The sequence below is a fragment of the Nomascus leucogenys genome, chromosome 10, assembly GCF_006542625.1.
Source record: "Nomascus leucogenys isolate Asia chromosome 10, Asia_NLE_v1, whole genome shotgun sequence".
In the NCBI taxonomy this organism is placed as follows: domain Eukaryota; kingdom Metazoa; phylum Chordata; class Mammalia; order Primates; family Hylobatidae; genus Nomascus; species Nomascus leucogenys.
In genome coordinates, this window is record NC_044390.1 from 6927508 (window position 1) to 6999596 (window position 72089).

The following is a 72089-nucleotide window of genomic DNA, read 5'->3' on the forward strand; positions in this document are numbered from 1 at the left end:
GTTCAAGCGATCCCTCGACCTCAGCCTCCCAAGTAGCTGGGACTGTAGATGTGTGCCGCCATGTCCAGCTAATTAAGTATACAATTTCGTGACCATGAAACAACACCTATTTCACCACAACCCTGATCAAGAAACACAGCACTCCCCAGTTACTTCCCTTCCTCATGCATCCTTCCCTGATTACAATTCTCTCCTTTCCACAGGTTATCAGCATTCTGATTTTTTTGGTAATTATTTTCTTACTTCTCTTTATATTTTTAACACAAGTATGCATCCTCAAACAATATAATTTTACCTATTTTTCAACTTGAATTTAAATCATATCATGTATTATTTTTAACTTGCATATATTACTGAACATCATGAAATTCATCCATGCTGTGTAGCAGTAATTCACACATTACATATATTATATTTCTGGCTTTTGGTAACTATGAACAGTATTGCTATAAATTTTCTTTACATGTGTTCTGGTCTGCAGGTGTAAGAGTTTACCTAGAGGCCGTGCACGGTGGCTCACACCTGTAATCCCAGCACTTTGGGAGGCCGAGGGGGGCTGATCACTTGAGTCCAGGAATTTGAGACTAGCCTGGCCAACATGGTGAAACCCTGTCTCTACTAAAAATACAAAAAATTAGCCAGGTGTGGTGGTGGTGTGCCTGTAGTCTCAGCTATTTGAGAGGGTGAGGCAGGAGAACTGCTTGAACCTGGGAGGTGGAGGTTGCAATGAGCCGAAATAGCACCACTGCACTCCAGTCTGGGCAAAAGAGCAAGACTGTTAAAAAAAAACAACAACAAAATTTACCTAGGGTGTATATCTAATCGTGGTATTACTCAATTGTTGGATACACTACATTCAATAGATATGTCAAACTGCTTTTCAGAGTTGTTCCAATTTATACTTCCACCAGTGCACCTGGGTATCCCCCAAGGATCACTTGAGCCCAGAAGTTTGAGACCAGCCTGGGCAACATACTGAGACCCCCACCTGTATTTAAAAAAAAAACAAAAAAAAAACAAAAAAAAATTCCAACAAATAAATGAAGAGACAATATTTTGCCAAAAAAGGACAAAAGTCTTTAACAAGCAGTTCACACATAGCTAATAAACATTAAAAAGTGTATGGCATGACTGGTAAGTAAACCACAGAGAGATATCATTACACACGCATCAGCCTGCTAAAAATTAAATCATGCAATAGCAAAAGAGTATGTGGGGCCAGGAACGGTGGCTCACGCCTGTAATCGCTTATAATTATTATTCCATTATTCCACGTGCTCTTTTGTTTTTTTGTTTGTTTGTTTATTGTTTTTTGAGATGGAGTCTCACTCTGTGGCCCATGCTGGAGTGCAGTGGCATGATCTCAGCTTACTGCAACCTCTACCTCCCAGGTTCAAGCGATTCTCCTGCCTCAGTAGCTGGGATTACAGGTGCGTGCCACGACACCCAGCTAATTTTTTTTTTTTTTTTTTTTTTGAGATGGAGTCTCGCCCTGTTGCCCAGGCTGGAGTGCAGTGGCACGATCTTGGCTCACTGCAATCTCCACCTCCCAGGTTCAAGTGATTTTCTTGCCTCAGCCTCCCGAGTAGCTGGAACTACAGGCATCTGCCACAGCGTCCGGCTAATTTTTGGGATATTTTTAGTACAGGCAGTGTTTCGGCATGTTGGCCATGCTGGTCTTGAACTCCTGACCTCAAATGATCCACCCGCCTCAGCCACCCAAAGTACTGGGATTACAGGTGTGAGCCACTGTTCCTGGCCCCACATACTCTTTTGCTATTGCATGATTTAATTTTTAGCAGGCTGATGGGTGTGTAATGATATCTCTCTGTGGTTTATTTACCAGTCATGCCATACACTTTTTAATGTTTATTAGCTTTGCGTGAACTGCTTGTTAAAGACTTTTGCCCATTGTTGGCAAAAGATTGTCTCTTTGTTTATTTGTTGGAATTTTTTTGTTTTTTGTTTGTTTGCTTGTTTGTTTTTAAATACAGGTGGGGGTCTCAGTATGTTGCCCAGGCTGGTCTCAAACTTCTGGGCTCAAGTGATCCTCCTGCCTCTGCCTTCTCAAAGAACTGGGATTACAGGCATGAGCCATTATGCCCAGCCTATTGGTAGAAGTTCTTTATATGTTTTGAATATTTATTGCAATTTAGGCATCCAGTTTTGTGAAATCCCTCAGTTTTGGATCACTTTTATATTAGTTTTTTTTTAGATCAGTTTGTAGAAGTTCTTTATATATTTTCGATATGACTGCTTTATCAGACCCATGTACAGCAAATATTTTCTCCCACTCTTTGGTTTGCCTTTCCACTCTTTCAGTGATGGCTTTTGGTGAACAGAAGTTTTTAATTTTACTATAGTCCCATGTATGAATTATTTTAATTATGATCACTGCTTTTCAAAAACATTTAAGAAAGTTTTACCTACTCAAAGTTTATGAAAATATTCTTCTCCTATCCTCTCTTCTAAAATATGTATTGCTTTACCTTTCCAATTTTAAGGATAATACATCTGAAACTAACTTGTCTTAAAAGTAACTTTTAGGCTGGGCATGGTGGCTCATGCCTGTAATCCCAGTACTTTAGGAGGCCGACGTTGGGGATCACCTGAGGTCAGGAGTTTGAGACCAGCCTGGCCAACATGGTGAAACTCCATATCTACTAAAAACACAAAACTTAGCCGGGCGTGGTGGCAGACGCCTGTAATCCCAGCTACTTGGGAGGCTGAGGCAGGAGAATCACTTGAACCCAGGAGGCGGAGGTTGCAGTGAGCCAAGATTATGCCATTGCACTCCAGCTCAGAGTGAGACTCCATCTCAAAAATAAAGAAATAAATAAATAATAAAAGTAACTTTTAAATGATTGTGAGGTAGGGATCAAGTTTAATGTTTTTCCACAGGGATATTCAATTGATCCATCCCAAAAAGACCAGCCTTTCTCCACTACACAGCAGTGTTGACTTTGTCATCTATCAGGTGACCCTTCAGCCTGTCTGTGGACTCTTTGTTGTGTTCCATTGGCCTGTTTGTCTATTGTTGGAACAAAACCACACTGTCTAAATTGCCACAGCTTTATAATAGGGCATGATATCAAGCAGTCAGTGTCATTTTACAGGTTTGTTCTTCTTGAGGTTTGCCTTAGCTATTCTTTGGTCTTTGCATTGCCATTTAAATTTTAGAATCAACTAAGTCAAAATGTTGTATCAATTTCCACACCAAAAATCTGCTGGAATTTTGATTGGGATTATATTGAACTTGTAGATCAATTTGGGAAGAAATAAGATCTTTACAACATTAACTCTTCCAGTCTATAAATGTGGTATTTATTTTGATTTTCTTTATTTTTTTCTCAATGGTTTGTAGTTTCTAGTGCAAAGGTCTTTGACATCGTTAGATTTAATGTTTTTTGATATATTTTGGTGTTGTTATAAGTGATACTTTTCAAAATTTCATTTTCTATTTGTTTCTTGTTGACACAGCAACACAACTGGTTTTAGTGTAATAATCTTATATTTAGAGACCTTGCTAATTAAACCTATTAATTATAATAGTTCTTCTATAGATTCTTTCAGCTTTTTTGCATATACGATCATGTCATCTGTGAGTAATGGCATGAACCCAGGAGGCGTTCTTTCCAGGCTTTCTTTTTATAGTCAGGTACTGCTTAACGACGTTTTGATCGATGATGAACCATATATACAACAGTGGTCCCATAAGATTATAAAGAGGCTGAAAAATTCTTATTGCCTAGCGACACTGTAGCCATCATAATGTAGCACAATTCAGTAATCACATATTTCTGGCCATGCTGGTCTAAATAAACTTACTGTGTGGCCAGTCATATAAAAGTATAGCAAAATCATGTACAGTACTTAATATTTGATAATAAACGAGTGTTACTGGTTTATGTGTTTATTGTACTTTTTATCATTATTTTAGAGTGTATTTCTCCTACTTATTAAAAGAAAGTTAAGGCCAGGCGCGGTGGCTCATGCCTGTAATCCCAGCACTTTGGGAGGCAGAGGTGGGTAGATCACAAGGTCAAGAGATTGAGACCATCCTGGCCAACATGGTGAAACCCCGTCTCTGCTAAAAATGCAAAAATTAGCTGGGCGTGGTGGTGCACGCCTGTAGTCCCACTCCTCAGGAGGCTGAGGCAGCAGAATCACTTGAACTCGGGAGGCGGAGGCTGCAGTAAGCCGAGATCGCACCACTACACTCCAGCCTGGCAACAGAGCAAGACTCCATCTCAAAAAAAAAAAAAAAAAAAAAAGGAGGTTAATTGTAAGACATTCTCAGACAGGTCCTTCAAGAGGTATCCACAAGAAGGCATTGTTATCACAGGCAGGCAGATCACCTGAGGTCAGGAGTTCAAGACCAGCCTGGCCAAAATGGCAAAACCCTGTCTCCTAAAAAATACAAAAATTAGCTCGGCGTGGTGGCATGCACCTGTAATCCCAGCTACTCGGGAGGCTGAGGCAAGAGAATCACTTGAACCTGGGAAGCGGAGGTTGCAGTGAGCTGAGATTGCGCCACTGCACTCCAGCCTGGGCAACAGAGTGAGACTCTGTCTCAAAAGAAAAAATCTATCTATCTGTCTATCTATCTATCTATCTATCTATCATCTATCTATCTATCTATCATCTATCTATCTATCTATCATCTATCTATCTATCTGTATAACATTATATATTTAAAAGGTATATGTATTTTAAATAGAAATGAGGTTTCAATATGTTGACCAGGCTGGTCTTGAACTCCTGGGTTCTGGCAATCCTCCTGCCTCAGCCTTCTAAAGTGCTGGGGTTACAGGCATGAACTACTGTGTCCAGCCCCTTTTTATTCTTTTTTTTCTGAGACAGAGTCTCGCTTTCTCTTCCAGGCTGGAGTGCAGTGGTGTGATCTTGGCTGTCTGCAATCTTAGTCTCCCAAGTTCAAGTGATTCTCCTGCCTCAGCCCCCCAAGTAGATGGAATTAGAGGCACGTACCACCATGCCCAGCTAATTTTTGTATTTTTAGTAGAGACAGAGTTTATCATGTTGGCCAGGCTGGTCTCAAACTCCTGACTTCAGGTGATCAGCCCACCTCGGACTCCCAAAGTGCTGGGATTACAGGCATGAGCCACCGTGCCCGGCACACCTTGCTTCTTTTTCTCAGCGTTTTTGAGATTCACATATGTTGTGTGTATCAATACTTCTTTGTTAAATCTGACTGAATGCATATACTAGAATTTAACCATTGTCCTTTGTTAGATATTTGGGTTGTTTCTAGTTTTTTGCTATTATGAATAAAAGATTTGTAGACACATTTCCACTTCAGAAAACACTTAGGAGTGGAATTATTGCATCTTATGGTAAGTGTATGCTTAACAATATACAAAAATTGCCAAATTGTTTTTCAAATGTTTTACACTCCCACCAGCAATGTATGAGTTCCAGCTTCTCCACATCCTCATCAATATTTTGTTGTCAAGCTTTTTAATTTTAGCCATTCCACCGGGTATGTAGTTCATTGTAATTTTAATTTGCATTCCTCTGAATACTAATAATGTTGCACCAGTGGTTATTAGCCATTCCTATATTTTGTTAAATATCTGCTGAAACCCTCAATTCTTTTGGCTTTCTTTTTTTTTTTCTGAGATGGAGTCTTGCTCTGTTACCCAGGCTGGAGTGCAGTGGTGCAATCTCGGCCCACTGCAACCTCTGCCTCCCGGGTTCAAGTGATTCTTCTGCCTCAGCCTCCCAAGTAGCTGGGACTATAGGCGTGCGCCACCATGCCCGGCTAATTTTTGTATTTTTAGTAGAGACAGGGTTTCACCATATTGGCCAGGCTGGTCTGAAACTCCTGACCTCGTGATCTGCCCGCCTCGGCCTCCCGAAGTGGTGGGATTACAGGTGTGAGCCACCATGCCTGACCAATTCTTTAGGTTTTCTTTATATATTCTGAATACAAGTTCTTTGTCAGATCTATATAATGGAAATATTTTCTCTGCGTATGCAGATACATGTGATTATATTAAATTTGCATTATTATTTGCGTTATCACTTGGTTCAAAATACTTTCCCTTTTGATTTCTTTGGCCCATGGATTTAATTATGGTATTTAACTTCCAAACATTTGAGGGTTTTCCAGATATACTTGTTATTGACTTTTAATTCTATCCTGATGAGAAAGTATAGTTTCAATTTTTTTGAGACTTTACTGAGACTTATTACCCAACAAAAATTATATCTTTATGAATGCTCCATGTGCCCTTGAGAAGAATGTGTATTCTGCTGTCATTGGATGTAGCATTCTATAAATGTCAATTAGGTCAAATTAGTTGAAGGTACTGTTAATGTCTTTTATAAACTTGCTGAATTTTTGTTATACCAGCTACTGAAAGAAGAGTGTTGAAATCTCCAACTAGACTTTGGTATTTGTCTAATTCTCCTTTTGATTGTCACGTTTTGCTTCATGTATTTGGAAGTTTTGTTACTGGGTGCATACACATTTAGGACTTTGTCTTTTTAATACTGACCCTTTATGAAAGTCTTTTTATTTTTATTTTATTTTTTGAGACAGAGTTTCGCTCTGTCGCCCAGGCTGGAGTGCAGTGGCGTGATCTCGGCTCACTGCAAGCTTTGCCTCCTGGGTTCACGCCATTCTCCTGCCTCAGCCTCTCGAGTAGCTGGGACTACAGGCGCCCGCCACCACGCCTGGCTAATTTTTTTGTATTTTTAGTAGAGACGGGGTTTCACCGTGTTAGCCAGCATGGTCTCTATCTCCCGACATTGTAATCTGCCGCCTCGGCCTCCCAAAGTGCTGGGATTACAGGCCTGAGCCACCGTGCCCAGCCTGAATGTCTTTTTAAAAATCTACAGTAATAGTCATTTTCCTAAAGTCTACTTTGGTATTAATGTAACCATTCTGGATTTATTTTAGTTTTTTCACGGTGTACTCTTTCATTCATTTTAAACCTGTAACTCTATATTTTAAATGTTTCTTGTAGACAGCATATAGTTGGATATTACTTTTAAAAATCCAAGCTGACAATCTCCACATTTTAATTTAGACCAAAGTTGTCCAACCCGCAGCCCATGGCTGCATGTGGCCCAACACAAATTCATAAACTTTCTTAAATCACTTCTAATACAATGATATACAGACAGTCCCTAATTTAAGATAGTTCGAGGAAGGGCGCGGTGGCCCACGCCTGTAATCCCACCACTTTGGGAGTCTGAGGCAGACAGATCACGAGGTCAGGATATCCAGACCATCCTGGCCAACATGGTGAAACCTGTCTCTACTAAAATACAAAAAACTAGCTGGGCGTAGTGGCGCATGCCTGTAGTCCCAGCTATTTGGGAGGCTGAGGCAGAATCGCTTGAACCCGGGAGGCGGGGCTTGCAGTGAGCCGAGATTGCGCCACCGCACTCCAGCCTGGCGACAGAGCAAGATCCGTCTCAAAAAAAAAAAAAAAAAAAGTTCGATTTACCATTTTTCGATTTTGTGATGCTGCTAAAGCAACACAAGTTCAGTATACTCCTTGACTTGTGATGGTGTAACATCTGGATAAACCCAATGTAAATCAAGGGGCATCTGTAGTTGGATTTAAGACTACCATCTTATTACTTGTTTTCTACTTTTCCCATCCCTCCAGTGTTTTTTCCTCTTCTCCCACTTTCTTTTGGATTGAGTCTTTTTCTTAGTGTTACACTTTATGTACTCCATTGGTTTACCAGCTATACCTCTGTTTTGTTATTAATGGCTACCTTAGCGTTTACAATATGCATCTTTAACCTATTAAAGTCTATTTTCAAATATTAATCTACATATAAGAACGTGATAACAATATTCATTTTTTATCTTTATTGACATACATTTTACATTTCACATCCCACAATACATGATTACAATTTTGTATTGAACAGTAAACTACCTTTTAAAGAAAAACAATAAAGTCTTTAGCCATAAATTTACCATTTCTGGCACTCTTCATTCCTTTGTGTAATTCCAGTTTTAAATCTAGTATTCTTTTCCATTTGTAGTTTAATCTGAAGATATCTTTATTTTGAAGGATATTTTTGCTGGGTATCTACACTGATATTTCTTTCATCACTTTAAAGATGTTTCATTACTGTCTGACTTGCACTATTACTAATGAGTAGTAGTAACTAATTGCTGATTACCCATGTCATGTGTACAGCTTTCTCCAGTTGCTAAGTTGTCTTTCATTGTTTTTCTTCCCCCACCCTTTATCATAAACTGGTACGCAATAGCTTCAGTAAAGTGCCTTGTTTTTTTGGTTTTTTTGTTTGTTTTTTTTGAGACGGAGTCTCACTCTGTCGCCCAGGCTGGAGTGCAGTGGCGCAATCCAGGTTCACTGCAAGCTCCGCCTCCCAGGGTTCACGCCATTCTCCTGCCTCAGCCTCCAGAGTGGCTGGGACTACAGGGGCCCGCCACCACACCCGGCTAATTTCTTTTTGTATTTTTAGTAGAGATGGGGTTTCACCGTGTTAGCCTGGATGGTCTCAAATCTCTTGACCACGTGAACCGCCCGCCTCGGCCTCCCAAAGTGCTGAGATTACAGGCATGAGCCACCGCGCCTGGCCACAGTTGCCTTGGTTTGACTTTGTTTTGGGGGTCACTTGAACTTCCCATACTTGGGCTTATATAGTTTCTGGGAACTTAGTAAATTTTCAGCCATTTCTTAAGAAATTTTATTTCCCCCTGCACTCCCTCCTCCCCTGGTATTACCATTATTACATCTATGAAAGACTGCTAGATATTGGCCTGGCACGATGTCTCACGCTTGTAATCCTAGCACTGGGAGGCCGAGGCAGGCGGATCACCTGAGGTCAGGAGTTCGAGACCAGCCTGACCAACATGGAGAAACCCCGTCTCTACTAAAAATACAAAATTAGCCAGGCGTGGAGGCGCATGCCTGTAATCTCAGTTACTCGGGAGGCTGAGGCAGGAGAATTGCTTGAACCCAAGAGGCGGAGGTTGTGGTGAGCCGAGATCGCGCCATTGCACTGCAGCCTGGGCGACAAGAGCGAAAACTCCGTCTCAAAAAAAAAAAAAAAAAAAAAAAAAAAAAGACTGCTAGATATTGTCTCACACACAGGTTACTGAGGCTTTGTTGAGGTGCTTTTTAGCCTTTTCCTCTCTCTGCTTCAGTTTGGATAATTTTTTTTTTTTTTTTTTAAGATAGGGTCGTCTCCTGAGTAGCTGGGGCTATAGGCATGAGCCACCACACCTATATATTTCCTGAAGAAAAAAAAAAAAGAAATAGGGTCTCATTATGTTGACCAGGCTGGTTTTGTATTCCTGGGCTTAAGTGATCCTCCTGCCTTGGCCTCCCAGGAGCTGGGAATACAGGCAAAAGCCACAATGCCTGGCCAAGACACAAACATTTCTATCACCTTGCAAGAATCTCTCACAGTTAATAGCCACTCCTCCCTAAAGGTATGTAGTATTCTGACTTCTATCGCCATGGACTATTTTTGCTTTTCTACATTAGGAATTTTGAATGGAACAATGCCCTACTTTTTCCCAGGCTTGCTCCATTCAACATTGTCTGTTGGGTCCATCATGATGTGACATGTAGAGATGCTCAACTTATGATGGGGCATATGTGCCAATAAACTCATCATAAACATAAGTTGGGAATGCATTTATAGCTCCTAAAGGCTTACATCCCCTTCCTCCAAAAGGAAGGAAAATGTATTCACTGTCACAAGATCAATGTGTCAATTTCTGGACAATAGTCATTAGTGGTCTATTGTCAGGACTTAATTTTCATACTCAGCTTTTATTCCAAATAAGCAAGTTTTTAGTTCTTCGACTATAAGGTCATTAGTTTCTCTCAATATAATGAACAACAGCAATATTTAAATTGCTAATAAACCTATATGGTTATTAGTTAATAGACAATATGCTTCAATTTTATTATTATTATTTTTTGAGATGGAATTTCGCCTTTGTTGCCCAGGCTGGATTGTGCCCAGGCTAGAGTGCAATGGCAAGATCTCAGCTCACTAAAACCTCCGCCTCCTAGGTCCAAGCGATTCTCATCTCAGCCTCCGGGGTAGCTGGGATTACAGACACATGCCACCATGCCCGGCTAATTACCACACCCGGCTAATTTTTGTATTTTCAGTAGAGATGGGGTTTCATCATATTGGTCAGGCTGGTCTCAAACTCCTGACCTCAGGTGATCCCTGTCTCGGCCTCCCCAAGTGCTGGAATTACAGGCGTGAGCCAATGCACCTGGCCTATTATTATTTTTGAGACAAGAGTTTTGCTCGTCACCCAGACCACAGTGCAATGGCACCATCTCGGCTCACTGCAACCTCCGCCTCCCAGGTTCAAGGGATTCTCCTGCCTCAGTCTCCTGAGTAGCTGGGGCTGCAGGGGTGCACCACTACCCCCAGCTAATTTTGTTTTTTTTGTAGACAAGGTTTCGCCATGTTGGCCAGGCTGGTCTTGAAACTCCTGGCCTTGGCTGACCCACCCACCTCGGCTTCCCAAAGTGCTGGGATTACAGGCATGAGGTACCACACCCAGCATCAGATGCTTTAAAAAAAACTTCCCCAAAGAATGCCTCAATATAAGTTCAAAGAAAATTCTAAAACTGCACCCATGCACCATCAACTACACATTTTTATCACAGAGAAAGTATCAAATGTCTGTTGCATTAAGTGGCAAAATTTGGTAACCAATAAATTTCAATCCATTTAAAAACACTGTAAATATAGTATAAATGTTGTCAGTTCAACTAATGATTCCATAATTAGGATAACTTAACAAAACACATGGAGTCCCCTTGCACTCAAACCCTGTTTGCTCCTCTACTTTCTCCCCAAATCTTTGGTGGAAAGGAAGATATGTGAATTCTGAAAAGCTCTCAGTGACCATCAATTCAAGGTGACAGGCTGACCACATGCTTACAGCCTCTTTCTACTGAGATTTGAATACTGTAAGGGAATAAAGAAGTGTTTAACACAATGACAAAGAGGTAGCGTGAGATAGCAAAAGATACTTCAAAAAGCTGCTTGGAAGATTAAAAAAAAAAAATTAGGCCAGGGGCGGTGGCTCACGCCTGTAATCCCAGCACTTTGGGAGGATCACCTGAGGTCAGGAGTTCAAGACCAGCCTGCCCAACATGGTAAAACCCCGTCTCTACTAAAAATACAAAAATTAGCTGGGCATGGTGGCGCACCTGTAGTACCAGCTACTTGGGAAGCTGAGACAGGAGAATCACTTGAACCCTGGAGGCAGAGGTTGCAGTCAGCCAAGATGGCGCCACTGCACTCCAGCATGGGCGACAGAGCAAGACCCTATCAAAAAAAAAAACAGATTAAGAAACAGAAAAAGAATTAGCAAAATTAAAGAAGGCTTAAATTTATTATTATTATTGTTGTTCTGAGATGGAGTCTCACTGTCACCCAGGCTGGAGTGTTACCTCTGCCTCCCAGGTTCGGGTCATTCTTCTGCCTCAGCCTACCGAGTAGCTGGGATTGCAGGCACCCACCACCACACCTGGCTAATTTTTGTATTTTTAGTAGAGACTAAAAATTGTCTTGCCATGTTGTTCAGGCTGGTCTCGAACTCCTGACCTCAGGTGATCTGCCTGCCTCAGCCTCCCAAAGTTCTAGGATTGCAGGCCAGAAGATTTAAATTTAAATAGCCACAGAGAAAGATTAAGTGAGACCTTGTCTCAAAGAAAACAAAAAGATAAGAAAAACTAGGAGTGAGCTAGTTTACCCAAAAGAACGCTTCAGAGGTTTGAAACTTAAAAGGCACCACCAAAGTTGTGAAAGGAGCAGGGCTGAACACAGAAGAACTGGTTTAAAGCATGTAAACAGAGAATTGTTTGTTTTTTTTAGGTTCCCTCTGCCATATTATATGCAACCAGATCCATCACGTCTCAGCTGTGTGCAAACATGACGAAGGTTAACACCTCTAACCATCAATTTCCTCATCTGTAATGAGATTACAAAAATGCCTACTCCAAAGGATTATCGTGAGGATTGAGTCAATCAATACATATTAAACACACAGAAAAGTACCTAGCACATGGTAAGCATGCAATAAAACTTGTTTTAAGCCTTTGATGCGATTTGCCTTCTAATTAATTATGGTGTCTATACTATCTTGAGAAACACTAATTTAAGTCAAATCACCTCTGGGGACACATGAATGATGAAGACATAATGGCACTTTCATCTTGTGAGCACAGCTCCATGACGTATCACAGTGACACTGGCTTAGTCTCACAGCAAGACTAACAATCATAAGGGTCATAGGTAAATACTAAAGACAGTAAAACTGGTGGGAAAAAGGAACTAGGTGTGGGAGAGGTGCCTTGGAGCGCTTCTTAATGTCATTCTGTGAGTGCAATAGCTACACGTTGCTTACCTTTGAATAAATGAGAACCTGATTACAATGATAAGAAGTAAAACATATGAACAGACTGAAATAAAACACAATAATCCATAAATACCACATAAGAAATGTTATCCAGAAATCACAGTTTGTGCTATCTGAAAACCATTTATGCAACGACAAAACTAGAGGTTAATTACTTTTTATTATTGAATTATACTGCAAAGTCTACATCTACAATTTAATCAGGAAGAAATGCTTTGCATTTACATCAAGGACACATTTATTCTAATGGAATAAAACAGACACACACAAAAGACCGAGTACATGTTTTTAAAAAATGACTACATGTTTCACTTGGTCCATTTTTGCTATTTGGACCACACTTTTAAGTGAATTGATCTTACATACATGTTAAGTCTGATTTATCTCCCCACATTTTTAAACACTAAATGAAGCTTCTCACAATTTCTAATTATAAACAAAAGGCTGAAAACAATATGGGAAACAAAGTTTCAAAACAAAGAAAATTTGAGTAAAAGGTGCCCCCTCTATGGCTCATCTCAAAGAAACATTTTACTCAGAGAGGCAAACATTTCTGATCTAGGAGTAAGTTTCCCACTTACTTTGCAAGGACCCACTCATTCTGCAGGAAGACCTACAAGTCTTTCTGGTCTCAACTGCAAAGTATGTGAAAATGTGTATGAAAGATCTAAAAGCTAAATATTAGAATAAGGCTAATTGAAATCAAAATTGTGTGCTGGTCTAAATATACATCTTCAGCTTCTTCCTTTTTAATAAGTATTTTTATTTCAGATGCATTTAAAAATAACTTACATTTTTAGTGTGCTTTATGGTCAATGACTGTGAAGTTGAAACTCAAATGAGTCGGTTTAAAATTTTTGTTTCATTTGATTCTATTGAAATTTTAATCACCTACTACTTTAACCAAGTTATTCATGAGGTAAGTTTCAGCTTAAAAAAAAAAAAATCAACCACAAAGATAACCATTTCAAGAGTACACAAAATCATAATGCCGGCCGGGCGCGGTGGCTCACACCTGTAATCCCAGCACTTTGGGAAGCTGAGGCGGGCAGATCACTTGAGGTCAGGGGTTCGAGACCAGCCTGGCCAACATGGTGAAACCCCGTCTCTGCCGAGGCAGGAAAATTGCTTGAACCTGGGAGGCAGAGGTTGCACCAAGCCCAGATCGTGCCACTGCACTACAGTCTGGGTGACAAGAGCGAGACTCCATCTCAAAAAAAAAAAATAAAAAAATAAAATAAATAAAAAATAATCATAATGCCCACCTCTTATTCAGAGTATACAACTTTATTAACTACCACTTATGATGTAATATAAAAGCAAGTACTTTTTGTACTTTCTTTTTTGTTTTTGAGATGGAGTCTCGCTCTGTCGCCAGGCTAGAGTGCAGTGACGTAATCTCGGCTCACTGCAACCTCTGTCTCCTAGGTTCAAACAATTCTCCTGCCTCAGTCTCCCTAGTAGATGGGACTATAGGTGCGCATCACCACGCCCAGCTAATTTTTTGTATTTTTAGTAGAGACGGGGTTTCACCATGTTGGCAGGATGGTCTTGATCTCTTGACCTCGTGATCCACCCGCCCTGGCCTCCCAAAGTGCTGGGATTACAGGCGTAAGCCACTGCGCCCAGTCCTTTTTGTACTTTCTAATCAAATTATGCTGGGAAATATAGGGCCAAAAAAGCTTAGCAAAATTTGTTTCTGGTAACAAGACAATGCAATAATGAATCCAAATGAAACATAAGACCAGTGTTTACAATTTCTAACTTCTAAACAAACATACACACACTTATCTAAAACATATTTTGGTAGCAAAGTGGATGACTGAATAAATGTTTTGCTGTAAATAAAAAATACAGATTTCCAATTATAGCCTTATAGCTAGCTAAACAGCTTTTCAAAACATGTATAGCTAGCCAACAATTCTCTAAAATATGTATGTTACACTAAAAGATCTCTGCTAAAAATCTACTGTATGTAAATGGGTCTTACTGAAGTAGGACTTTCATGATACTGTGTCTTAAAAAGTGAGTATGATAGGGCTACAACAATATTACTATTAATAAAGGTTACAGAAGAGATTATTGCTGTACTTTTCCTCATAAACACCATCAAACTGTTGCAGTTACAAAAAGTACAACCAAGTTACTTTTCCTCTTACTGAATTTCATTATGTTTCACATATTTGTAGTTTTTATTCAGCAGAGAATAATTCTTAAAATCTTTTCTGTAAGAATTCTAAGTATTTAAATGTGTAGCTTCACATTATACTATCATGTTTCGCCCTTCTTGTTTCCCAAATACACAAAAAACATATACATTTTTTCAAAAATGAAATAAGATGCCCACATTAAAAAAATAAAGCCTACAAAAAGTTCCAGAGCTAAAAAAGATTATTCATATGGCACAAAGTGATCTCCTACTAGTCCAAAGTTCAAAAACATTTTAATGAAGTCCATTTATATATATTTTGTTTGCTTTTCAATGAAATACTACATTTATTGAGGCAAAATCACATTTTTTTAGTTCTTGGAGTCAAGTGTACACAAATGTTTTTCAACACAGTTATTAAAAATAGGAGACCAAGTTGAATGTGCCAAAGAGATACCATTCAGTTGGATTTTCTAGGGTCAACATGAAGAAAATTAGAGAAGGGATTTACTTGGTTGGTTTCCATAGCTTGATAGACCAAAAACAAAAAAACTGCCACAACAACAAACAGCAAAATTTTTATCCATACGGGAATGGAGCGTCCCTTTTTTGTCTTTTCTGACTTGACATCTGCCAAGGGAACATACTTAGGAACATATTTAGATGAAAAAGACTCCTCCATCCTGAAATCACTGAGTTCTAATGGCCGGCCTGCAGCCCCTTTGATTGGTCTGCGGCAACTAGCACTGTTGGGAGTGAAAGGAGGAAGAGAAAAATAATTTTAGATAAAGCCATGATTTAGAGAAATAACATAAAATGTCATTGCCACTCCTAATTCCAAGCACAGTCCCTGAGGTAACAGTAGAAAATTGATACATATAAAGCAGTGAGGTCAGTCAGCCTATTTAAAACTTCTACACATTTTCTATTTTAAAAGTTAGATGGGCCGGGCATGGTGGCTCACGCCTGCAATCCCAGCACTTTGGGAGGCCAAGGCGGGCAGATCACCTGAGGTCAGGAGTTCAAGACTAGCCTGGCCAACATGGTGAAACCCTGTCTCTACAAAAATACAAAAATTAGCCAGGCATGATGGTGGGTGCCTGTAATCCCAGCTACTCAGGAGGCTGAGGCAGGAGAATCGCTTGAACCCAGGAGGTGGAGGTTGTAGTGAGCTGAGATCATGCCACTGTACTCCAGCCTGGGCGACAGAGCAAAACTCCGTCTCAAAAAAAAAAAAAAAAAGGTTCGATGCATATTAGAAAAGAATATTCAGAACACTGATAGTCACTAAACCTGCCTTCTTAAAGGCTCTTCAAAGCTCATGTTTAGGAGTAAAGAGGAAAAACAAAACAGTTTTGGTTGTGTTTCTTTCAGTTAAAAATTAAGGTATATAAACACAGCCTTTTCAATTAGAAAAGAGAAACTCGGGGGGAAAAAAGTATTTCTCACTAGATTTTCGTTTAGATTTTAACATATGAATTAAGTAGTAAGTAAGTGATTTATTTTAAATCCTCCATTTACCAATTGCAATTTCGAAACTCATTCAACTTTCAAGAATATTTACTGGTGGGCTTAGGGGAATTAAACTGCTCCCAAAAGAACAGTTCGTTCACTTATTTATTTAAGAGTCAGTGGGTAGACAGAGTCTCATTATGTTGCCCAGACTGGTCTCGAACTTCTGGGCTCAAGCAATCCACCTGCCTTAGTCTCTTGAGTAGCTGGGACTATAGGCATGTACCATCGTACCTGGCTCCAAAAGAACAGCTTAATTCTGAGCAGAAGTACAGTAACTTTGTGATGAAGAATTAAAAATAAAGATTCCCTACTAGAATACACTAGTACTTGTTTAAATGTATCTGAATACCTAATTCCTGTTGGTGTAGATGCTTCATAGGGGAACATTTCCTTAAGAATATCCCTTTCTACTCTTCTTTCCTCTGTTTTTTCTCCCACCTAGTAAGAAACAAACAAACAACCACAAGTTAAAATTTAGTGTAAACATGCAACAACTAAAACATAAATAAGTTTTAGAGAACAAAATGCCTTTAAATCTATCATAGATTTTACAGCTGCCATTTCTAAATTATTATCTAGGTATCCACATGCTTCCAAGGCTCTCTTCAAATTTCTTGAAGATACCTTATATATGTGGTTATTGGAGTGAAAAACTGCCACACATTTAAATAACTGGGGGGAAAAAATTCAGTAATCTAACATGGCAATGCTAATTCCCTCATTGATTTTCTGTTTTCTACTATTAAGAGTATACTGTTGGGCTGGGCACGGTGGCTCACACCTGTAATCCCAGCTCTTTGGGAGGCCGAGGTGGGTGGATCACCTGAGGTCAGGAGTTCGAGACTAGCCTGACCAACATGGTGAAATCCCGTCTCTACTAAAAATACAAAAATCAGCCAGGCGTAGTGGCGGGCACCTGTTATCCCAGCTACTCAAGAAGCTGAGGCAGGAGAATCGCTTGAACCCAGGAGGCGGAGGTTGCAGTGAGCTGAGATCGTGCCACTGTACTCCAGCCTGGGCAACAGAGCAAGACTCCGTTTCAAAAAAAAAGTATACTGTTTCTTCATTTATTAAGAATTCTGTAGTAAAAGATAAAATACAGAAGATACTCAACATGAACCTTTAGCAAATTTTATTATATGTTTTAAAATTATAGTCAATGCAATATGCCCAAATTGAAAAAAATAATAATGTTTAGCTTGTTTCACTGTTTACCTTTATGTCCAGAACAAAGTAATAAATGTTTCAGCTCCTTTTGTAAAGATTCATTCAAATTAAAATGCACCATGCAGTTAGTACTTTCAAGCTTAATTACACAGGAGTTAACCCATTCCAGCACCACATAGAGTTATGTTAAAGTCTCTTATTTGACCCGTCAACAAAAGAAGTGTAGCCTCCCTCACAGCCCAGCAGCACTTTAAAACTTGCATCCATGACAAACAGAACATATTACAAGCAGAACACAAATGACCACTCCCTTGAAAACTGGAACTTAAGAGGGATACAGTGGCAAGAGGATAGTATTAGCATGTCAAACTATATTAGTTAATTTCTGTTTTCACTAATAAAAGTGTCCTTAAAATAATTTATGCATATTTACACACACCACCCAATAAAGCTCTGCTCCCTCCCACTCCAAAAAAATATATATATATATAAATATTTCCTCTTTGAAAGATCAATGATAGCATCGATCTAAATTGTATTCATTTACTTCAGCTCTTGTCAATGGTTTCTTTGGTGCTCTTCTGGGTATGTCTGAGAATTCAGTGATTGGCAGAATAGGAGATGCATGCTTGAAATTTCCAGTCACCCTATTGACAACCTGCCAAGATTCAAATTATTCAGACTCAGAATTATCCAAACATAACACAGACACTTAAAAAGAAAAGAAAGATATTTTATCTCTGTAATATTAGAAATTTTCCCTTAGTAGAGATTTAAGCAACAGAGCCTACAAACGCAACTTAGTGCCTCACATATGAAGCCTCATTCTTCAAATATTTTAACAAAAAATATCCTTTTACTTTCTTGAACAATGAATTAGATTTCTTTACATAAATTGGATATTATAGGAAAATTCTAAAATTCAGAACTATATGGGGAAAATCAGTTTAAAATTATTTAAAAAAAACATATAAATTTGAGATTTGCCAAAATTCACCACCTCCCCATTTCCAATTAAAGGGTAATTTACAAAGAATACCACTTGTATAGTTTATGAAACATATTTACTAAGGATTCGTTGCTTGAAGCCATTATAGTTTCAGCTATGGGAGTACTCTCTGAAATTACTGGACCATCTATACGAAAATGTTCTGAAGTTTCCACCTGTTAGTTTGAAAACAAAACAAAAACAATAAATATAAAATAATACTAAAACCCTACCAATCTGAAAACCCAATTCTAAGGAATAAGCCTTGCATCACCCTTTTCCTTGGAGTTCTTCTTGACCCTCTTGTAGATTCCCTAGTTAATGCCTGCAGAGGTCCGCCTTTTGAAGATCCACTTGTCCATTCAGTCTCAGTTATTCCAGCTTGAGAATAGCTCTATTCAAGCATCAACACATTAACAAGTCATATTCTAACATCAAATACTTTAATAACGGCCATACTGGCATACTGAGAAGCCAAGAAATAAAAGTCTCCAAATGCCAGCATTTACAAACAATGCTATGCCCTCAAAATATTCCTAATTATGTATTAATTGAACTGATATTTAGGCATCAGAAAACACGTAAAAAGTGCTAACATACACTAAAGAATCCACCTATAGTAGCTCACAAATTATCATAAAAATGATGGGAAAAAAAGCACATCAACTATCACCAGTTCCCGTTTTGACTCACTGTTTGCTATTTGGCTCTAGTATTGGAGCTACATCTCTGTCTAAACAAAAAGCAGACTGATCATGACTTAGAAGAAAGTCATCTATTGTAAGTCAGTTTCCTTTTAAAACAAAAACACAAACTTTTGTAATTGTTAGCATAGATTAAACATTATTATTTTCATATGGTCAGAATCACTTTAGTAGAATCAGTTTAAATTATAATCCCACATATAGCTTATTTGAACTAAAAAATTCTCAGGTGTCAAACTTTTCTTGGAAACAGATACAAAATTAGGTAGCCACAAAAACCCTGTGGTCACTCTTTAATCAATATGCAAGCCTAATGTCACTTTCAAATCTCAACGCTATCCATGTCACTATAGAAAGACAGAAAACAGCTGCCTCAGATTAATTCTCAGTCTCAGATTAATTTCTATGTTCCACTGATCATTCCTCATTTTAAAGAATCCAGCATTTCTTACATACTGGTTTAAAACCCATTAGATCAGTTCTTCTTAAATTGTAATGTGCCTATCAATCACTTGAAGCTTTTGTTAAATGCAGATTCTGATTCTGTAGCTGTAGGGCCCAAAATTCCGCATTCCAAGTAGCAAGGTTTTCAGTTTTGAAGCCGCTATTACCAGATGATTCTTTTAAATTCTTTTAACTAGAGAATATCCATCAATGATCAGTATTATAGTAGAGTGTCCTTCTGTTGTCACTTTTGCTTTCACGCCAATATTTAACCTAGATTACTGATGGTTTTATGTCCAAGTCAATGTCTATTAAATTTAAAGACATTTTTTTTTTAAACTTTAATCCTGTGACAGGAGTGGTCATCCAATAAATACGCCTAAATGGCTGGATGTAATACTACCAAAACTCCACAAGTTACAGACATAGTCTCATAAATCATGGTTTTGTATTTATCTATATTTGGAATTGACATTGTAAGAGTTTTAAGTCACAATCTGAATCTCTGGGTTCCTTATCCTATCAATTAGGAAGTATTTGCTGAATGCAAAATTGTCAAAAAACCTCCGCTCACCGCAACCTCCACTCACCGCAACCTCCACCTGCGAGGTTCAAGTGATTCTCCTGCCTCACCCTCCTGAGTAGCTGGGATTACAGGCACACACCAGCACACTTGGCTTATTTTTTTGTATTTTCAGTACAGACAGGGTTTTGCCATGTTGGCCAGGCTGGTCTCCTGACCTCAGGTGATCCACCCACCTGGGCCTCTCAAAGTGCTGGGATTACAGGTGTGAGCCACTGCACCTGGCCAGAGTAAGTGCTTTTTAATAGTCAAATTACCGACTATTTGAATAGACAGAAAGGTAGTTTTATAATCTGAGATTCTCAATCCTTGTGGCACAGTACCATCAAGGAGAGCTTTAAAAAAAAAAAAAAGGCAAATGCCCCCAACTACCATAACCAATTAAATCAGAATCTCTTCAGGTCTGGGAATAGATAATTTCTAAAGCTCCTGAGATAACTAAAAGCCATCTTAAAGGCCTATCAATTTAAGTAAAACATGACCAATATGGTTACTCATACTTTTATTAAAACAAAAAACAAAAACAAAAAACAAAATAGCCTCATATTCCTCCATTTGAGAACAGTACTTTCAAACATTGCTGGTGGGAATGCAAATTGCTTCAACTCATATGCAGAGAAATGTAATGGTGAAATTACCTAGCAATTTTACTTGTACGCTTCCCCAAGATAAACTGGCAAAAAATATGCAATGACACATGCAAAATGCTGCTCCATGGTTCATCCTGGCATTATTCATAATAACATACAGCTGAAAACAACTCAAATATTCACCAAATGGAGAGTGGTTAAATAAATTACAGTACATCCATAAAATGCAGTTGTACAAAGCAATGAGGAAGATGGCTACATTCCGATATGGAGTGATCTCTAGGTTATGTGTTTAGGTTAAAAATGGAAACGTACAAAGCAGGCTGCATTTTATGTAAAAGGGGAGCATATAAAAATCTATATATTTACTTATATTTTCAAAAAGAAACAAAATATACATCAAAACTTAATAAAAATGCTTATCTATAGATGGAAGGGAAAAGGACAGAAGCCAAAATTCTGACTCTACCTTATTTCATTATACTCTCAACACCATTAAAAAATAATAAAAGAAAAAGCAATCCTAGCATTAGAGAACAAAAAAACCTAACTATTAAGTTGGTGGCTGTATGACACAAAAAAATTCTTTCAAGTGACTTTAAGCACAGTGTTTTGACTTTACATTCTAGTGGGATATGTCCTAAAGACAAGGAAAACAAAACCCCAAATTGCATTTAACAGTCTTATTGTTAGTAGTAATACTGTATTATTTAGAAACACATATATGTTGTGATACTTACATAAGTAACAATATCATTTGAAGAACCAAGATATTCAGCATAAGATAAAAAAGATACAAGTATAACATAACCCAAAATTAGCCTGTATTTGTAAATTTGAAATATCACCATTAATTCATGATTTACCTAGCACTACCTACTGAAAAGACCCAGAAACAATGACAACCAGTAGGAATGAACACGTCAGCATCCAAATTGCTTCTCCCAAACAGTATTTTCTATTAAAAGGATCAGGGTTCCTTGGAAACATGGCTGATTCCAGGTATGACGCAGGAAGTATACATGAGCCTGGGATGTCTTACTATTCCAGAAAACAAGAAACTATCAAAGATAAATGGGGGAAGGAATTAAAAAATACAGGATCCAACTTAGTAATTCCTAATGGCTAGAGATGGCACAATGTGAACACCAAAAAAGAATGATGACTGTAACTGATCATAAATCCAATACATAAAAAACCTCAAAATAATAGACCTAGGCAATAATCATATGACAATGGCTGTTAGAACCATTAAATGAAAGGACAATGTGGATCTTTATAACAGATGGATTAACCTTTCAAAATCTTAATCAATTACTAATTTTAGCATCGCCAGAAAGACATTCTATATCTCCTAAAACGATGTAATAGGAAGGCCACAATATCATTTAAGTATTCTTGTGAAAGAAACTGAACGTGGATCTGACCAACCCTCTGGATCTGTGCTGTCCTAATATGGTAGGCCCCTAGCCACATATGGTCATTTAAATTTAATTTAAATTAAAATTAAAACATAGTTTCGGCCAGGCGCAGTGGCTCACGCCTGTAATCCTAGCACTTTGGGAGGCTGAGGCGGGTGGATCACCTGAGGTCGGGAGTTCGAGACCTGCCTGACCAACATGGAGAAACCCCGTCTCTAGTAAAAATACAGAATTAGCCGGGCGTGGTGGCACATGCCTGTAATCCCAGCTACTCAGGAGGCTGAGGCAGGAGAATCGCTTGAACTTGGGAGGCAGAGGTTGTGGAGAGCTGAGATCACACCAACTTTGGCAACAAGAGTGAAACTCCATCTCAAAAAAAACCAAAAAAACAAAAACAACAACAACAGCAAAGAAAAACTGAGAGTTTCTCAGCCTCACTAGTCACCATCCAAGTATTCAATAGCTAGTGGCTACTGTAACGGATAGCACGGATATGAAAAATTTCTATCACAGAAAGGTCTACTGCATAGCCTCACTACAGATCTAACCCACTCTACAGGAAATGCAGCGTATAGAGAAGCTAATTAAATGACATAAAGAAGCAACCTAACAAATCCAGAATGTTGGGAAATTCTGTAATGACCTGGTTTCTTCACCAAATAAATGGAGGGAAGAGAAACAGTTACAGTGGTAATAGCTACAGACTTGAGAGACTAAAACAATCAAAAATTAAACCGGATATGTGGATCCTGTTTGGATCCTGATTTGAATAACATAATCATAAATGAAACATTGCTGAAACTAGAGAAATTTAAACATGAATTAGATACAAATAAATTATTAATTTTATTAGGTGTGATATTGGCACTGTCACTGGAACAGCACTTATCTTTCAGAGATATATGCTAAAATGCTGACTTTTTAATGCGTGAAACAATATGTCAAAGACTGCTTTAATATACTCCAGGAAAAAGCAAAACAAAAAAAGCAAAAGCAATTTAGGGCCAGGCACGGTAGCTCATGCCTGTAATCCCAGCAATCTGGGAAGCCAAGGCGGGTAGATCACCTGAGGTCAGGAGTTCGAGACCAGCTTGGCCAACATGGTGAAACCTGGTCTCTACTAAAAATACAAAAACTAGCCGGGCATGGTGGCAGGAACCTGTAATCCCAGCTACTCACGAGGCTGAAGCAGGAGAACTGCTTGAACCCAGGAGGCAGAGGCTGCAAGTGAGCCGAGATTGTGCCACTGCACTCCAGCCTGGGCGACAGAGTGAGACTCCGAAAAAAAAAAAAAGTAATTTAAAAAGCTGGAGGGTGTGGGGTGATGAAACCAAACTGGTAAAACACTGACAACTGTGGCACATCTATGACTGGAGGGTCATTAAACTCTTCCCTCCACTCTTCTACATGTTTTAAATTTTCTGCAATAAAGCCACTGTCTAATTCTGCCTGTCATCTAAACCTACACTCCTTTGACTAGTTATTCTGCCCCTCAGTTTGGATTCCCCCAAATCAATTATCCCTTTGACCATCTCTATTTTTTATTTATTTATTTATTTATTTATTTATTTATTTATTTATTATTTTTGAGACAGAGTTTCGCTCTTGTTGCCCAGGCTAGAGTGCAATGGCGTGATCTCGGCTCACAGCAACCTCTGCCTCCCGGGTTCAAGCGATTCTCCTGCCTCAGCCTCCTGAGTAGCTGGGATTACAGGCATGCGCCACCATGCCCAGCTAATTTTGCATTTTTAGTAGAGACGGGGTTTCTCCATGTTGGTCAGGCTGGTCTCAAACTCCGGACCTCAGGTGATCCGCCCACCTCAGCCTCCCAAAGTGCTGGGATTACAGGCGTGAGCCACCATGCCCGGCCTATTTCCTTATTCTTCAGCATGCTCCTGAAGCTATTTGTTAGGACTACTACATAAAAGGACAATAAAACATGTATTCCAGTATTTGGTTCCATGTTAACAAAATCTTCATTCATTCAATGCTCTGTATGTTCTTGTCACAAAGCTCATTTCTAACAAATCGTTCTGAAATTCGACTTACCAACTACATCAAATGAAGAGAGAGACTGACTTGCCTTAAGGAATCAAGAATAATTCCTCTAAGGATTTGATTTTAAAACGACAAACAGGCTGGGCGGGGTGGCTCACGCCTGTAATCCCAGCACTTTGGGAGGCTGATGCAGGTGGATCACCTGAGGTCAGGAGTTTGAGACCAGCCTGGCCAACACGGTGAAACCCTGTCTCTACTAAAAATACAAAAATTAGCTGAGTGTGGTGGCATGTGCCTGTTATCCCAGCTACTTGGGAGGCTGAGGCAGGAGAATCGCTTGAGCCCGGCAGGGTGGAGGTTGCAGTGAGCTGGGATCATGCCACTGCACTCCAGCCTGGGTGACAAGGGCGAAACTCAGTCACAAACAAACAAAAAAAGTGATAAATAGGAGATGGAAAACATAACCAACTGGACAAATCTTCCAGCTAGACATAGTAGGGGTAAGGAAAATGACTCTAGGAATAGCTGTCTTATAAAGCATCAGCCAAATCAATGCTACATTAGTCAATACTTTGTTCTCTGTAAACAATACTAGGTTAGTCAATAATTTGTTCTCTGTTCATTTATACCTATACTTATTTTCTCCTTAGTTTCCTACATTTCCCTTTTGAAAAACTGAAATGCCTCTTCCACAATAGAAAAGGTAAATTTTCATCTGAAATAAGGAAAGAAAACTGTGGTCTTAGGACCAGACTAGCTTCTGAGTTTAGGAAAGAATCACAGAAGACAAGACAGGCAAACATAAAATCAAACTCAGAAATCTAGAGACAAAGACATAAATATAAAACCTTTCCATTGCTTTTTAAAGAAATTGCATCCAAAGTGTCTAGATATTTCCACCTTTTAAAATATCTTTCAAAACGCCGTATAACTGGCTTTGAACTACATCTAGCACAGACTCAAACACAAATGAGACATTAAAAATTTGCTTTTGCTGTAATCACAGGCTACACTACTGACAAAACCCACAAAGTTTAGATTTTTAGTATCATTTAACAACAGAATTAAGTTTATTGAGCGTGCTGGAATCTGGGTGTCAACCATTAAAGGCTAAGACACGGATTAGTGTTGTCAGGAGGTTATTTATACCTGTACACGGTGATAATAAAACTAAAGATACCTGATTGTGCTCAACTCTTCTTTGCTTGAGTGTTACTGGAGTCTTTGCTCTGCCCTTTAGTGGTTCTCTCTTCTCAAGCTTGAGCTCTATTTTAGAGTCTGGAAATAACATTGGAGAAACCATTACTCTCTGAAACACTCAATAAACGATGATGTTATCCTAACATTAATCGGGAACCCTGGTTTTAGGCACATTAAAAGGTAAAAAACAAGTCTACTGGTAATACCTCACTAGTCCAAAATTGTTTAACTGAAATTTGTCTTGAAAACTGTTTATCCCATTTTTGCTTATCTCCCTTACCCTTTCATCTGACAACCACTTCTTCCTACCTATTCTCCTCTCCTTTATCTGGGACTCACAGCTTTGAACATGAAGTGAATTCAAAATGCTCCCACGAAAGCTTTTCAGTAAGAACAATTTAGATGTGGAAAAAGGCCTTTTAAAATACATAGTTGTTACCACTGTTTTGTCCATACAGTATACTACTACTGTACAGCAAAGGTTGGCTTACTAAATTAAAATTTGGAATAGAGAAGGGAAATTTTAAAAATGAAAAAATTCCATATAGTACCAAGCTTCTATAACAATAAATGGTAACTGTCATAACATTAATAAGTACAGTATAAAAGCTTTTTTGATGTAGTTACAAAAAACCTAGGTACAACTCAGGTAAAGAAGGAATCTTGTTCACAGAAAAATACGACCAATCACAGGTCACTTCTTGTCCCATTCCTTATAATAAAAATAACATTTCTTTGAAGAGAAGTCAATACTTACATACTTGACTTGTCACCATGATAGTTATTAACCTAACAATGCAAGGATATGTATTTTTTAATAGGCTTCAATATTCCAGTCTCCTAGTCTTAAATTCATCATCATTTGAAGATCTAGGTTTTGAAGACTGATTTTAGTTAACATCCCTGGCCGGGCATGGTGGCTCACGCCTGTAATCCCAGCACTTTGGAAGGCTGAGGTGGGCAGATCACCTGAGGTCAGCTCAAGGCCATCCTGGCCAACATGGTGAAACCCCGTCTCTACTAAAAATACAAACATTAGCCAGGGTTGGTGGCAGGCACCTGTAATCCCAGCTACTCAGGAGGCTGAGGCAGGAGAATCGCTTGAACCCGGGAGGCAGAGGTTGCGGCAAGCCGAGATCACGCCATTGCACTCCAGCTTTGGGGACAAGAGCGAAACTTCATCTCAAAAAAAAAAAAAAAAAAAAAAAAAAATCCCTTTTTGTAGACATTTATCATGGTAGAGCAAAATTAATAAGTCAGTTATTACTTCTAAAACTTCTACTACCAAAAATCTAAGTTAGATTACTTTCTTATCAAAGAGACAGAAACGAAGTCAATTCTAAAGTTTTACATGAACTCTGAACTTATGTGAAAAAGTGGTCAAGACTTCTCTATGTGTCTTGCTAACTTTCCAGTGTTAATAGTAGTTAGTACAGAATCTATTTAATACTTGCAGGTTTCCCAGAAAAGAACAGTGATTTTTACCAAGTTAGTTTAAACAGTTCAATCTTTATTTAGGACTAAGATTTCGAGTCCATCTCCCAACACTTCTATCAATGGATCTGTCAATATATCTACGTTTGGTACAACCCCCAGCAATATAAAATCTATTTTATGCTTTGTTAACTCAGAATCTAAGAACTAGAAAGCACAAAGTAAAAAAAACCATTAGTAGTGGAATAGAAATCGATTAAACAAATAAGGTATCTGGTTACAGATTAATTCCTCTTATAAATTTAGATTCCAACAGTCAATAAAAACATGGTCCTCAAACAGAAGAAAAACCATACAATAATCAGAATATTTTCAATTATACCACTGAAATGTCAAAGTGAGTTTCAATGATGAAATGGAAAAGGGGTGTTCATATACAAATGTGTAACTTGTTGCAACTCCAAGAATAAAGCACACAGAACATGTTTCTGGAGACCACACAACACTGTTCAAATTTAACAACTTTATTGAATTTGCAGAAGCATTCTACAGTAATACATTTTTAAAAATCACATAGCACTCAGTAGGTACATGTATACATGTACATTTCAGAAGACAACAAATAAAATTACTCTCAGAAAGCTGCAAAGATGGACACATATAATCTAAGAATGTCGTAATGGCCAGAGGGAGTACCCAAGAGACCATATTTTATTATGCTTAAGGCTACTATTTTCCACAATACCTCTGCAGTTAAGACTCTTATCTTACAATCATAGAAATGAAAAGATGGTAATACACTGCTTTATACAGACATACAGATACTGGGATATAGTATAATTTCTTATGGCTTTAAAAAAATTTAATTTGCTTTTAGAGTCTATATTGCTAAACTTAACTTTCCACAAAATACAATATATCATGAAAGCAAAGTATTATTTTTTAAAAAGCCCCATCATCTGACAAAATAGATGGTGAACATGCACTATCCCAGGATATCTATTATTATCCAAAGAAGTGTTTCTCAAAGTGTGGTCCATGGTAGTGGTCCATGAATTGGTTGCTACCCGTCAATGAAGAGATAAATTACTTGCATCAGAGTGTAAATCAATACATTGCTTTAGCTATTAATAAAATTTTGCTAAAAAGTCAAATCCTGTCATTGACCTAAAAAGTATGTCTAGATTTAAATTCTTGTGCATGCTTATCTTGCCTGTGGATAAGTAACAGTTTGTAGACTGGTGCTTTGAGTTGCATTGATCTAGACTACTATGATTGATGTTGCAGACACGAATAAATAACAAGCAAAAGTAAGAAAGTATGAGCAAAAATATGGACAAGTTATGGAACGTGAAAAGATACTGACATAAAAGTATCAAAAAGAACAAAATCACTGTTCTGAATGTGTAACAAATGTTTAATTCTGTCCTAGGTATAAAGGAAGATGCATATTATTCTATTAAACAGTAAATACTCCTTTTATCCTAATTAGAATTTTCTTAGTTTTGGAGAATTGCAAAAGCATAAGTAAAGCAGGAAATAGAAAACAATTTAGAGACTAATATGTGATCTAGAAAGCTTTAAATTGTTTGTACCAGGCTTCCTATCTATGCAAATCTTTAAAAAAGACAAGTAGTTCTACACAGGCAATTACTTTTATACTGTAATTTGATGGGTAGAAGCTTAACATTTTGTAATTAGCCCTATCTGGAAACTGAAACAACCTTAACAGAAAAGAAAATGTTGGCATAAAAGTACCTGAAAGATAAGATAGATGTCTTTTTGTTCTTAATTTTACTAGTGTTTATTTCCACGCTTTTTAATTACTTTGCATACTTCTCCTCCAAATAATGTTCCACCTTTAAAGGGAGTGGAAGCCAGCTTATTCTTAGAAGCTAAATTAATTTTGCAATCCTTCAGCCAGAGGTATCGACGGCCTACAGTGGAATTTCCCATGGTATGGGCAGCCATCTTCACTTCATCAAATGCAGCTTCACAAATATATGAGGCCGCATCATATGTTTTGCTCAGAATCCCAAGTGCTTGGTGGGTACGACTAGGATCTGAGCTAAGAATCTGTGCAGCTTGACTAATGTCTGCCTGCATAGCCTTAGCTACAAAGGCAGTGTGGGTTGCAATCTGCAATGCTGATGCTGCAGCTTCATATGCTCTACAGAATGCTAAGTCCAACTGTTGATCGCAAGACTCAGTGGAGGCTGCTTGAATACCTGCTAGTGGAGTGGCTTCAGAAATAAACCCTAGGATTTCATCATCTACTTTTGGAACTGATAATATCTGTGTTGCCTCTCTGGAAGAAACTGGATATTTGCATGCCAGTGAAGGCAGCTGCCTGTTAACTTGCTGCCATTCTTCTTCAATTACTTTTAAAACAGATTCATGGAAGGGAAAAGATAGTTCTGAGGCATCTGTTTTATCACGCTGTGATTGCTTAGACACTTCTAGACCTAAGGTAGTGAGTGAATCAGAGACAACAGTTTTGGCAAAAGAAGACATCAGTTCGGATCCAGGTATGTTCTGAAATGCCACAGAGGAACCTGAATCCCTTTCCTCCACTGACTTCTCACTCAGTCTAGGGACTTTTCGTGGAGGAGACAGGAATTCAGTTTCTTGAAACTTAGACTGATCAATTCTCTTCTGTATGTTTTCTACATCCAGTGGGGGTGTAGAGTTAGAAGTTCCAGGCAAACTACCTACCCCACCCTGGACCAACAGAGAATTGACATAATCTCTGATTGCCTGGGCAAGTGGCGGAGAAATTAGTTGTGAGCTCTCAGACTCTTCTAGTGCTTTCCTTTTACTGGAGAGAGGCGACTGATCTGAAATATGGGACCTCTCAGGACATAATGGTTGAATTCCACTTTTCTCTCTACCGCAAATATTTTCTACTATGTCTTTATAGTAAGCAGTGGTGGTTTCTTTAATCAGTGAAGGAGAAGCTGCAGTACAGACCAACATGGCACTGTGTTCAGGCTGAGAAGATGACGAAGAACTTTTCTCTAAACACCTATCATGGCTAGACTTGCATGAAATAAACAAATTCCTTTCAGAGGCTAACTTCTGCAACTGTCCCCTGCCAGGCAAGTTTGTGGCAACAAGAGGCTCCCTAGGTAGGTCTCCCTTAGAAGTATGTACTTTCTTAGCTGCCTGTAGTTCGGTACTGCCCAAAGGAGGACGGGTGGAGATTTCAGGAAAAGAAATACCCTGAAAAAATCCACCACCAGAGGGAGTAGTTCCAAGTTCAGAAAAAGGAACAAAATCCCTAGTGGACTTCACTTTCTTGTGTTCTTTCTTCTTTCCTGTAGAGGCAAAAGAGGCAGGAAGTTTAAGCATTACCTGTGTTTGAGCTGATTTTATTCTTTGCCTCTTTGCTAAAAATAGTGCTGCCAAAGGAAAAGACTCTATAATTTCATATTCTGAACTAATCTGCCAGATTTGCCCTGGTAGACAAAGCTTATTGAGATATAAACAATCTGGGTCAAAATAAATAATCACAAGTCATATTAATTAAAAGTTTACAAAAATCAAGTTGTACTTATAATTTTTAAAGGACATTTATTTCACGTACTATCCTCAAAAAAATTTTAAACATCATGATCAAATTTTAAGATACTATATAGTCTACTAAAAATATCGTCAAAATATTTACTTTAAAGTTGCCTTGAGGTCAAATTAACAAAAATTGTGAACAATTTAAATGCCTATCAATAGAGAACAGAGAAAATATGCCGTATTTAAATGCTACCACTATGTATTAATTATGAAGAATAAACAGATATGTAAATAATAGGATTAATTTCAAAAATAATGGAGTAAGAAAGAGCAAGTGATAAGATTTAGCATATTGTTTAAGTTTTTTATTCTTAAAGTATAAAATAATACCATGTATTAGACAGATGTGTATGTGAAATATAAAACTTGAAAGATGGGCATTGAATTAATAATAGTAGTTACTTCTGTGGAGGTGATAGGTACAGGTAAGTACGAGGAACTTTGCCTTTACTTGTAATACTTTATTCTCTCAGAAAAATGAGATTTGAAGCAAAAAAGGCAAAGTTAACTTGCAATTTCAGGTAATGGAAAATCATGAATTTGTACTATGTTGTTTCTTAGAATTTTCAATAAAATGTATTTAAATCCAATTACAGAATTACTCTAATGACATGAATAAAATTTGTGTATCTTGCCAATATTGTTTTAAATTTTACTTTCTTCGTGGTCACTGTATTTTGAGTGTGAAAAAATTACATACATTTGATTAACATCATTTAAAATTTTACCTTCTTCATTGTCACTGTATCTGTCAGAATCATTACTTCCATTCTGCCTTGTATTTTCTGCTGAAGAAGAAATTGTTGGCAGAGGAGTAGAAGATCTTGATTCTGTTCCTTGTTCCCTCAGTTTCAAAAGCTTTTTCTCATATAGCTTCCTGGTTGTTCCTGGATTAAGGCAGAACTTGCTTTAGTACTTGTATCGTTTCATTTAGGGTGCAGCTCAGACACTATCTTCAGCAACATTTTAAGCTATTTTCACCCTTTCTTTTTCTAAACTCGAGTTCTTAAAAAAAAAATACTATATAATGTAGCCAGACATAGTGGCTCACGACTGTAAACCCACCACTTTGAGAGGCCGAGGCGGGTGCATCACCTGAGGTCAGGAGTTCGAAATCAGCCTGGCCAACATAGGTAAACTGTATCTCTACTAAAAATACAAAAACTAGCCGGGCATGGTGGCACACGCCTGTGATCCCAGCTGCTTGGGAGGCTGAGACCAGAGAATCACTTGAAATTGGGAGGCAGAGGTTGCAGTGAGCTGAGATCGCACCACTGTCCAGCTAGGAGAGGAAGTAAGACGCCGTCTAAAAAAAAAAAAAAAAAAAAAAAGGACGTGGTGGCTGATGCCTATAATCCCAGTACTTCCAGAGGCCAAGGCGAGTGGATCACCTAAGGTCAGCAGTTCAAGACAAGCCTGACCAACATGGTGAAACCCCGTCACTACCACAAATACAAAAAATTAGCTGGGCCTGGTAGTGGGCGCCTGTAATCCCAGACACTCAGGAGGCTGAGGCAGGAGAACTGCTTGAACCCAGGAGATGGAGGTTGCGGTGAGCTGATATCGCACCATTCCATTCTACACAACTATATAATGCACTCTTTTCACAACAGGTGGTTTTTTGGGAAACGACATTTCTTTTAATAGCATGAAATACATAGTAGATTAATACAGGCCTTACTATAGACCATCTACTGAAAAGCCATGTATAACTATTTTTGACTGAAGTCTTGCATCTATTTTCTCTACTACTACGTAATAGTACTTGCCAAGGTAGAAAAATCACATGTAAGTGGATTTACCTCTATGAAAAATAACTATGATTAAACTTCCACAACTCTAAGACATTAATATGCCTGTATTCAGTTATGGGGAAAAGATAAGTTCTATAAATCAGATTTAAATATAACAACTTCGCAGTTAAAATGACCTTTTATGGAAAACACATATCACAAAGCAAAATTGATTACAAATTCTTAACACATTTGAACATCAGTGACCGTTTAAAACCAAAATAGATTTTATTTTGTTTTACATTAACTGTGTTATCTTTCCTTAACTCCTGTAAGATGAGCAAAATGATAATGGATATTTTTTAGAAGCAACATGTGTCCAGAAATGTTATATAAATAGCCTTAAGATGAACAGGTCATATATCAACATATAACTTAATGTATGCTGATATTATAACACACATTTTTCAGTGTCTCCCTTTCGGTTTTTTTTTTTTTTTTTTTTTTTTTGAGACAAGGTCTTGCTCTGTTGCCCAGGCTGCAGTACAGTGGTGCGATCATAGCTCACTGCAACCTTGAACTTGTGGGCTCAAGCAATCCTCTCACCTTTGCCTCCTGAGTAGCTGGGACTAAGTGTGCACTACATGCCTGGCTAATTTTTTTTTTTAAATAGAGACAAGGTTTCACTATGTTGCCCAGGCTGCTCTTCAACTCCTGAGCTCAAGCAATTCCACCACCTTGGCCTCCCAAAGTGTTGGGATTACAGGCATGAACTACCATGCCCAGGCCTTTTAGAACTTTAAACAAAAATTTTTTTAAAAGTGTTATGTATCTGTTGGTGACTGTATATGAGTAAGCTTATGATTATTTGGAAGCAGCTTATACATTAAAGCAAAATATTCTAAATGCTTATTTGCAACTATACCTATAGCAAAACCTACCAAATCTCTAGTGTCCACAATTTTATGTAACTTAGAAGATCAAGACCAGACGCAGTGACTCATGCCTGTAAGCCTAGGACTTAGGGAGGCCTAGGTAGGAGGACTGCTTGAGCCCAGGAGTTCAAGACCACCCTGGGCAATATAGTGTGCCCCCATCCCTACAAAAACTACAAAAATTAGCCGGGAATGGTGGCACGTGCCTGTGTTCTCAGCTACTTGAAAGGCTGAGGTGGGACTGCTTGAGCCCAGGTTGAGGCTGCAGTAAGCCATGACTGTGCCACTGCACTCCAGCGTGGACAACAGAGCAAGAGCTTGTCAAAAAAAATAAAATAAAATAAATTAAAATGGAATTTTCTCATCTTGAGGTTATTGCTAAGACCCTCCAAAACTAAGCCATAATCAACACTGCAAAATTTTCATCACCTAAAAGTAATACAACGATGGAAATCCAGTGTATTTAGTCCTAGGTTTTTGTTTTTTAAGGGTATAATTCTTCAATTCCAATCAAGACAGGACTTTCAAAAGGGTACTTTTAATGATAAATTAAAAAAGGGCTTGGCGCAGTGGCTCACACCTGTAATCCCAGCACTTTGGGAGCCTGAGGTGGGGGGGATCACCTGAGGTCAGGAGTTTCAGACCAGCCTGACCAACATGGCAAAACCCCATCTCTACTAAAAATATAAAAATTAGCTGGGCATGGTGGCAGGTGCCTATAATCCCAGCTATTCGGGAAGCTGAGGCTGGAGAACTGCTTGAACCTGGGAGGCAGAGGTTGCAGTGAGCCAAGATCACACCATTGCACTCTAGCCTGGGCGACAAGAGTGAAACCCCGTCTCAAAAAAAAAAAAAAAAATTTAATAACCTCATTAAGAAAAAGTCTGCCACTAACTCACTTTTTCTTTTTTCCTTTATTTACTTATTTTTTTTTTTTGAGACAGGGTCTTGCTCCACTGCCCCTGGCTGAAGTACAGTAGCTATCACGGCTCACTGCAACCTTGACCGCCCCCCCCCACCATCTCAAGCAATCCTTCTGCCTCAGCCTCCTAAGTAGCTGGGACAATAGATTTGTGACACCACACAGTGCTAATTTTAAAATTTTCTGCAGAGATGGGATCTCCCTATGTTGCTCATGCTGGTCTTGAACTCGTGGGCACAAGCAATCCTCCCATCTTGGCCTCCCAAAGTGTTGGAATTACAGGTGTGAGCTACTGCGCCCAGCCATTAACTCATTTATTTGGGCAAATGTGCCCAGCTATGTTACCTCAGATTTTCCTCAATTGTCATATAAGACCCATGTCTCAGCAGAAGTATGATATAAGTGGCTGGGCACGGTGGCTCACAACTGTAATCCCAGCACTTTGGGAGGCTGAGGCAGGCGGATCACAAGGTCAAGAGATCGAGACCATCCTGGCTCACATGGTGAAACCCCGTCTCTACTGAAAAATACAAAAAACTAGCCAGGCGTGGCAGCGGGCACCTGTAGTCCCAGCTACTCGGGAGGCTGAGGCAGAATGGCATGAACCCGGGAGGCAGAGCTTGCAGGGAGCCAAGATCACGTCACTGCACTCCAGCCTGGGCGACAGAGCAAGACTCCATTTCAAAAAAACAAAAAACAAAACAAAACCCAAAAAAAAAAAAGAAGTACGATATATAAAACAATCTCAGCCGGGCGCGGTGGCTCACGCCTGTAATCCCAGCACTTTGGGAGGCCAACGCAGGCGGATCACAAGGTCAGGAGATCGAGACCATTCTGGCTAACACGGTGAAACCCCGTCTCTACTAAAAATACAAAAAATTAGCTGGGCGAGGTGGCGGGCGCCTGCAGTCCCAGCTACTTGGGAGGCTGAGGCAGGAGAATGGCGTGAACCCCCGGGGGGCAGAGCTTGCAGTGAGCCAAAATCACGCCACTGCACTCCAGCCTGGGCAACAGCGAGACTGTCTCAAAAAAAAAAAAAAAACACAATCTCAACAATAGAGGTAATTTTGGAGATTATCTAATTCAATCCTCTCATTTTATTTCACTCATTTAGAGTCAAAGAAACACAGGTTCTGCTGATACAAATGATTAATGACAAACCAGTCCTTAGAACCTAAACTAACTGCTAAACAAAAGGAGAAAATAATTTGGGGTCCTGCTTCAGAGAAAAGATACTATACTTGAAATTTTATCAACTTACCCACAATAGGACCAGGATTCACTCCGTATTTCACAAGCTGATCCAAAAGATCTTCATTAGTGAGCTCTGTTACATCTAGATCATCTTTATCATCTTGTCTGGGTTTATCAGTTTTTTTTGTGGCTTTCTGTAAACAAAGTCCAGTAATCATTTCTATATGAATTAAAGTATTCACTTACTAGATAATAACCTGTATAACATAAACATGCAAATTCACTACCAAGTTGGTTTATAGTAATGTTAGGCCTTAGCAATTTGATTAAATTAAGAGCAACTCATTATTGGAGAACATTTTCTAAGTTGAACTGTAACCATACAAACCGCACAGCCAAGCAAGTAACTTAAATTTTAAAGACACTGTTGTTAAAATAATCCATTCTGGATTACCTATCTAAAAGAGGTAGTAATGGCATCAAAAATGCAAAAGAGCAACTAAAACTGACTTTGGATAACATTTTCTTTTAAATAACCTTTTTATTTTTTTAATGACACAAGGTCTAGCTATGTCACCTGGGCTGGAGTACAGTGGCTCCATCTCAGCTCACTGCAACTCCCACCTCCCAGGCTGAAGCGATCCTCCCACCTCAGTCTCCCAAATAGTTGGGACTACAGGTGCACACCACCACCCCTGGCTTTTTGCGTGTTTTTTTTTTTTTTTTTTTTTTCTTGTAGAGATGGGGTTTTTGCCATGTTGCCCAGGCTGGTCTCGAACTCCTGGACTCAAGTGATCAGCCCACCTTGGCCTCCCAAAGAGTTAGGATTACAGTTGTAAGCCACTGCACACAGCCTAAATAACCAAAAATTATATTTCATTTCTTAAAGCATATAACTCCAATGGCAAGGGAAACAGATCAGCATGAACCTTGCAAAGTAAAGCCAGACTGGGCTTAAAATTTTTCATCTAAATGATCATGAATGCTACTTACTTTTTGATAATCCTTAAAAATTTAAATTAATCCAAGAAAGTTTAAGACTTTACCATACAGGCTTACACTTATATATATATATAAATGATTTTTTCTTTTCTTTTTTTTTTTTTTTTTGAGATGGAGTCTCACTCTGTCGCCAGCTGGAGTGCAGTGGCGCAATCTCGGCTCACTGCAACCTCCGCCTCCCGGGTTCAAGGGATTCTCTTGCCTCAGCCTTCCGAGTAGCTGGGAGTACAGGTGTGCGCCACCACGCCCAGCTAATTTTTGTACTTTTAGTAGAGACGGGGTTTCAACATGTTGGCCAGAATGGTCTCAATCTCTTGACCTCGTGATCCGCCCACCTCAGCCTCCCAAAGTGCTGGGATTACAGGCGTGAGCCACTGCGCCCAGCCAGAAATGATTTTCTTTAAATAGCATATGAGAACTTAAGAAGGCCAAATGAATACAGTTGGCTCTCCATTCTCCCAAATGAATACAGCTGGGTTCTACATATATGAATTCAACCAACCACAGATCAAAAATACTTGGGGAAAAGAAATGACAGTACAACAATAAAAATACAGAATAACAACTATTTACATAGCACTTACATTGTATTAGGCATTATAAGTAATCTAGAGATGATCTGAAATATAAGAGAGGATGTGTGTAGGTTACTACACCACTTTATATTAAGGGACTTACTAAAACATCCCCAGAGTTTGATATCCATGGCCGGGTCCTGGAACCAATCTCCACCCCAAGGATAGGAGACAGGACTGTAAACTCCTTGTAACACAGTTATTTTAGTAGCTAGTTTATGACTTAGGAAGGAAATCTGACAGACTTCATGGTTACATTATCACCTGTGACACAGTTTAGTCACCAGATTAACTTCTGTACCACCAGTTTACTAAAAATAGTCAAAACAACTTGAAACAAACTTTGAGGGAAAACTTAAAAATTTTAAAATTAATTTCTACAAAGGCAGTATTTACTGGAAAAACTATAAATTTCCAAGGTTGAACAAACAAAAAGGAAGCAAAAGTACGCACACCTTTTAAGGCTGTGGCAAACAGCCTGACAAATGCCTCAGTGATCACAGAAAAAACAAGAGAGTACTGAACAAAAAAATGGCTAATTAAACAATGGCAACATCAAAGTATATTTTACGAAAAAGGCTAAAATTATAAAGTTGTATGGAATGCTCACTTTCCAATCATATTAGGGGGAAAAATCAGGCATTATTTGAGTATGTACTGGAATTCCTGTTTTTAACAATAAAAATGTTCTGACCTAGAATTCTCAGGCTCAAATCAAATCTTTTTTTTTTTTTTTTTTTTTTTTTTTTTTTTTTTTTTTTTGAGACTGTGTCTCACTCTTATCCAGGCTGGAGTGCAGTGGCGCAATCTTGGCTCACTGCAACCTCCACATCCCAGGTCCAAGTGATTCTCCTGCCACAGCCTCCTCAGTAGCTGGGATTACAGGTGTGCACCACCACGTCCGGCTAATTTTTGTATTTTTAGTAGAGATGGGGTTTCAGCATGTTGGCCAGGCTGGTCTTTAACTCCTGACCTCAAATATTATGCCTGCCTGAGCCTCCCAAAGTGCTAGGATTATGGGCGTGAGCCATGGACCTGGCCTGAAATACTTCAAATAAAGCAAGATATGAGAAATTCTTTTTAAAAAGCTGCCAATGGCTAATCATTCTATAATCACAAGCCAAAAAACGTTCACCAAAAAAATAGCTGCTCATAAGAACAATTATGTCAACTTATGAGAAATCTTAAATAGATGGCTGTGGAGAGTTACAGTGAGAGTACTTTTAGCAGGCTTTAATTCACATACATTGCACTGACCTAGAACTGTCAGGCTCAAATCTGGAAGCAACCCACACCATAATATCCAAATAGTTGCCTAGAGTCTAAGAGTTTTACGACTTATTTCTGAATTCAAGAAAAGATTTAATCAAACAAACTTAATCCTATGTTACTGACTTACTCAAATTTTCCAAAAAGTGCAGTCAGGTGGTACAGAAAAACTAAATAATGCTTAAAATAAAAATAAAATATGGAAAAATAATCAGGTTCAAATTATTTGTACATAATCCCCACTACCATGAGAATGTTCAGATTTACTATCAATAAAACATCCAGGAAATTCCAACTTTTCAAATCTGCCTGAGAGGTTTTCAAGAAATCTCTTTGGGCCAGGTGCAGTGGCTCATGCCTGTAATCTCAGCACTTTGGGAGACCAAGGTGGGTGGATCACTTTAAGTCAGGAGTTCGAGACCAGCACGGCCAACACGGCGAAACCCCGTCTCTATTAAAAATGCAAAAATTAGCCGGGTGTGGTGGAACATGCCTGTAATCTCAGCTACTTGGGAAGCTGAGGCAGGAGAATTGCTTGAACCTGGGAAGCGGAGGTTGCAGTGAGTCAACATCATGCCACTGCACTCCAGCCCAGGCGATAGAGCAAGACTGTCTCAAAAAAAATCTTTTTTTTTTCTTTTTCAAGGTGGAGTCTCTTATTCTGTCGCCCAGGCTGGAGTGCAGTAGCGCCATCTCACCTCGCTGCAACCTTCCACCTCCCAAGTTCAAGCAACTCTCCTGCCTCAGCCTCCTGAGTATCTGGGACTACAGGTGCATGCTACCATGCCCAGCTAATTTTTGTACTTTTAGTAGAGACAGGGTTTCACCATTTTGGCCAGGCTGGTCTCAAACTCCTGAGCTCGTGATTTGCCTGCCTCGGTCTTCTAAAGTGCTGGGATTACAGGCATAAGCCACAGCACCCAGCCCAAAATCTTAACTCATTACCTCTATTTGGAAAGGTCTTACCCATTTCTGATTCTTCACCTTGGGCCAGATAATGTTTGTAATTGTGTAGCCCAGGTGATCTGGATGCAGCATTGAGGCACGCAACAGAAAGCAGGAGCACTATCATCCTCATATTTTTATTCCAAGCATCTAAAAATTTCTAAAAAGACTGATACAGGAATAGCCCCCTGATAAATGTTTTGTCAAATCCAGGGAAGGAAAAAGTAATTTATTTTTGAAAATCCATTTCTTATTAGAAATAACAGGCCTATCAAATCTAAGTAAAAACCAATTCTCGGCAGTGGCTCATGTCTGTAATTCTAGCACTTTGGGAGGCCGAGGAGGGAGGATCAATTCAGGTCAGGAGTTTGAGACCAGCCTGGCCAACATGGTGAAACCCTATCTCTACTAAAAATACAAAAATTAGCCAGGTCTGATCGCACACGCCTATAGTCCTAGCTACTCGGGAGGCTGAGGCTGGAGAATCACTTGAACTGGGTAGGCAGAGATTGCAGTGAGCCAAGATTGCGCCACTGCACTCCAGCCTGGGTGATAAGGCCAGATTTCGCCTAAAGAAAAAAAAGAAAGAAAATCAATTATATTTCCTTCAAACATAATGAAAAACATCAGCTGAACAAAGATATCTTAAATAAGTGACCAACAAATCTACATAAGGTAATCAGATAGATTAAAACCAAAAACATGATTTTTTTTTTTTTGAGATGGAGTCTCACTCTGTTGCCCAGGCTACAGTGCAGTGGCATGCCCTCCATCTCCCAGGTTCAAGAGATTCTCCTGCCTCAGCCTCCCAAGCAGCTGAAATTACAAGTGTGTACCACCGCACCCGACTAATTTTTGTATTTTTAGAAGAGACAGGGTTTCACCATGTTGGCCAGGCTGGTCTCGAACTCCTGACCTCAGGTGATCCACCTGCCTCGGCCTCCCAAAGTGCTGGGATTACAGGTGTGAGCCACTGCGCACAGCCAAACATGTGATTTTTAATCTGTCAGGAAAAAAGTTCCAGAAAAGTGATGTCATTTTATAAATCTTAGATTTAATAAGGATAAAAAATTAGGAAACAGTGTGCTGTACATGATTAGCAGTTTCAGTCAGGAAAAAGGAAGCATTAGTTGCATTAAATTCTGCCTCCAGAAGGCTTTGTTCCTTTAAGTAGATCACTTAAGAGTTTCACTCAAAAATAGTGAGTACCTACTATGCTACCCGATGATCTCTAACGTATTTTTTCAACTTTAAAACCCACCAGCTCTATGGTATCACCGATGAGCTACTCTAATTCCTTTATCTCTACCTCTAGTATAAAGATGCTGAACCATAACAATATATTCTACTGGACACTTATTACGTATTATGTACTGAGTTGTGTTCCAAGTGTCTTTGCATTAACTTACAGAATCTGAAAAATCTATGGAATAAGATGCTAATATCCCCATCTGACAACTCAGAAAATTGAGGTTCAAGCATGCACTTCACTAACTCAGGAAATCTGCATGCTGTGATATACACGTCACTTTCACGTATCTACCTTATTCGTTTCCCAAAATTATATTTTAGTAACTTTGCACTGTATTGCCCTGACATTAAAGACAAAAATTCAGAAATCATTTGTTGTAATAGCTATTAATTACTAAGCACTAGACACTTCACATATGCAACGGCATGCACTCCTCAATCTGATTAAGTAGCTATTAGATTATTCCTCTATTTCAGGTGAAAATAGAGGATCTTAGATTAAGACACTGTTCAGTGTCATATGAATAAGTGGCAGACATGGAATTTGAATCTATGATTCACAAGTCTGTAAACTTAACACCTTATTATACAGTGGTGGTCAATTTGTGATTTAATTAACATTTCCTATTGGTAGCATGCTTTTATGTTCTTTTCCAGGTCTTCAAATATTTCCTATTGAGAATTCATAATTTGGCCAGGAGGAGTAGCTCACACCTACAATCCCAACGCTTTGGGAGGCCTAAACGGGAGGATCCCTTGAGGCCAGGAATTCAAGACCAGCCTGGTCAACATAGTGAGACTATCTCTATAAAAATTTTAAAAATTAGCTAGGCATGGTGGCACACACCTGTAGTCCCAGCTATTCCGGAGGCTTGAGCCCAGGAGTTTGAGGCTGCAGTGAGCTATGATCATACCACTGCACTACAGTCTGAGGGGACAGAGCAAGACCCTACCTCTAAAAAAAACCACACACACACACACACAGGCGCAGTGGCTCACACCTGTAATCCCAGCACTTTAGGAGGCTAAGGGGGGCAGATCACAAAGTCAGGAAGGAGTTTGAGACCAGCCTGACCAACATGGTGAAACTGTCTCTACTAAAAATACAAAAATTAGCTGGGCATGGTGGTGCACGCCTGTAATCCCAGCTACTCAGGAGGCTGAGGCAGGAGAATCACTTGAACCCGGGAGGCGGAGGTTGCAGTGAGCCGAGATTGCGCCACTGCACTCCAGCCTGGATGACAGAGCAAGACTCCTTCTCAAACACACACTCATAATTCACCAGAACAGATCATTCAAGAATATTATGCTGCACTAGATCCAAATGGCTACACCTTCAGGCTCTGCCTCTTAAAACAAAAAGGCAGACTGCCAACTCTGTAAATGTTTATTTTTGTGTCCACAAACTAGGTAATTTCAACACCTAAAAATATTGGTAGCAAGATACATAAAATAAAAAGCTTAGAAATAAGAAAAAAAATAAAAACAAAACTTTAAGAAGGAAAGTTTTGTCACATTACACCAATGAATCCAAGAGACTATGGTAGAGGCTGAAATGAAACAATTTTTTATTTAATTAAAAATCTTCCCCATAGGCTGGGCGCGGTGGCTCACATCTGTAATCCCAGCACTTTGGGAGGCTGAGGTGGGAGGATCACAAGATCAGGAGATCCAGACCATCCTGGTAACACAGTGAAACCCCGTCTCTACTAAAAATACAAAAAAATTAGCCGGGTGTGGTGGCAGGCGCCTGTAGTCCCAGCTAATCGGGAGACTGAGGCAGGAGAATGGCGTGAACCCGGGAGGCGGAGCTTGCAGTGAGTGGAGATCATGCCACTGCAGTTCAGCCTGGGGGACAGAGCAAGACTCCGTCTCAAAAAAAAAATTCCTCATAAACCCCTGATTAAATAGAAGGTATATGCATGCAAATAGTTAATCTTGGCCAAATCCACATTAATGCTTGATTTGTCTTAAAATGTTAAAAATCTCCCTCATCTGCAACTCTCAAACATAATTTGGCTTTCTCCTATAATATAAATAAATATTTTATTCCTTTTTTACCACCCCATTACGCAGAAGATTATAAATATTAAGAAATATGACCTGGAGGCCGGGCGCGGTGGCTCACGCCTGTAATCCCAGCACTCTGGGAGGCCGAGGCAGGCAGCTAACAAGATCAGGAGATAGAGACCATCCTGGGTAACACAGTGAAACCCCGTCTCTACTAAAAATACATAAAATTAGCCAGGTGTGGTGGCAGGCGCCTGTAGTCTCCGCTAGGCAGAGCTTGCAGGGAGCAGAGATTGCGCCACTGCACTCCAGCCGGGATAACAGACTGAGACTCCGTTTCAAAAAAAGAGGAGAGAAAAGAAAAAATAAAAGAAAAGAAAGAAAGAAAGAAAGAAAAGAAAGAACGAAAGAAAGAAAGAAAGAAAGACAGACAGACCTGGTATTGGCCGGGTGAGGTGGCTCACGAGGTCAGGAGTTCCAGACCAGCCTGACCAACATGGTGAAACCCTGTCTCTACTAAAAATACGAAAATTAACCAGGAGTAGTGGTGCGCGCCTGTAGTAATCCCAGCTACTCAGGAGGCTGAGGTAGAATTGCTTGAATTTGGGAGGCAGAGGTTGCAGTGAGCCGAGATCATGCCACTGCACTCCAGCCTGGGTGGCAGAGTGAGACTCCATCACACACACACACACACACACACACACAGAAAAGAAAAAGAAAAGAAAAGAAAAAAAAAGAAATATAGTTGGCCAGGCGCGGTGGCTCATGCCTGTAATCCCAGCACTTTGGGAGGCTCAGGCGGGTGGATCAGCTGAGGTCAGGAGTTTGAGACCAGCCTGGCCAAGATGGTGAAACCCCGTCTCTACTAAAAATACAAAAATTAGCCGGGCGCGGTGGTGGGCACCTGTAATCCCAGCTACTTGGGAGGCTGAGGCAGGAGAATCGCTTGAACCCGGGAGGCAGAGGTTGCAGTGAGCTGACATCACGCCACTGCACTCTTGCCTGGGTGACAGAGCAAGACTCCGTCTCAAAAAAAAAAAAAAAGAAAAGAAATACGACCTGGTATTATTTTTATATGGGGCTAAAAATGACCAAAACATAAAATATAGTACATATAAGAGCAATTGACATGAATAATTTTATACATCAATTATGTCTTCTTTTCCTGTAAGTTTAAAATTATTTTTGCCCATGGCTGATAAAAACATCGACCAGACTCCTAATTATAACTCACTTGTACTTAATGTACTTTAAAACAGAAAATGACGCTACTGACTACCAATATTTTTCTTCAAGTTGTTGGCATGGCTATTAAGCCCAGTCAAGGGTAAACACCTCTTGAGTTTTAAATATTCCAGGTAGAAGACATTTAAACCTGTAATTATGAAGTTTTCTTTATATGGATGAAATAATTAAATGAAATGTAAAGAGCTTAATTACCGTGCCAACAGACCTACTAGGTACTCTAAAAAACATTACTTCTGGGCTGGGTGCCGTGGCTCATCCTTGCATTCCCAGCACTTTGGGAAGCGCAGGGGTACAGATCACCTGAGGTCAGGTGTTCAAGACCAGCCTGGCCAACATGGTGAAACCCCCTCTCTATTAAAAATACAAAAATTAACCGGGTGTGGTAGTGCACGCCTGTAATCCCAGCTACTCGGGAGGCCGAGGCAGGAGAATCATTTGAACCCAGGAGGCGGAGGTTGCAGTGAGCTGAAATCCGGCCATTGCACTCCAACCTGGGCAATGGAGACTCCGTCTCAGAACAAAACAAACAAAACAAAACAACAAGAACAAAAATTACTTCATTTTGGCCGGGCGCGGTGGCTCACGCCTGTAATCCCAGCACTTTGGGAAGCTGGGGCGGGAGGATGATGAGGTCAGGAGATCGAGACCATCTTGGCTAACCCAGTGAAACCCCGCCACTACTAAAAATACAAAAAATTAGCTGGGGGTGTAGTCCCAGCTACTCGGGAGGCGGAGGCAGGAAACTGGCGTGAACCCGGAGGGCAGAGCTTGCAGTGAGCCAAATCACGCCGCTGCACCCCAGCCTGGGCGACAGAGGGAGACTCCGTCTCAAAAAAAAATACTTCATTTTACTCAAAACTTATTTACATGATGCTAACCAACTTCAATTAACATATGAGCTGGACAGACAAGTAAATAAACACAATTCATTTTTAAATCCCCAAAGTTTTAAACCCAGTAGTTAAGAACACTTGGTAGGAACTCAAAATTGCTGGATAATCTTAACTTAAAAATTTTTACATTTAGGTCTTCTTACCCCCCCGCAAAGAACACAAGGTAGATGGGGACATAAACTCTCTTTTACCAAGTGGCGGACAGGAAAACATTAAAACTGAGATGGTTGTTTCTGTGTAAAAGAAATCATCCTCAAAATAAATAGGAACCAAGGCTGAGGCAGGATTGCTTGAGGCCAAGAGTTCTAGACCACCCTGGACAACACATTAAACCTGTGTACCCAAAAAAAAAAAAAAAAAAAAAAAAAGATTAAAAAATTAGCCGGGTGTAGTGGCGCATGCCCCGTTGCCCTTGCTACTCAGGGAAGCTGAGGCAGGAGGCTCTCGTGAGCCAACGAGTTTGAGGCTGCAGTAAGCTATGATCACATCCCTGCACTCTGGCCTGAGCAACAGAGCGAGATCCCGCCTAAAAATAATAACCAGTAATTCTATTATAAACATACAACCAAAAACCACGGTTTAATACATTTGCACAGAGGACCAATAAAGGATTCTATAAAAAACTAGGTTTTTTATAAAGTGTGCTGATTTAAATATTACATTTTCAAACAACTTTTTTTTTGAGACGAAGTCTCGCTCTTGTCCCCCAGGCTGGAGTGCGATGGCGCGATCTCGGCTCACTTCAACCTTCGCCTCCCGGGTTCAAGCGATTCTCCTGCCTCGGCCCCCGCCACCAGGCACGGCTAATTTTTCTATTTTTCTTTAGTAGAAACGGGGTTTCACCATATGGGCCAGGCTGGTCTAGAACTCCTGACCTCAGGTGATCCACCCGCCTGGGCCTCCCAAAGTGCTGGGCTTACAGGCGTGAGCCACCGCGCCCGCCGTCAACTAACTCTACTTAAAGAGTTTAAATACTACCTTCTTTTTCAGAGCAGGGAAACGTAACGGATAAGCGGGTACGCTTTATTTCAAAAGTAAATTTGTTCATTAAGAAATTAAAGAAGCTTTCCACAAAACAAGATGTCGAAACAATAAGGTGTGATGAGTCTTTTATTTATTGTACAAATATTTGGCACTACTATGTGCCAGACACCGGACTGAAGACGTTTGGTGAAACTTTCAACTTCTCTAAAGCCGAGGATAAGATTTTCAATTAAATTTACATGTGTCTATTACATTTGTCTTTCATTTCTGCCTGAGTAGCCGGGAAAACACATTAGACAGGTTCCTTAAAAACTAAAGTAAAATTTGAAGGAAAGAATAATTTAGGTTTAAACTAGTGATCATTCGCAACAACTCCAAACACCACATTCACTGTCTCTTACAAGGCATTTTATGTTACACCAATTACTAGTTTTAGCTTCATCCTATTACGATTTGAAGCCCGGTAACTCGGCAGGCATAAGCAAACCCACAAAATGCATATTAAAATCCACAGGAAAAAAAGCAAACTATTCTCAAACAAAACACGCTTTGCTGGAGCCGATTTAAGATTTAACCAGGATCAGACATTCCAAATTGCAATACTGATGCACCAGAACGTCATGAAATAAATTTTTCCTGAATCCTAATCTTTCCTTTCCTCAAGCAAAATTTACCAATATTGGGGGAGGAAACGCAATCCAAACTGCAATTTTCAAATATTTGTTTGCAGGGCCGGGCCCGGTGGCTCACGCCTGTAATCCCAGCACTTTGGGAGGCCGAGGTGGGCGGACCACCTGAGGTCAGGAGTTCGAGACCAGCCTGACCAACTTGGAGAAATGGGTCTCTACTAAAAAATACAAAAATTAGCCGGGCGTGGCGGCGCATGCCTGTAATCCCAGCTATTCGGGAGGCTGAGGCAGGAGAATCGCTTGAACCCGGGAGGTGGAGGTTGCGGTGAGCCGAGATCTCGCCATTGCACTCCAGCCTGGGCAACAAGGGCGAAACTCCAACTCAAAAAATAAATAAATAAATAAAAAATAAAAAAATTATGCGCTTAAAAATATGGTTTAAAATGCTCCTTTTAATTCGGCATGAAGCTGTTCCGCCAAAAGATGGCCTGTTGCTTGGAAAAATTAAGACAAACTAGAAAACATAAACGGTTCAAAAAGCCCTCCATACGCAAAAGTATAAAAAGGCGGGAATTTCCTTATTTCAAATTTTGGTTAGAAATTAGTGTGTCATCAGTTGCCCTCCAGGGAGCGCTCTGAGACTCTGTTGCGAGTCATTTCAGTTAATAAAGCGGGAAAACGCTCGAACTTAACCTATAGCATTTTGGGGCCACCCCTCCAGAGCTTTCGAAAGGGCACGGAAGTCCCCGTCTAAACGCCCGCTGCAGGCGGCTGGTGGTCCAGGGAAGCGACGTCGCCCGCGTACAAAACCGCCGCCAACGCAACTACACACCTCCCAGACCCACACGTTAAAGAACGCGAACCCCGCGGCCCCAACTTCTGGCCTCTCCGCTCCGGCGCCTGCAGCCCCGCGGGGAAGGGGCGACGCGAGGGGGTGCCGGGACAGCCCCGCACCTGGGAGGCCCGAGGGGGCGCCCGGGAGGGAGGGGCTGCAAACGGCGGGGAGCGCGCGCGGCAACCGCCAAACGCCCGCCTTTGTGGCCCCGGCCCCGCGTCCTTACCCTGCCGACGGCTGCTCGGCTCCGGCCCGCGGCGGCGGCCCCAGAGCCGAGGACCGGGGTGGGCTCGCGCTCCTCGTCACTGGAGAAGTCCGGGGGCCCCTTGCTGTTGGCGCCGGCGGCGAGAGGCAGCCGGTTGCGCGCCGTGAGGTGCTGCAGGTAGAGCTGGACGTACACGTCTTTGCGCTGCTCCCCGGCCGGCAGCGTCACATTGTTGGCGACCAACTCACTCTTTAACTTGTCTTTTGTCAGGACCGAGGGGTCTTCCAGGAACTCCGGCATCTCGGGGATTTGCGAAGCCCCCTCCCCGCAGCCTTTGCCGCCGCAGCTCACGCCGGCGGGCTTGCTCCTGGCCGGGGGCCGCGCTGCCGCCTCCGAGCCTCACGGCTCCTGCCCGGGAAGAGCTCGGCGGGGCGGAACAAAAACTCGCGGACACAAAGCCAAGCCAGACCCGGACACAAAAGACCCCAGAGCCGAACTACGAACCAAGTGCGGCCAAGCTGGAAGCCCGCACCAACCCGAGCCCACACACTACAGGCAGGAGGCGAGCAGCCTGCTTCGCCCACGCCCCAAGAACGCGCGCCGCCATTGGCGGGCGACGGGAGGAAGCGCGGCGGTGATTGGCGAGACGGCTCGCGCGGGTTCCATTAGCCGCCGCGCAGAGCGAGAGGAGGTAGAAACGCAGTTTAAAAGGCGCTGGGGCGGGAGCCGAGGCTCCCGGCCCGCTTCTGTTTTCGTTTTCTCCAGACTTCCCCTTAAACGCCGATAAGGGACAGGTCGTAGTGCTTTTGTGCGCCGTTTCCTCTCCCTCCCCCAGCTTGAGAAGCAGCTTTCGTCTTTGGGGTCGATCGCCTACGGACGGGCCGAATTCCACGCCAGCTGTGAGGACCCTTGGCTGGGCCTTTCTTCCCCCCGGGACACTGAAGCTCCGAAGAGTAGCCGCAGCTTTGCCTTCCCCAAACGCTAGCCCTGAAGAGGGAGAAAAGAAGCGAGGCTTGTCTGCAGGCACTCATGTTCCTTGATTTGATTTACTTTGGGAGGGGGAGGGCGGGGAGTTACCCCTCTCTCCTCGCGAACGCTTCTTTTGTTCCAGAAACCCAGGGGAAGCCAGACCTCTGCTTTCGGGCACTTTAGATTACCCTTGAATTTGTGACAAAAGTGTACTATACCATTCACTTTTTAGTCTCATAGTTGGGGCATGTCTAAATTGTTTAATTTGAACAGTGCGTTCAGACTCAAGACAAATTCGCTCTTGCCTTTTTGTTGAAACCCATCTCTGGCTTTGGATCCCACCATCCGTAAGAATCTTAAATCTAACGTTTGATAACAAAACGAAGCAGAAGCCTTGGGAACCCCCTCAATGGTCAATTTAAAATAACAGATGGTGCATAATCCTAAAGGAAGACTAGTGACCTATAATTAGGCCTAGAACCCTAATCAAACCCATGTTACTGATCCAAATTAAAACCTGGTAGAATCTCATACATTGACTGCAATTAAAATGTTTGCCTGGAAATTAGTATCACTGATGACAAATATTTGTATTTCTGATGAATATGTATGTTTAAAGATGCTTTCTTTCTAGAAAGGAAAGGAGACCTTGGATTTAGGGTGTGTTAATCATTTCCCCAGAATCTGAGCTCCAAACTATGTTTTAGGAACTGGTTAAATTTTTTTTTTAAATGTTTGCCTGCTTTCTACATTGTTAGGTTAGAATACATTTAAAACAAACGCCTTCACTAAAAATGTTTCCTAGGATTTAAGCGACTTACTTTTATTCAAATTACGATATTATTTCTTTTAGTGATAATTATTTTCCTAGAGGTAACTAATTCCTTTATAAAAATCTCAGTATTCACATACATTTAAGCAATGGTATTAAGCTCAATAATTCAAACTAAAAATCAGGTTTTAATTAGCAGGTTGTTAGGTAGGTTTTTATGATCCCTTGTAAAAGTTGCTTGGTTTTTTGCCCCCACAGCTTGCCTGGACACATAGGCAAATGTTTTTTATCTTCAGAAGGGGAACTGAGCTGAGAGGCAAAGGACCATGATTTTGCAATGACTGGTAACCCAGTATGTATAATGCAAGAACGGCATTCTAGATATGCCTGAAATTAATGTTTCCTGGGCAAAAACATTTTCATTATCTTTTTCTTATCCCTGGACATTAGCTACAGGTGGTTACTTGCAGGTTTACTGCTGTAGAGCTCCAAAATTGAGATTACACTTTTCAGATTCTGCGTACCCTAAGGCTAAGAGGTTGAGCTATTGAGTTTGGGTGGTTTCTTTGGTCCTGATTGCTACTTCCAAACTATTTCTGCTCTTTTCTCCTTCAAAAATATTTGAAGTTCATATCTTCTGGATAAATCACCTTCTATTCTCCTTCCTGCCATCATCCACGAGCCTCCTGGCAACTTTCCAGAGATTATAGAGCTGCTTGCCGTAGGTTTTCCTCACCATCCCTCTTGTCTACATTCTATGTGAATTCAGCATGCTTGTAGGTGACCCATGCAACACCAACACTTGGCCTCTTAAGGCCTCTGACCTCTTCATCTCCAACAATTTGTTCCTCTATTGCGTCTTAACCACTTCGGTGTCAGTCAGATTCTGTACCTTGTCATCAGTTGAAATCTGTTTCAAGCTTCCCAGTTGTCAATCACTAGCCTTTTTTTCCCAGCTAATTTATGGTACTCTCACTTACCTAATTAAGACCTCCACGCTATTAACCCCAACACTTAAAAAAACTCAACTCTTCTGCCTCTGCCATCATATAGTAATTTTGCAACTCACCTGACTTAAATTCCCTGATCAGTCCTTTTCATCACTCTTTTACAAACATTTTCAACTCTCTGATCTCAATGTCTCCTTTTTTGCTTGAAAGAATCTCAGCCTTGCTTGGACTAAACCGTGCTCCAGCTGAACTTTCTCATTGCTTGCATCCAAACAGCAAAAGCTGCTGGAGAAAAGTCAGTCAGTCATATAACAAGCTAACTGGTTTTTTTTTTTTTTTTTGAGACGGAGTCTTGCTCTGTCGCCCAGGCTGGAGTGCAGTGGCGCAATCTCGGCTCACTGCAAGCTCCGCCTCCCGGGTTCACGCCATTCTCCTGCCTCAGCCTCTCCGAGTAGCTGAGACTACAGGCGCCCGCCACCACGCCCGGCTAATTTTTTGTATTTTTTTTAGTAGAGACGGGGTTTCATCGTGGTCTCGATCTCCTGACCTCGTGATCCGCCCCCCTCGGCCTCCCAAAGTGCTGGGATTACAAGCGTGAGCCACCGCACCTGGCCAAGCTAACTGGTTTTAATTCATGACCTCAGTCCTCTCAGGAGCACTCAACACTGGCTGGCAATGCTATTCCAGTCTCTGGATTAACCATTCATATGTTCACATCTCCTCAAATTTCACATCCTTTTTCCCCACCTCTCAGTTTTAGCTGGTGACCTTGCCTCAACTTCAGAAAATAAAAACCACCTGTGAGGAATGCTTCAACGTCAGACTTTCCAATCTGCATTCATTTTCTCTTGCATTTTTCTTTACAGTGTAAGATGTGTCCTGTCAGAAGCAAATTCCACCACTTGTACTCTGGCTCTCACCCTTCTCAAGGAATTGACTCTTTCCATCATCTCCTTAATACTTGTTTCAACATAAAAGATAATTTTTAAAATATTTGATCAATGTGACACAAAAAACACAAAGGCTGAGCACTGTGGCTCACGCCTGTAATCCCAGCACTTTGGGAGGCCAAGGCGGGTGGATCACGAGGTCTGGAGATCGAGACAACGGTGAAACCCCGTCTCTACTAAAAATACAAAAAATTAACTGGGCGCGGTGGCGGGCGCCTGTAGTCCCAGCTACTCGGGAGGCTGAGGCAGGAGAATGGCGTGAACCCGGGAGGCGGAGCTTGCAGTGAGCCGAGATCGCGCCACTGCACTCCAGCCTGGGCGAGAGTGAGACTCCGTCTCAAAAACAAACAAAAAAAAATTCTGACTTTGGTCAGAATGTCCAACAGAGACTAGGCTGGAGTGCAGTGACGTAGTCTCGGCTCACTGCAACCTCCGCCACCCGGGTTCAAGCAATTCTCCTTGCCCCAGCCTCCCGAGTAGCTGGGATTATAGGCGCCTGCTAATACACTCGTCTAATTTGTTTGTATTTTAGTAGAGACTGGGTTTCACCATGTTGACCAGGCTGGTCTTGAACTCCTGACCTCAGGTGATCCACTCACCTCAGCCTCCCAAAGTTCTGGGATTACAGGCATGAGCCACTGTGCCCGGTGGATGCAATTTTTTTTTTTTTTTGGAGATGGAGTCTCCCTCTGTTGCCCATCCTGGAGTGCGGTGGCACAATCTCGGCTCACTGTAACATCTGCCTCCCAGGTTCAAGCAATTCTTCTGCCTCAGCCTCCCAAGTAGCTGGGATTACAGGCGCCTGCTGCCACGCCCGGCTAACTTTTTGTAATTTAGTAGAGACAGAGTTTCACCATGTTGACCAGGCTGGTCTCAAACTCCTGACCTCAGGCAATCTGCCTGCCTCGGCCTCCCAAATTGCTGGGATTACAGGCATGAGCCACTGCGTCCGGCCTGATGCAATTTTTTTTTTTTTAATCAGAAAACTTTCCCATAACTTAAAAAAAAAAAAAATCATCTGGAGGTGGGCCTGGTGGCTCACGCGTGTAATCCCAGCACTTTGGGAGGCTGAGGCCGGCAGATGACCTGAGGTCGGCAGATCACCTGAGGTCGGGAATTCGAGACCAGGCAGAGAAACCCCGTCTCTACTAAAAATACAAAATTAGCCTGGCGTGGTGGCGCATGCCTGTAATCCAAGCTACACTGGAGGCTGAGGCAGGAGAATCACTAGAACTTGGGAGGCGGAGGTTGTGGTGAGCCGAGATCGTGCCATTGTACTCCAGCCTGGGCAACGTGAGCGAAACTCCATCTCAAAACTAACAAACAAAAATCACCTGGATAACTGCCTCCATTCTTTTTTTGAAGTTCTTAATATTATTAACATACAGCTGGCTTTGTTTTTCATTATCCCATTTTGCGGAGGATTGGTTGTGAATTTAAGGGTGTCACCTCAAACAGCAGGGTAAGTTGCACTTTAAGTGACGTAAAATATTAAGAAGCTAAAAACCTTAAAAAATGTTTAGTTCTCGGCTGGGCTTCGTGGCTCATGCCTGTAATTCCAGCACTTTGGGAGGCTGGGGTGGGCAGATCACTTGAAGTCATGAGTTCGAGATCAGCCTGGCCAACAAATAAAAAATTTAGCTGGGCCTTGTGGTGTGCACCGGTAATCTCAGCTACTAGGGAGGCTGAGGTAGAAGAATCGCTTGAACCCGGGAGGCAGAGGTTGCAGTGAGCCAAGATCGTGCCACTGCACTCCAGCCTGGGCGACCAATCAAGACTCCATCTTAAAAAAAATAAATAAATAAGAGGGGCCAGGCGCCGTGGTTCATGCTGGTAATCCCAGCACTTGGGGAGGCCAAGGTGGGCAGATCACGTCAGGAGTTCGAGACCAGCTTGACCAACATGGTGAAAGCCCGTCTCTACTAAAAATACAAAAGTTAGCCGGGCCTGGTGGCATGTGCCTGTAATACCAGCTACTTGGGAGCCTGAGGTAGGAGAATTGCCTGAACCTGGGAGGCGGAGGTTGCAGTGAGCTGAGATGGCACCATTGCACTCCAGCCTGGGCAACAGAACGAGACTCGGTCTCTCAAAAAAAAAAAAAAGTTTAGCTCACTTAAGCTATTTCTGATAATTTATTCTAAAGATATAATCAAATGTGGAATTCATTTATAAAGGTATTTATTGCTTCATTTATAATGGTGAAAATAATCGAAAATCTCTATCTCCAATAGTAAGGAATTGGTTGTTTATGATATATCCATATGACAAAATAATGCACAGTAGTAAAAACATGTTTTGACATTTAAGAATATGAGGCTGGCTTGGTGGCTGTCGCCTATAATCCCAGTACTTTGGAAGGCTGAGGTGGGAGGATCCCTTGAGCTCAGGAGTTTGAGACCAGCCTGGGCAACATAGGGAGACCGCTGTCTCTACTAAAAATAACCAAAAATTGGGTGGGGCCAGACGCGGTGGCTTACGTCTGTAATCCCAGCACTTTGGGAGGCCGAGGCGGGCGGATCACCTAAGGTCGGAGTTCAAGACCAGCCTGGCCAACGTGGGGAAACCCTGTCTCTATTAAAAATACAATAATTATCCAGGTGTGGTGGTGGGCACCTCTAATCCCCAGCTACTTGGGAGGCTGAGGCAGGAGAATCGCTTGAACCTGGGAGGCGGAGGTTGCAGTGAGCCAAGATCTCGCCATTGCACTCCAGCGTGGGCAACAAGCAGAACTCAGTCTAAAAAAAAAAAAAAAAAAAAAAAATTAGCTGGGCATGGTGGTGTGCTCCTGTAGTCCCAGCTATTGGGGAGGCAAAAAAAAAAAAAAAAAAAAAAAAGCAAAGAAAAAAATACTAAATATATGGAGTACTTTCTCTTGGGTACTGAGGCACAGGTGATTCTTGTTTTCTTTTTATTATTTATATTTCTGTATTTCTCTAGATTTCCACAGTGAACACATACGATTTTAAAACCATATTTTTCTTTTTAAGTGAGAGTGCTAAGTTGGAGAACCATTTGGCTTATCAGAATTCAGGTCTGCATTTCAATTCTGCGTATCCAAAAGCTCCATTTTATTAGTTCGTCCAGAATACATCGATCTGTAAACCAAGAGAATCGGAGACAGGTCTCAATCAATTTAGAAAGTTTATTTTGCCAAGGTTAAGGACACACCCATGACACAGCCTCAGGAGGTCCTGACGACATGTGCCCAAGGTTGTGTGGCACAGCTTGGTTTTATACATTTTAGGGAGACATGAAACATCAATCAATATGTGTAAGATGTACATTGGTCCCATCCAGAAAGGCGGGACAACTATTAATACAAGTGGGGGTTGGGGGGCTCGGGGGGTGTTCCAGGTCATAGGTAGATAAAAGACCAATGGTTGCATTCTTTTGAGTTTCTGATTAGCCTTTCACTGAATACACTATTTACAGGAATAATCACTTATACCTTAGTCTGGCTGAGGGAAACAAAAGGGCAATCAGATATGCATTTATCTCATGAGCAGAGGGATGACTTTGAATCTCTGTCCTTTGTCCACAAGGAATTTCTTTGTGTCAAATCGTGAGGGAGGTATATAGCTTTTTTATCTTAGTAGCTATCTTCTTTTTAGGAGTAGAATGGGAGGCAGGTTTGCCCTAAGCAGTTCCCAGCTTGACTTTCCCTTTGGCTTAGTCATTTTTGGGGTCCTGATGTTAGAGGGGTTTGAACCACAGCACCTCCATGTTAAGAGGATGAGTAATGCCGGGCACGGTGGCCCATGCCTTGAATCCCAGCACTTTGGGAGGCCGAGGCGGGTGGATCACCTGAGGTCAGGAGTTTGAGACCAGTCTGATCAACATGGAGAAACCCCGTCTCTACTAAAAATACAAAATTAGCTGGGCGTGGTGGCACATGCCTGTAATCCCAGCTACTCGGCAGGCTGAGGCAGAAGAATCACTTGAACTGGAGGGAGGCAGAAAAAAAAAAAAAAAAAAAAAAAAAAAAAAAAAAAAAAAAAAAAAAAAAAAAAAAAAAAAAATCAACTTGAAGCCTGGGAGAGGTGGAGAGTCGACTGAACAGTGGGTGGAGGTTGCAGTGAGCCAAGATTGCACCACTGCACTCCAGCCTGGGCGAGAGTGAGACTCTGTCTCAAAAAAAAAAAAAACAAAAAAAAAAAACACAGGTCATAAAGACCTTGCTGGTGAAACAGGTTGCAGTGGCCTGCCAAAACCCACCAAAACCAAGATGGCGATGAGAGTGACCTCTGGTTGTCCTCACTGCTACACTCCCACCAGCACCATGACAGTTCACAAATGCCATGGCAATGCCAGGAGTTTACCCTATATGGTCTAAAAAGGGGAGGCATGAATAATCCACCCGTTGTTTAGCATATGATGAAGAAATAACCACAAAAATGGGCAATCAGCAGCCCTGTGGGCTGCTCTGCCTATGGAGTAGCCATTCTTTATTCCTTTACCTAATAAACTTGCTTTCATTTTATGGACTCTCCTTGAATTCTTTCTTGTATGAGGTTCAAGAACCCTCTCTTGTGGTCTGGATTGGGACCCTGCTAACACCGAGATTTTTCTTTCTTTCACAGGACTTAAGTAACTAAAATAATCTCAGAAAAGAAAGCTAGGCTATTAAACAGGTGAAATAAATGCTCAGAGCATTCTATAGTAGTGGATAAGTCCTCCTGGAAGAATACATGAATAGACATTTCTTAGTGAAATAGAACAAATCCACAGAGCTGTCTTTTCTAGACAGGTCCATGTTTCAGTTCAAATCTTGACACTTGATAGCTCTTTGTTTCCACCTTTCCTATAAAACTCTTTCCGTATATCATCCCTATATCATGAGTATAGAAGATTAAGTTAAAAAGTGTCGAATTTGCAGTCATTTCAAAGTTATAGAAAGTCATCAGATGGAGCATTCTAAAAAACTACAGATGTCCAGCCTTGGGAAAGAATCTGGGACCTGGGAAGTGACAGTTTTAGAGCCATAACAGTATTAATAACGACATGTATAACAGCTTCAAAAACATTTTGATGTATTTTATCTTATTTGATCCTTTTAACCTGTGCGGTAAGTAGGACCTCTAGTCTTGCCTTGCTTTATAGGCCGGAGGTCCTCAAACTTTAGCTTGCATCGAAATGGCCTGGAAGGTTTGTTGCTGTGCCCCACACCCAATTTTCTGAGACTGTAGTTCTGAGGTGAGGCCTGAAAATTTGCATTTCTAACTTATTCCCAGGATGGTGGTCCAGGAACAGTTCTTGGCCATTTTTTAGTCTTTGTGAAGCTGGTTGGATTGTCTTAGTCATGAATTATAGTTCTGCATTGCCCTCAGAATAAAATCTAAATTAGTTGGAATGGCACACTGATCCTGTATGCTGACGCCTGTTTACCTCTCCAGCCATTCTGCAGAACTAGTAGTTCTTGACGGAAGCTGTATTCGTTTGCTAGGGCTACCATAATAAAAGTAAACAGATATTTATTTTCTCAGAGATCTTGAGGCTAGAAGTCTAAGATCCAGAGGCCAGCAGGGTTGGCTTCTTCCTAGACCTTGGCCTGTAGATAGCTACTCTCTAGCTGTGTCCTCACGTGGCCTTTCCCCTGTGTGCACACATCCTTGGTGTCTGGTTGTCCAAATTTCCTCTTATGACACCAGTCAGACTGGATTAGGACCCACCCTAATGGCCTCATTTTTACTTAATGTCTTTTTTTTTTTTCTTTAAACATAGTCTTGCTCTGTCACCCAGGCTAGAGTGCAGTGGTGCAATCCTGGCTCACTGCAACCTCTGCCTCCTGGGTTCAAGCAATTCTCCTGCCTCAGCCTCCGGAGTAGCTGGAATTATAGGCACCCGCCACCATGCCCGGCTAATTTTTGTATTTTTAGTACAGACGGGGTTTCACCATGTTGGCAAGGCTGGGCTCCAACTCCTGATCTCGTGATCCACCTGCCTCGGCCTCCCAAAGTGCTGGGATTACAGGTGGGAGCCACTGCACCTAGCGTACTTAATGAGGTCTTACGATCATTCTGAGGTACTAGGAGTGAGGGCTTCAACATATGAATGTTGGGGAGATGAAATTCAGCCCATAAACTGGGTGCGGTGGCTCACGCCTGTAATCCCAGCACTTTGGGAGGCCAACGCAGGTGGATCATGAGGTCAGGAGTTCGAGACCAGCCTGGCCAACATGGTGAAACCTTTATAATAAAGGTGGAAACAGTTGAAAGAATGTGTGACCGCCAGGCTCAGTGGCTCACACCTGTAATCCCAGCACTTTGGAAGGCCTATTTATAAAGATACCAAAAAAAAAAAACAACAACAACAAAATTAGCTGGGTGTAGTGGGGTGCGCTTGTAATCCCAGCTACTTGGGAGGCTGAATTGCTTGAACCTGGGAGGCGGAGGTTGCCATTGCACTCCAGCTTGGGCGACAGGGTGAGACAACGTCTCAAAAAAAAAAAAAAAAAAAAGAAATTCAGCCCATAACAGAAGCCATTTCTTCCTTCTGGCATCATTTGCATATACTACATATATCTTAGCTTGGACCAATCATGTTAACTCATTTGGACAAAACCATATTTTTGTGATGTAGATGGGGAGGTTGTATTACCTTGTTATAGCCTTATACAACCCAATGTGGAGTTAATGTCCACTGTTTTAGCACCCCCATACCACTCTGTTCATGCTACTTTCATGGTTCTTAACAAGTAACATGAACTTACCCCAACACATTATGGCATTTGGTGGCTTAACATATCTGTCTCCTGATGCTCAAAAAAACCCATTTTTACTCAGTGTATCCTCATCCTTAGTGCTTAGCACAGTATCAGGCTCATCAGAGTTGGCAGTCCATAAATACCTGTTAAAATGGATGATCTAATTTTAATCCAAACAGGATAGGGAAGAACAAACCACACCATGTGCAAATATAATTTCCAGGTATACTGCTACATTAGGTTCAATCAAAAGAAATTAGTGTTTGGTATTTTCAAAATACTAAGCAGAAAACCTCAGGAATTTTACAAAACATATCATCAAAATCTAAAACTATTAATTTCTCATAGTCTTGCTATTCATTTTTTGTTCAACAAATATTTGACACTTACGTGTAGGGCACTATTTAGTACGAAGAGTCCTGGAGCTTACAAACGTGAACGAGCAAGCTTTGCTCCCTGCTATTAAAGAGATTAATAGTCAAAAGTGGTGACTAGTCATCACTCGCATAATCGGTGAAAACATAAAAGGTGCCCAGTCCAACAGCTTTTCCCACATTCTTCCCCCCGACCCACCTCCAGAAGGAGTCTTGCTTGGTCACCCAGGCTCACTGCAACTTCCGCCCCCCCGGGTTCAATCAATTCTTCTGCCTCAGCCTCCGGAGTAGCTGGGATTACAGGTGCACCCCACCACGGCCAGCTAATTTTTGTATTTTCAGTAGAAACGGGGTTTCACCATGTTGGCCAGGCTGGTCTTGAACTCCTGACCTCGTGATCCACCCACTTTGGCCTTCCAAAGTGCTGGGATTACAGGTGTGAGCCACGGAGCCTGGCGGTCACACATTCTTTCAACTGCTTCCACCTTTATTATAAAGTATTTATAAAGAGGGATCCAGAGTCACTCACCTGGTTCAGAATCTTGGGTGACCCTTGGTAGGTCACTAACCCTGTGAGCCACAGCCACATTTGTAAAAGTGGGATAATAGTCACACATTGTGAGGTTGTTCACAGTGTTGGCACACAGTAAGGGCTAAGACACTTGATTAGCATAATATTCAAAATTAGAAATTACACACTATTGTACTCTCTTTCAAAAGGCAAACAGCCTAAAACTGTTTGGAAAAAACAGCTTGTACAGTATATTGTACAGTATTTTGTACACTTCCTGTGATAGACTAGTGGACTGATACACCCACTAATGCACAGCAGTAATAGTCCACCTCTTTACACATTATGCATGTTACGTGACAACAAAACTCACTTTAAAAGGCCAAATGATAAAAACATCAGCCTTGAGGCTCTTCGATATAGAGTAAATCGTATCTTCCTGCAAACCAAGGATTAGTATCATAATACCTTAAAGAGGAAAACTTAATTCTAACATTCAAGAAAAGTGGCGGCAGGAATACACCTCAGCTTCTAGGAGTCGGTAGTTTAAAATACGGGAGAAAAAAAAAAATTTGACCCCGACGTGATTCGAACACGCAGCCTTCTGATCTGGAGTCAGACGCGCTACCGTTGCGCCACGAGGTCCTGCTGAGCTGTGGCTCGCGCAATTTCTTAGGACACCAGTAAATGGCGTTTTTTCCAGGAGTACCCGTCTTTCTCTTCCGTTTACTCTCCCCCTCCACCCAGTTATCTGTCGGACCAGGAGACCGATTCCTTCAGCTTCCTCCAAACTTTCCTGACTGCTAGTCCTCTAATCAAGGCTGGGACGTAACCAGCGGAAGCGGGAGAACAGGGCTTCCCGTTTAGTCGGGTCTCCAGGATCAAAGGAAATTGGCCCTTCCTTTTCTTTACTAAATGATTTCCGTTCTTACCCGCCCTGCCCCCGCCCCGTTAGGCGGAGACTCCGCCCTCTCTCCCCTCCCGCCACGGGTTCCGCGCGCTGAGTTCGCGACCTCGAGTTGTAATCTGGACGGGCGCCACTAAGCCGGTGCAGGCCTTCGCAAGATGGCGGCTGGAGGCAAGGGCAGAGGTCTTCAGAGCGTTTTCTTTTTCCCTTTCCTCCCTTCCTGCAAAAAAAATGTAAGGCATTTTCTCTCAGGGGAGGCTTTCACTTCATGGTGGGCATTAAGCTTAAAAGTCACCATTTTGAAGACATGGTTGTGCACTTAAGGGAGCTGGTTTAGCACATTATGTTTAACAGGAGTGTCCTGTCATTGAATGATACAGAAAATAGTAACTGTCGCCAAAATTATGGACACACACCTCCCCGTCGGGGAATTGAACCCCGGTCTCCCGCGTGACAGGCGGGGATACTAACCACTATACTAACGAGGAGTCGTTGGGCTGCTTTTTTTTCTCAGATAGCCCTTCAAGGAGCAGTAAGATCCTTCCAGCGCTCCGTCACCTTCCGCCTGCCCCCGGGAAGTACGAAAGTCCGGTCTCTTGGAGCCGCTGCTTAGGCTTATTGTCCTCTCTGGGCGCTTTGTCCTCTCTGGGCGCCTTGTATTCTTGATGTTGGTGGGAAGAATAAAAGGTGTGGAATACGTGAAGCAAACGCGCTTCCCATGTTAGTGCTAGAGAAGTGTGTGAAAATAGTTTTTCCCAGGCTCTTGACGCTTTCTAAATGACTTAGGTTGCCGGCCTGAGGTTTTTTTTTTTTTTTTTTTTTTTTTTTAACTGACCACTGGTATGTGACCTGCGGCAGAGCCTTCCCCTTACAAATTTATACTTTCACTCTGAAGTTCAAGTTCAAGGATAGCATATGGCTGCCAGATGTCTGGGACAGTTAGGGTTGCCATGGTCTCGTGCCTCTTCAAACAATTCATAAGTCTTTTTTTTTTTTTTTTTGAGAGGGAGTCTCCCTCTGTCCCCTAGGCTGGAGTGCAGTGGTGCGATCTCGGCTCACTACAACCTCCACCTCCAAGGCTCAAGTGATTCTCCCGCCTCAGCCTCTTGAGTAGCTGGGATTACAGGCGCGCACCACCATGCCTGGCTAATTTTTGTATTTTTCTAGAGACGGGGGGTGGGCGTGGGGGGGAGGTTCCCCATGTTGGCCAGGCTGGTCTCGAACTCTTGACCTCTAGTGATCCACCTGCCTCGGCCTCCCAAAGTGCTGGGATTTACAGGCGTGAGCCACCGCGCCCGGCCATTCACACACTTTTGTAACACAAAAGCGCCCAATGAAATGATCAGGTGCAGGCAAATGAAATTTTATCAAAATTTTATCAGCCAACTTCTGTTTCGCTCTCTGTAGGCGGCTACAGTTTACCTGGAAGTGACAAACATAAGTATGTAAATGGCTAAATAATAATACGTTTAAATAATTCAAAACCAGAATGTGCCACTGATTAAACATAGGGTTAGGAAAGTGCACTAATCGGATAATTTGATAATTTGTGTCATCCTAAACCTGTTCATAGATAGGATCAACCCTCTTCCCAGGGATAACTAAGAGAGCCTTATATGTAAACTTTTTTTTTGAGACGGAGTTTTGCTCTTGTTGCCTAGGCTGGAGTGCAGTGGTGCGATCTTGGCTCACTGCAACCTCCGGCCCCCGGGTTCAAGCGATTCTCCTGTCTCAGCCTCCCGAGTAGCTGGCATTACAGGCGCCCGCCAACACGCTCGGCCAATTTGTATTTCTAGTAGAGATGGTAATTCACCATGTTGGTCAGGCTGGTCTCGAACTCCTGACCTAAGGTGATCCACCCACCTCGGCCTCCCAAAGTGCTGGGATTACAGGCATGAGCCACCGTGCCTGGCTGTAAACTTTTGACTTTTCTCTAAAGGAGTGTGTTTACAGGCACAGATAAACTGACATGATTGAAAGCGTTTCATTATAGAACTTACGTGTCTCGTCTCCGACCCAACCAATCAGGACTCCCAACTCACTGACCCCTACCCAACAAATTATCCTTAAAGATAATAAAAACAACAACAACAACAACAAAACCCCACATATATGTCTTAAGGAATCCCTTGTTTCTAGTGTGCTACGAATTAATGTATTATCCATCATAAATTATAAGGTATTTTTCATCTGATGGAAGGGATAATTTTTTTAATGCAGATATTAAACAAATGGCAGTTTCTAAGGCTTGTTTTGGCTTTTCTTTCTTTCTTTTTTGCTCTCATTGTTATTATTATTTGAGATGGAGTCTTGCTCTGTCGCCCAGGCAGGAGTGCAGTGGCACACTCTCGGCTCACTGCAACCTCTGCCTTCTGGGTTCGAGCGATTCCTCTGCCTCAGCCTCTCGAGTAGCTGGAACTACAGGCGCACGCCACCACTCCCTTTTGTATTTTTAGTAGAGACGGGGGCTTCACCATGTTAGGCTGGTCTCAAACTCCTGACCTCAAGTAATCCACCCGCCTCGGCCTCAAGCGGCCGTGCTCAGCCCTTTTTCACTCTCTCTCTCTTTTCTTTTTTTGAGACGCAGTTTTGCTCTTGTTGCCCAGGTTGGAGTGCAATGGCGCAATCTTGGCTCACTGCAACCTCCGCCTCCCGAGTTCAAGCGATTCTTCTGCCTCAGTCTCCCAAGTAGCTGGATTACAGGCATGTGCCACCACACCCAGCTAATTTTGTATTTCTAGTAGAGACAGGGTTTCACCATGTTGGTCAGGCTGGTCTAGAACTCCTGACCTCAGGTGATTCACCCGCCTCGGCCTCCCAAAGTGCTGGGATTACAGGCGTGAGCCACTGCGTCCAGCCCCTGTTTCACTCTTAACTACACCAAAAGCCTCAATACAAACTCTCGGTGTGCGGGAGCCTCCTTCCACTTTGACCCTCCAAAAACTTTTGCGAGGGCCAAAGGGCACTGTGATAGCTATGAGGACGTCCTTTTCCTGGTGAAATCGAAGGGACTTCCCCAAGTCTCTCAGTTCGTAGAGCTATGGGGCAGTGAACCCAGTTCTCCTGAATCAACTGTTTGCCCCGTGTTCTGCACTCTTGGGAGAAGAAGCTTCATCTCTTCCTTTAGAAGAGACATCCTTTCCACTGAAGCTCTCGTAAAGCTATGCCAGTGCTCACACACGTGTTGTTACTGCTCCTTTTTCATCCCTGGTGAAAGTAAGAGGCAGCCTGAGTCAGCGAGATCAGGGAGCAGGGAACGCAGCACCTGCTGTCCATCTTCCGAAAATGGAAAGGAAAAGAGGGCAATTAACCTGAACAGGGTGAGGGAGCTCAGAGATTCCTCCCTGTCAGCACTGGGCAAAAATAAAGGTTAAAATCTGACTGGCAGTACAGAGGGCATGGAACTCTCTTCGGGAAAAAATGGCATGATGGCAATGAGTGTTATTCAAAGTTTCAAATCCTGCTCTTCCTAAAGACCTATGCTGCATATCTCAGCTTGCTAAACGATTCACATTCATTTTATTTTCTCAGCCTGTCAGGTCAATGGGACAAGTGTTTTTATTCCTATTTGGGAATCTTCTACAAGATCACACAGATAGGAGGTGGTGAAAGGCCAGGAATCACCCAAGCTCCGACTGCAAAAACTGCAATTTTCACCCTGCCTGCACAGTTCCATATACATGTATATTAACAAATAAGTACATGCTATGGAGAGAAAAACTTTATAACTAGTATCAACGTATGTGTCACCCTTGTTCCTATATTAATATTTGCTAATCTTTAATTACTTGGCAGACACTGTAGTTATTCATTAACTCATTGAACCTGCAATGTGCCAGACATTGTTTCAGATCCATGGGGAGGTTCTAATAAATACATCTTGTTCTTCTAGATCTTTTATCCTACAGAAGAAATACAGATAAACAATGAATACAATAAATGGATACATACATCATACATAAGTATGTTTGAAGTATGTACATACATACATCATACAGAAGTAAGAGCAGAAATAAAAATAGCAGAATAAGGGGGTTTGGACAGTAGCAAGTTAAATAGGTCAAGGTAAGCCTCATGAGAGGGAGTTTCGCTCTGTCACCCAGGCTGGAGTGCAGTGGTGAGAACTTGGCTTACTGCAACCTTGGCCTCCTGGGTTCAAGTGATCTTGTGCCACAGCCTCCTGAGTAGCTGTGCCACCACACCCGGCTAATTTTTTGTAGAGATGGGGTTTCACCATGTTGGCCAGGATAGTGTCAAACTCCTGGCCCCAAGTAATCCACTCGCCTCGGTCTCTCAAAGTGCTGGGATAACAGGTATGAGCCACCGCGCCTGGCCAAAGGTATAATTTGAACATAGTTGAAGGAAGTAAGAGATGTAGTCATGCAGCTGTCTGGGAGGCCTGAGGGCCTTAGAGGTCATTGGAAAGACTTTGGCTTTTATAATTAGGTAAATGGGGACCCATTTCAGGGTTGTTGGATTTTTTTAACATTAACAAAAATTGATACATAATAATTATACATATTTATGGAGTGCATGTGATATTTTAATACATGCATACAATGTGTAATGATTAAATCAGGATATTCAGCATACCCATCACCTGCAACATTTATTATTTCTCTGTGCTGGGAATATTTCAAATCCTCTCTTGTAGCTGTTTTGAAATATACAATAAAGTATTATTAACTGTAGTCACCCTACTGTGCTATTCAACACTAGAACTTATTCTTTCTCTCTCTCTCTCTTTTTTTTTTTGAGACGGAGTCTCGCTGTTGCCCAGGCTGCAATGCAGTGGCTTGATCTCGGCTCACTGCAACCTCCACCTCCCAGATTCAAGCAATTTTTCTGCCTCAGCCCCCGCTAGTACCTGGGATTACAGGCATGCACCACTACGCTTGGCTAATTTTTGTATTTTTAGTAGAGACGGGGTTTCACCATGTTGGCCAGACTGGTCTCGAACTCCTGACCTCAGGTGATCCACTCGCCTCCACCTCCCAAAGTATTGAGATTGTAGGCATGAGCCGCCGTGCCTGGCCTAGAATTTATTCTTTCTATCCGATTGTATGTTTATACCCATTAACTAACCTGTCTTCATCTCCTTCACCTTGCCCTTTCCCAGACTCGAGTAAGTATCATTCCACTGTAACTTCGTGAGAACTGCAGGGTTTTGAACAGAGTAGTGATACAGTCAGATTTACGTTTTAAAGGGTCTTTGGCTGGGCAACATAGCAAGACCCCATCTCTACTAAAAATTAAAAAAACTAACTGGGTGTTGTGGTTCACACCTGTAGTCACAGCTACTTGGGGAGCTGAGGTGGGAGGATCACTTGAACTCAGGAGTTCAAGGCTGCAGTGAGTTATGATCATACCTCTGCACTTAAGCCTGGGGAACAGAGTGAGACTGTCTCAAGACAAAAAAAGGATCTTTGGCTACTGGATTGAGAGTAGATTGTAGGAGGGCAATAGCAGAAGCAAGAACTATGAAGTCTATTGCAATAATCCACATGGGAGATGTTGGTGGGTGGTTCAGGCTACAGTGAAAGTGATGGAGAAGGTGAGAGTGCTGATGTACTTTGTTTATTTTTTTGAGGCAGGATCTCACTCTGTCACCATGGCTGGAGTGTAGTGGCGCAATCAGGGCTCACTGCAGCCTCAACCTCCTGGGCTCAAGAGATCCTCCCACCTCAGCCTCCTGAGTAGCTGAGACCACAGGCGCATGCCACCACGCCCAGCTAATTTTTGTGTTTTTTTGTAGAGACTGTTTCGTAATGTTGCCCAGGCTGGTCTCGAACTTCTGGGCTCAAGGGGTCCTCCTACCTTGGCCTCCCAAAGTGCTAGAATTACAGGCCTGAGCCACTGTGCCTGGCCCCAAGTACTACGTATTTTGAAGTTTGAATCAATAGAATTTCTTGGTAGAGTAAATGTGAGATATGAGTTAAAAAGAGGAGTCAAGGATGCCTCCAGAATTTTTGGCCTGAGCAACTGGAAGGATGGAGTTGCCATCACTGAGGTTGAGAAGAGTAATGCACAACTCCAGAGGGCACCATTCATACTGGCAGTCATGTGAAGGGCATAACTGGGAAGAAGTTGTTAAAATAAAAACTTCAGCTGAATTAAATGTAAAGGAGTTTGGCCAGGCGCAGTGGCTCACGCCTGTAATTCCAGCACTTTGGGAGGCCGAGGTGGGAGGATCACTTGAGGTCAGCAGTTTGAGACCAGCCTGGCCAACATGGTGAAACCCCATTTCTACTAAAAGTACAAAAATTAGTCAGGCATGGTGGCGTGTGCCGGTAATCCCAGCTACTTGAGAGGCCGAGGCAGGAGAATCGCTTGAACCCGGGAGGTGGAGGTTGCAGTGAGCAGAGATCAAGCCACTGTACTCCAGCCTGGGCGACAGAGCAAGACTCCATCTTAATAAATAAATAAATAAATGTAAAGTAGTTTATCTGAGCAATAAACTTTTCGCGAATCAGGCAGCCTCCAGAATCACAGCAAATTCAGAGAGACTCCAGGCATGCCTGGTAATCAGAACAAATTTACAGGCAAAAAAAGGGAAGTGAGGTACAGAAATCGGAAGTGAAGTACAGAAACAGCTGGATTGGTTACAGGTTGGCATTTGCCTTATTTGAACACAGTTTGAACACTCAGCAGTGTATGAGTGGTTGAAGTATGGCTGCTGTGATTGGCCAAGACTCAGATATTGTTAGAGTCGCATACTCCTAAATTAGGTTTTCAATCTTGTCTACCCATTAAGTTAGGTTACGGTTGTCCACAAGGACTCAAATATGGAAGTACAGAGTCCTTCTCTGGCCATATTTAGTTCACTTTAACAGAGGCAAGATGCCATCCATAGACTGTGCTGTGGATGGCACTCCTTGGAATTGTGCACTATGGCAGCCCTGCATGTGGAGTAATGAACCTGGTGGGAGCAGGGGGATGATCAACATTTCAGTTTTCTCACGAGGTCAGGAGATCGAGACCCTGCTGGCTAACACGGCGAAACCCCGTCTCTACTAAAAATACAAAAAAATTAGCCGGGTGTGCGCCTGTAGTCCCAGCTACTCGGGAGGCTGAGGCAGGAGAATGGCATGAACCCGGGAGGCGGAGCTTGCAGTGAGCCTAGATCGCGCCACTGCACTCCAGCCTGGGCGACAGAGCAACACTCCGTCTCAAAAAAAAAAAACAAAAAAAAAATTCAGTTTTGGATGTGTTAAGGTTAAGACATGAAGTAGTCAGTTGAATATAATGGTTGAACACTCATTGTGTAGGTAAAACACAATACTAGGTTCTGGAGATACAGTGATGAACAAAGACCCTCGTCTCAAGGAGCTTTTATTTCAGTGGAGGAGACACATATCACTAGTAAAAGAATAACAAAAACAAAAAAGTAAAATTACAGGCCGGGCGCGGTGGCTCACACCTCTAATCCTAGCACTTTAGGAGGCTGAGGTGGGCGGATTGCCTGAGCTCAGGAGTTCAAGACCAGCCTGGGCAACACGGTGAAACCCCGTCTTTACCAAAATACAAAAAATTAGCTGGGTATGGTGGTGGACACCTGTACTCCCAGCTACTCGGGAGGCTGAGGCAGGAGAACTGCTTGAACCCGGGAGGGGGAGGTTGCAGTGAGCAGAGATCGCACCACTGCATTCCAGCCTGGGCGACAGAGCGAGACTACGTCTCCAAAACACACAAACAAACCAAAAAAAGTAAAATTACAACTGTGACAGTTACTAAGATGATGGGGAAGAACAAAGGAAAGAGCTTCTTAGGTAGATGGAACTGGATGTGCTAAGGTTGTGGGAACAGAGGCAATGTGGTGAGTAGAGGGTGTGAAAGAAGGCAGAAGTGACTAGAGAGGAGCAGAGACGGTGAGCAGCATCATGGGGAGATGAGGCTGAAACAGCTGATGGGAGTAGGACGACGCAGGGCCTTCCAGGCTGTGTTGAGAACTTTTGCGGGGGGCCTCTTATTTCTATCTATCTGTCTGTCTATCTGTATCTATCTATCTATCTATCTATCTATCTATCTATCTATCTATCTATCTATCTATCTCCACTTACCTATTTACTATTTTTAGGGTTTATTGAGGTATAATTTATTAGGGTAAAATTTATTCTTTTTAAGGGTACTAGTTTATGAATTTTTACCGTAATTAAGATGTAGGCTGGGCACAGTGGCTCGAATCTGCAATCCCAGCACTTTGGGAAGCTGAGGCGGGAGGATCATTTGAGTCCAGGAGTTCGAGACCAGCCTGGGCAATATGGTAAGACCCCCTCATCTTTACAAAAAATACAAAAATTACCCAGGTTTGGTGGCGTGTGCCTGTGGTCTGAGCTACTCAAGAGGCTGAGGTGGGAGCATTGCTTAAGCCTGGGAGGCAGAGATTGCAGTGAGCTGAGATTGAGCCATTGCACTCTAGCCTAGGTGACAGAGCCAGACACTGTCTCCAAACAAACAAACAAACAAACATACATTTATCCTAAGATCCAGCAACACTACTCATGGATATTGACCTGAGAGAAATGAAGACATATGTCAACAAAAAAACCTGCACACTTATTTTATAATGGTTATATTTATAATAGTCAAAAACTGGAAACGACCCACATTTTGGAAATTTGGGTTTAATAGATTATGGGAAATTACGAGAACTTGCTGTCCATAAACATTAAAATTGAAAGGTGAATGTTTATGATTTGGGCCTGGAAGGCAAATTAGATGGATACATGTTTAGATTATTAAAGTGAGGGGTGGGGGAGATACTGGGGATGCTCATACTTCACTATTCCCCAGTCTTATTTATTTATTTATTTATTTATTATTTTTTTGAGACGGAGTCTTACTCTGTTGCCCAGACTGGAGTGCCCTGGCACCATATCGGCCCTGCATCCTCCACCTCCTGGGTTCAAGTGATTCTCCTGCCTCAGTCTCCTGAGTAGTTGGGATTACAGATATGCACCACCACGACTGGCTAAGTTTTTTGTATTTTTAGTAGAGATGGGGTTTCACCATGTTGGTCAGGCTGGTCTCAAACTCCTGACCTCAAATCATCCGCCTGCCTTGGCCTCCCAAAGTGCTGGAATTACAGGCGTGAACCACTGGGCCCAGCCTCTAATTTATTTATATAATAATTTAAAGTTAAAACTGAGAGGAGGCGGGCGGACCTCGAGGTCAGGAATTCAAGACCAGGTTGGCCAACATGGTGAAACCCCGTCTCTACTAAAAACACAAAAATTATCTGGGCATGGTGGCACGTGCCTGTAATCCCAGCTACTGGAGAATTGCTTGAACTGGGACCCTGGAGGCGTAGGTTACAGTAAGCCAAGATCATGCCACTGCACTCCAGCCTGGGTGACAGAGCGAGACTCTGTCTCAAAAAAAAAAAAAAAAAACAAAACTGAGAGGCAAAAGTCTGTCTCCCTTCAGCTCGACCAACACTTAGTCTTTTCTTTCCCTCCTTATTTAAAAAAATAAATCTTTATTGATTTATCCTTTGTGCCAAGCATGGAGATAGGCATTGGGCACAAAAAATTAGTAAGACTCACTTCTTGCCCTCAAGGAACTCAAATTTCTTGAGGAAGGTGGACTTTTAACTGATAGTTACAATATGATTTGGTAAGTGCTATGGTGGAGGTATAGCTCATGCTGATGGAGAGCCTGCTATGCCTTAGGCTTCAAGTGCCTTATATAATATTAACCATTGTCCAAAGACAAAGTTATAACAGATTTAAAGATCTTAATTGGCTTCCATTTGTGATTCTAAAATCAGGCAACATCTCATTCCATAAAATAGAATGAGTATTTCAATGAGCTGAACAGAAGAGGTTGGCTTTTATTTTTTATTTTTTTGAGACAGAGTTCCGCTCTTGGTGCCCAGGCTGGAGTGCAGTGGCACAACCTCAGCCTACTGCAACTTCTGCCTCCCAGGTTCAAGCGATTCTCCTGCCTGAGTGTCTCGAGTAGCTGGGATTACAGGTGCCCGCCACCACGCCCAACTAATTTTTTGTATTTTTAGTAGAGACGGGGTTTCACCATGTTGGCCAGGCTGGTCTCAAACTCCTGACCTCAGGTGATCCACCTGCCTTGGCCTCCCAAAATGCAGGGATTACAGACATGTGCCACCTTGCCCGGCCAAGGTTGGCTTTATAGACAAAAAAGGGTTGAGCAAAGCAGAAACAGAAAACACAAAGTGGATTGGTGCTTTAAAGTTACTTTCCGTTTAAAGGTTAAAGCAGAGGGGACCTTCTTATCATTCCAGCGAAAAGTGACCTGCTTGGGGATTTGACTATTATATCTCTTTCCTGATTTCTTTCTCTCTCTTTTTGAGACAGGGTCTTGCCCTGTCACCCAGGCTGGGGTGATCACAGCTCACTGCGATCCCTGCCTGAACCAATCTTCTCACCTCAGCCTCTGGAGTAGCTGAGACCACAGGCACGTGCCACTATGCCACTAATATTTTGTATTTTTTGTAGAGGGATGGTGGTGGTGTTGGGGGGTGGGGGCTTGCCATGTTGCCCAGGTTGGTATTGAACTCCTGATCTCAAGCTCAGCACCTGCCTTGGCCTCCCAAAGTGCTGGGATTACAGGTGTGAGCCACCATGCTCTGCCCCCTCCTGATTTCTTGGAAGGTCAGATAAGCAACTTATTTTCAGCTTGGTGGTGTGGAACTCCAGCATGAGTGACTCTATTTTGGTTTGTCTGTTGGGCCTAGTGTAGGAACTCAGTTCAAACCAATGACTTACTATACATTTTATTTAATACCATTTAATCCTTATTTAAATCCTATGAGTTTGCTATAATAATTTTCTCCTTTTTACATGAGGAAACTGAGGCACTGGAAGATGAAGGCTACAGAGGTAGAAAGTGATGGAAGTATGTGCAGAATACTGTGGGATTACAGAGAGGGAAGGGCTGGAGTGGTCAAAGAAAGACCTATTTTTAGCTGGGCCTCCAAAGAATGATGATGAACTTAGAAAAACAATGGGGGAAATGTTTTCCAGCACTTAGGAAACAGAGAAACATTAATACAAAGGCTCAGAGCATGTGGCAATTTGCGAAAAGTGGCAATGTGGGAAAGAGTATATGGTGGAAGGGCTGCTGCTTAGGGGACTGGAGTGGCAGGGGGCAGGAAATGTCTTCGCCTTTCATTATAATGCATGACTAGGGAGAATTAAACATCACGGTCTTTGAGGAACTGACAGGAACCTTACCGATCTTCTTGATCCTTTCGTTATACAGATAAGGAAACTGAGGCTAGACAGCTCCAGTGATTTAACTAAATTCCTGTGGCCGAGAACCTCACCTTTATCTGTTGCTGTGAATTAAGGAATCTGCGGGCTTAGTGATTAGGTGTCCCTCAGAAGTTTCCAGGGCCTCAGATCTTGCCATCACTTTCCTTAGCGTTATCTGTTCCTGGGCTGGCCTAAGTTTCCTGTCCTTTAAGGAACTTGCCTGCCAACATTGGCCCCAACCCAACAGGAGATCAGTGACCTCCGTGTTCCTGACTTTTTTCCTGCCCTATTGACCACCTGCTGACCTATCTGGATTAATAGCTTTACTTATCTGTCTGGCCTTAAGGCAAGCACTAGTCCCAGTGTGAGGAACAAAGGGTCCTGGTGACCCACACCCCCTGGCCCTTTGGCGTTCAGTCCTCAGGCTACCCAGAAGGGTAAATTATTCAGCCTGTTTGGGGTGGGATGGAACAGTTTCTACTTCTTTTCTTTGGATATTTTTTTTTGAGACCCGTCTCGCTCTATCGCCCAGGCTGGAGTGCAGTGGTGTGACCTCGGCTCACTGCAACCTGCGCCTCCCAAGTTCAAGCAATTCTCATGCCTCAGCTGCCTGATTAGCTGGGACTACAGGTGCGGGCCACCACGCCTGGCTAATTTTTGTATTTTTAATAGGGACAGGGTTTCACCATGTTGACCAGGCTGGTCTCAAATTCCTGACCTTGTGATCCGCCTTGGACTTCCAAAGTGCTGGGATTATAGGTGTGAGCCGCTGCGCCAGGGCTTTTCTTTAGTCTTTCCGTGTTTTCTAAACACAAAGCAACAAAAAAACTCCTGCTTCAAATGCATGACTCAGGTGTGGCATTCAAGTTGCTGCTATTTTGGGAAAAACTGCCTGTAGTGCTTTTGAAATTTCTTATTCTCCTACCTGTGATTAACTCATGTGATTAGCAAAGTTTTATTATTAGAATTTATCAATAAAATGAAGTTAGTGATCTAGTAAATAAGAAGAGAACCAGCACAAAATAGCACGCAGAATCCCATTTTTTTTCTATGCATTTGTAAGTATTGGAAACGTCTGGGGGCCAGGTGTGGTGGCTCATGCCTGTAATCCTAGCACTTTCACATAGTGAAACCCTGTCTCTACTAAAAATACAAAAATTAGCTGGACTTGGTGGCGGGTGCCTATAATCCTAGCTACTCGGGAGGCTGAGGCAGGAGAATCACTTGAACCCGGGAGGCGGAGGTTGCAGTGAGCCTAGATCGTGCCATTATACTCCAGCATGGGGACAGAGTGAGACGCCGTCTCAAAAAAAAAAAAAAAAAAAAGAAGAAGAAAACATCTGGAAAGAAGTAGCTGAAAATATTAAAAGTAGTTATGTCTGAGTAAGAGTGTGTTGATGATCGCTGTTTTGTTCTTTTTGCTATTCCACCTTTTCTAAATTTTCTATGTGCATATATTGAACTCAGAAAAGCAAACAATAAAATTTTCTTTAAAGTTACTAATATTAGGCAAAGCAAATAGCTCAAATGTACATTTGTGATAGTCCTCTTAGCCTATTTCATGTTGAGTAATGTATTCTAGTTTGGTTTTCCTTGTTAGCCAAAGATTTCATTATTTTGCAGCTTAAGTTGTTTATTTCTAGTTCCTTAAGGTGGGGAGGAGGAGAGGAGGTGAGGAGGGTGAAGAAGCAAATTCCACTTCAGTAAAACAGGGCGTGCAGCCTTTTCCCTTGAGTCCCTTTGTCTCAAGGCCCCTGTGTTCCGGCTCTTTTGTTGTTCTCTGCATGGACTTTGATTTGAGATTTAAAGAAAAACAAGTGCTGGCCCTCCCTGCGCCCTCTGGTGTCCCAGTGAGGTATAACCTGACAAACCGCACAAAGATCACAGCCATTTTCACACAGCGCTCCCCCG

The 72089-nt window shown here is 41.7% G+C and overlaps 1 protein-coding gene and 2 non-coding genes across 6 annotated transcripts; all 3 read right to left on the reverse strand.

Moving 5' to 3' along the window:
- Positions 1-12525: 12525 nt before the first annotated feature.
- Positions 12526-48581, reverse strand: TMPO (thymopoietin). Of its 4 annotated transcripts, XM_004089144.3 has the most exons (9): positions 46833-48581; positions 35033-35159; positions 30910-31068; positions 25158-25255; positions 18512-18631; positions 18318-18413; positions 17797-17907; positions 16432-16520; positions 12526-15313 (listed from the first exon to the last, which is right to left on the reverse strand). In XM_004089144.3, the coding sequence occupies exons 1-9, from the start codon at positions 47109-47111 to the stop codon at positions 15028-15030; spliced, it is 1365 nt and encodes a 454-aa protein (XP_004089192.2). In that variant the 5' UTR covers positions 47112-48581; the 3' UTR covers positions 12526-15027. The 4 variants fall into 4 exon arrangements, with proteins under 4 accessions (XP_004089192.2, XP_012355645.1, XP_030675651.1 ...); XM_030819791.1 differs by lacking the exons at positions 18318-18413; positions 18512-18631 and having other exon boundaries at positions 14064-15313; XM_012500191.2 differs by lacking the exons at positions 17797-17907; positions 18318-18413; positions 18512-18631.
- Positions 48582-58613: 10032 nt separating this feature from the next.
- TRNAW-CCA lies at positions 58614-58685 on the reverse strand. The gene has a single exon. It is a non-coding gene; the product is annotated as a tRNA-Trp (tRNA).
- A 678-nt stretch (positions 58686-59363) lies between these two features.
- Positions 59364-59435, reverse strand: TRNAD-GUC. Its single transcript has one exon. It is a non-coding gene; the product is annotated as a tRNA-Asp (tRNA).
- Between the last annotated feature and the right edge of the window lie 12654 nt (positions 59436-72089).

Excerpts from the sequence above, each read along its gene's own strand:
- TMPO (XM_003259700.3), bottom strand. The coding sequence starts at position 47,111 with ATGCCGGAGTTCCTGGAAGACCCCTCGGTCCTGACAAAAGACAAGTTA. Across the intron at positions 35,160-46,832 it reads GCCGAGCAGCCGTCGGCAGG|AAAGCCACAAAAAAAACTGA; the intron begins GTAAGGACGCGG and ends CTTTGTTTACAG. Across the intron at positions 29,929-30,909 it reads ATACAGTGACAATGAAGAAG|GAAAGAAGAAAGAACACAAG; the intron begins GTAAAATTTTAA and ends TTGCCTCTACAG.